At 44.4% G+C, this 56,110-nt stretch overlaps 5 protein-coding genes across 7 annotated transcripts; 2 read left to right on the top strand and 3 right to left on the bottom strand.

The window, feature by feature from the left end:
* Positions 1–2,938: 2,938 nt before the first annotated feature.
* Positions 2,939–8,301, bottom strand: oat (ornithine aminotransferase). The gene is made up of 10 exons (XM_057037109.1): positions 8,127–8,301; positions 6,994–7,230; positions 6,693–6,917; positions 6,513–6,608; positions 6,267–6,394; positions 5,503–5,625; positions 4,698–4,826; positions 4,479–4,592; positions 4,050–4,194; positions 2,939–3,882 (listed from the first exon to the last, which is right to left on the bottom strand). The coding sequence occupies exons 2-10, from the start codon at positions 7,202–7,204 to the stop codon at positions 3,722–3,724; spliced, it is 1,332 nt and encodes a 443-aa protein (XP_056893089.1). The 5' UTR covers positions 7,205–7,230; positions 8,127–8,301; the 3' UTR covers positions 2,939–3,721.
* Positions 8,302–8,460: 159 nt separating this feature from the next.
* lhpp (phospholysine phosphohistidine inorganic pyrophosphate phosphatase) lies at positions 8,461–24,771 on the top strand. Its single transcript, XM_057037233.1, has 7 exons — positions 8,461–8,633; positions 8,765–8,952; positions 9,093–9,246; positions 9,337–9,400; positions 9,470–9,562; positions 10,485–10,576; positions 22,847–24,771. Exons 1-7 carry the CDS (start codon positions 8,503–8,505, stop codon positions 22,938–22,940), a joined length of 816 nt encoding a protein of 271 aa, XP_056893213.1. The 5' UTR covers positions 8,461–8,502; the 3' UTR covers positions 22,941–24,771.
* A 3,994-nt stretch (positions 24,772–28,765) lies between these two features.
* fam53b (family with sequence similarity 53 member B) lies at positions 28,766–38,876 on the bottom strand. Its single transcript, XM_057037150.1, has 5 exons — positions 38,688–38,876; positions 33,545–33,746; positions 32,938–32,992; positions 31,695–32,419; positions 28,766–29,792 (listed from the first exon to the last, which is right to left on the bottom strand). Exons 2-5 carry the CDS (start codon positions 33,629–33,631, stop codon positions 29,457–29,459), a joined length of 1,203 nt encoding a protein of 400 aa, XP_056893130.1. The 5' UTR covers positions 33,632–33,746; positions 38,688–38,876; the 3' UTR covers positions 28,766–29,456.
* A 2,300-nt stretch (positions 38,877–41,176) lies between these two features.
* hpdl (4-hydroxyphenylpyruvate dioxygenase-like) lies at positions 41,177–43,727 on the bottom strand. Its single transcript, XM_057037104.1, has 5 exons — positions 42,755–43,727; positions 42,516–42,682; positions 42,283–42,434; positions 41,866–41,987; positions 41,177–41,708 (listed from the first exon to the last, which is right to left on the bottom strand). The coding sequence occupies exons 1-5, from the start codon at positions 43,501–43,503 to the stop codon at positions 41,507–41,509; spliced, it is 1,392 nt and encodes a 463-aa protein (XP_056893084.1). The 5' UTR covers positions 43,504–43,727; the 3' UTR covers positions 41,177–41,506.
* Positions 43,728–44,085: 358 nt separating this feature from the next.
* Positions 44,086–54,766, top strand: zranb1a (zinc finger, RAN-binding domain containing 1a). Of its 3 annotated transcripts, none has more exons than XM_057037063.1 (10): positions 44,086–44,247; positions 44,858–45,712; positions 47,971–48,158; positions 48,813–48,966; positions 50,040–50,111; positions 50,787–50,985; positions 51,389–51,509; positions 53,450–53,579; positions 53,727–53,956; positions 54,439–54,766. In XM_057037063.1, exons 2-10 carry the CDS (start codon positions 44,878–44,880, stop codon positions 54,652–54,654), a joined length of 2,145 nt encoding a protein of 714 aa, XP_056893043.1. In that variant the 5' UTR covers positions 44,086–44,247; positions 44,858–44,877; the 3' UTR covers positions 54,655–54,766. The 3 variants fall into 3 exon arrangements, with proteins under 3 accessions (XP_056893043.1, XP_056893051.1, XP_056893033.1); XM_057037053.1 differs by having other exon boundaries at positions 44,113–44,424; XM_057037071.1 differs by lacking the exons at positions 47,971–48,158; positions 48,813–48,966 and having other exon boundaries at positions 44,110–44,424.
* Positions 54,767–56,110: the final 1,344 nt, after the last annotated feature.

The raw sequence follows: 56,110 nt of genomic DNA on the forward strand, positions 1-56,110 counted from the left end.
ACCTGTGGTTGACCATTGACTCCACTCTTGCATTCCACACTGAAAATCCCAGACAGTGGCAGGCCTGACTGTGGATAATGATATTAGGGGAATTTATAATGTGGTTATTTTCTAATGGAAGGAGATGATGAGGTGCTCGGAGATGCGAACAGCAGGTAGATTGCTCATTCTTATCTTGCATCTAGAGTTACTGCTGGCGTTTAGCATTCTGTACCACAGGGGCCTGAGCTGCAGGAGGAAACATAATGTATCAGTTAATCTTAACTAAGGTTTGTATGGCGTCTTGTTTGATCAGCAAAGTCTGATTAACTTTGGACTGGATCATATGGCCATTCAGTTTATTTTTTTCCCCCTGTTTTGTAATGGAACCTAATTGTTTTGGTCATTATAGCTTCATTAGCAACAGACACATCTTTAAATTGTCAAATAAAGTTAGTATCACTTGCACATTGTTTCGCTATAGACGAGATAAGGCTACAGCTTCTCACAAGAATACATTTGACGGCCTGGATACAGGTTATATTTCCTTTCTTTTTTTCTTTATTGTTTCTGCCTCGTTGTCGTCGATCATTTTTAATGTCCAGTACCTGCAAAACTATCAGCACTTTCCCCCTTTCTACACATCCTGTGGGTCATATGTGCCTTTCTCAGTAAAACTCCACTAAACAGAAAGGTTTGCTGTGGGGCTTTAACCACCGTAACCCTGCAGTATTTGCCTTTCAGAAGATTGATAAAGGCTGCAAATATGAATGCAACCCCGACATAAATTAGCCGGGGGTGCGACAGCTAAAATGATTGGTCGGAGAATCGCCATATGTGTGCTTCAGATCTATAGGGGGATGAGTCCTTCTAGAGACCTTGGCTGCTTGATCAATATATCCTCTAGAGTGGAATGAAAGAGGAATATGGAGGAAATGAAAATGGTCAGTGCACATAACTCTTTCGAGATTGCGTGTCGTTTGACATTAAAGGCGGGTGTGTGTTTTATCAGTGCACTCAGGTGTCATCAACCTAATGTAAAGGATCCATTATTATGAGCTCTGACAGCTGATGGGTATTTTTGGACCGGTCTATGTGGTGCAGAGAGAAAAAGAGAGAGGGTAGCTTCTCCTTCTCCTTGGTGTTATTCTCTCTCTAATGCCGACCTTAAACTGGATGAAAGTCCTAGCAAAGAGGTTTGATATGAGCTTTGCTAAGTGCCACAATCTGACTTTGCTGTTACGAAGGAAAATGAGCTTGTGGGGGAAGACAAGAACTGACTGGTTCTTTTTAAACATTTATCCAGCTGGTAGGATGGACAGAAAAGCAGACAGGACAAAAGGAACAAAGAGCGGGATGAGAGCAGCCTTTGGCTGTCAGGAGGAGCACCTCTTGACCTTCCTAGTGGGGGGAAATTGTAGTGGAGAGCAGGGTGGGCTTTGAAGCCCGCCCGGCGCCACACGCTTGAATGGTTGGCAGAGTGTTAGGATGGGAAAAGCCAGCAGCTTTTATTGGAGCATCTTCAGTATTCCCAGATCCTGTCAGCCCCTCCTGCCAAACTGGCCCTTGCTGTGGAATACTTGATATGGCGGCTGAGCGGGACGCGGGTCTGTGCAGGATCAAAGCGGAGGACAGAAGTGCTGCACGGCCATGATCCTCATCTGTCCGCTGCCAGCCTGGATTCCATTCATATTTCACAGGCAATCTCCAGGTCTCATCCGTCTCGCTCTTTTCAGATTCACACCCAACAACCTTGTCCTAGATAACAGGCAAGAATGTATTTTCACCTTCAACCAAGTAATTACAAAAAAGGAAGAACAATTTAGGCAGCACTCAAAAAAGTGTTATTTTTTATTCTAGGTTCTCCTTTTGTGATTCAAGGCCCGCTTCCGAATCAGCTTCCCTGTCCCCAGGGCTCTGTTTGCTTTTATACGGACACCTGAGTGTGAAGAAGCAGCTCAAAAACAGATGACTAGAAACTTGCTCAAAGATATTTAATCTATAAATATCTGAAAGACACTATTGTATGTTCGCTCTGCCAGCTATTCACAAAACACAGAAGTCCCTTTCACACAGGTACTGGAAGACTGTTGCACCTCTGTTGCTCTTTACCGTTCTGTACCGGGCCTGCAATGGAAGTGGGGTGTGTGAATATCTATGTTTCACACCTTTGAGTCAGTCTTTGTTGCTTCAATGCTGCCCAGAATCTTTTAGGGCACAATAGCCACCTTTTTACACAGGGAGTGCGAGATGGGAGCTTCTGTCCATAACTTTGACCTTCTGCAAGAGTTCTCGACCTTTATTTTCAGTCTAAACAAAGCTCGGCTTCAGAACTCCTCATGAGAGAATCACGTGTGAAAAGTCCTTGAGAAATGACTGTGAGACTCGTTCAGCTGTCCTCGGACAAATAAACCGTCCATAAAGTATGAAATCAATTCAAAACCTTTAAAAAGAACCTGGCCTGCAGTTTACTGATAGAAGAGTGAAGCATTAGGCTAATTGGAAGCGGATCTTATTGATCCTTAACTGCATTCAATATATCTACTTTTACATCCTTATGAAAATAAATGCCTCCTGTCTGTTCCGTCAGCTTCCTGTGAGATGAAATATAAAAAGAAAATGAGGAAATGGGACATCTCGAGCTTGTTGTAAAGACCTAATGATGAGAATTAAAGCATACAGTCAATCACTGAGGATATTAAGCTGCACTCCAAGTCTGCAGAGTGGGTTTGTTTCCTCGTCATCCAAAGCTTTCTCATTCTTTCTGCTGACACCGAGGGTGTGAGGATTTAATAACGATAAATGAAGACGATTATTTTTAATCGGTTAATCGGGTTGAAATTTGTAAACGCTAGACTTTCAGACTCGACAAAAGGGAGAAAGTGGTGCTTTGGCTCCACCTAGGGGTGGATTTAGCACGTACACCCAAGTCGTGTTTAATGAACAACCGCCAACAAAATGCAAATCTGTGCAAGTTTTATTGAACTTCCTGCCTCCTCCAACAAAATGGTTGGGTCATAACTACACTCAAGCCAACTCCACCCTAAAAACCTGACCCACAGGCGCAAGCCTCACAAAACAGCATCTGTTTGATGTAATTATAAAGCTGAATCAGATGTAAACCTCAGAATCCCAGAACAGAGATGACCAAGCAATACATAAAATGTTGAACCGTATTCTAACAGCAGTGTAACAGCATAAAACCGAAGTTTCCTTTGAAAAGCCTGAAGAAACATTCATCACATCCAAACTCTTCTCTAGCAGCATTACACAAATACAACTTGTTAATCAGACACACAAATTGAACAAAATACAAAATAATTTTAACAGTAACATAAACCATCAACTTTTAAATTAACATTGACCATCAGGTGAACCTATATTTTAATTTAAATAAGCGTCTTCTTACAAAGTCTTGGAATGTATGCATTTCAAGGCTTTCAATGACTCTTCAGATTAAAAATTGTCACTTAACAGCCTCCTCAGCCATAAGAATTGCATGGTTTAGAAAGGATGTGATCACTGATGCCATGGGTTAAAATTTGTTATGAGTCTGAAACTTTACACTTCACGCTTCTTCCATTTCCTCTGTTGCACTCCAGTTTCTGCAGTCATCCTCCAAAGAAACCCAGCAATCAGCACCTTCCCACAGGAAGTGCCTTTTTAAAAAAATTAAATATTAATAGTCAAGGTGAAGCAGTGGCTTGTGCGGTGTTTGACATTTGTTGGGGGCTTGTTCATTTTAAAAGGACATGATGGTTCTCTGGATGATCTCTACGCATTCATGCAACTCCTCTTCGTTGATGGTGAGGGGCGGGGCCAGGCGGATGATGTCACCGTGGGTGGGCTTGGCCAGCAGCCCATTGTCACGAAGGCGCAGGCACACCTTCCAAGCATCACAGTCTAGAGAGAGTTCACGTGGTTAAATAGGCAAATATGAGTGAAACCGAGCAAAAATGTCATATACACCAGTAAACAGAATATAAATACTTAAAAAGAGCAAAGCCAACTAGCGGAGGGTTTAAATGCTAACCGAAGCTGCTGCGTTTAAGGACAGTTGGACACTCTACCTTTAGTCTCCTTGATGATGATTGCGTTGAGCAGGCCTTTCCCCCTCACTGTTGTCACAATGTCTTTGGGCAGTTTACTCAGCTCTGATCTCAGCAGCTCTCCCATCCTTTGAGCATTCTCTGCCAGCCTCTCCTCCTCCATCACCTGCAGAGAAGAACAGAGCGATAAGACAATCAGAGTGGCTCCAAGTGATACACGCAGGCTTGTTTAGTCTTTAAAGGCACCTAGTGAGTCCTTTAACTCCACCGCAATACTTAAATGGTTATTCATACCCCTGCCTTCCAAAGAGAAGTTTATTTTAATGAATGATTAACAGCATTTTCTCACTCAAAGTCAAACAGGCACTTCCGTCGCTGTCCTGTCTTTAACCAGAGACAAAAGATGAGACACACATGGGAAAAAGAAATAAAGTGCACTCCTATAGTTACCTCAAGTGCAGCCATGGCAACCTGACAGGCGATGGGGTTTCCCCCGAAGGTGGACCCATGTTCCCCAGGCTTGATCGTCAACATTATCTCATCATCGCACAGCACTGCCGATACCTGCGTGAAAGGCAAACGCACGTCACACCAAAGGTAAGATTCTAAACGCTTCATGAGTCTTGCAACACAATAGTTATGCCAGTTATGACAACAAAGTTGCTTAACTGGATATGTTCCTCCAGAGAGAGCTTTGCCAAGCAGCACTATATCAGGGCGGACTTCCTCGTGGTCCACAGCCAGCCGGCGGCCCGTCCTCCCCAGTCCCGTCTGCACCTCATCAGCAATCCAGAGAACCTAGACAAAACAAATGTCTTTAGTCCTAATCTCCCAACAGGCCCTATATCCTTACTGTAATTACACCATTTCAGCTGTCAACAACATGGATGCTATTCAACTATTGGTCACAGCAAAACAAGTTGAGAACCATCAATCCTGAGATCTATACGATTCTCTGCTCGCCATCCAGTTCTCTTAGCTTCTCCTGTCTACGCCACTTAACTTCCACTCTTGTGTTTGGCACTGGAACGCTCTTGAGCATAGAGGCACGTGTCTAATGTGAGTCTATCACATTCCTGTCTATAAGAAATCTACCTCTGGGGTTTTCACCATAGGAAGCTCAGGCAATTTTTGAGAAACACAAAAGAAAAAATAATCATATTTTGTGGCTTTTTACAGTTCATGAATGGCATTTGTGTTAATGAGCCCTGGTATGCTAAAGGTCATTACCTCCTATTATTTAAATATTTTTATTTGCACACAATCAGAAATCTTCCAGTGCTGCAAGATACTCAGCGCACTACGTCTAAATTAGCAGCTGATTAATAAATTCAACAAAAAGTATTTCACAGTTATCAGACAGACAAATGGAAAATATCCAAATGTCTTCCGTTGGGACAGGAATGAATAATGAACAGGCTGCCATATTTACAGAGCCATCATTTGAGGCCCACAGCCACGCATCATTACTCACGTTGTATTTGGTGCAAAGCTCTCGGATTGTGGTCAGGTAGCCTGGGTCAGGCACCACCACCCCAGCTTCACCCTGGATGGGCTCCACCATAAAAGCTGCAGTATTAGGGTCTTGAAGGGCTTTCTGGAGAAAGGAAGGTGGACACACTCATACATCTTTATCTGTATTCAGTAAAACTCAGCCAAGAGAAACCCACGACCAAAGTTAATCATTACAACATGAGTATATAAAAGAGCTCTGCTGCAATATCTTATCTAAGTGAACGTACATGAGCGCTACCGTTCAATCCTTCCGTCTGTGTTTACAAAGACTGACACAGGCAGGTCAACAAGGCGGACGAATCTTGTGAAATCTTTCAAAACAACAATCGGGTTAAATGAAATCGTTTCTTGGATGTCAGTAAGTCTGGGTGCAAGTCCAAATCTTTAAAATCCTTCCTGCACATTACAAAAGTGCATTATGGATCTTTCAATCAGGAAGCTGACACTGAACCCTAGAACGTCAAAAAAACCCTGATAAAAAAAGGGATTGTTGACTTTTATCAAGGGTAAAGAGCCAAAAACATGCACAGCAAAATAAAAACTAAAGGTTAAAATGATAGTGAGGCCAGGCCTGGAGACTTGGAATCCAGTTATTTTACCAGCAATGTAAAGGTAGTAAAGTTCTGCTTGTTCAAATCTGCATGGAGCTCAAAATCATCCCCCATCAATGAAATTAAATTGAAGACATTTGTGACATTATTAGCGACGATTCACACACTTTACCTCCAGGGATGGGACGTCATTGTACGGGACAAGATCAAAGCCGGGCATAAAGGGGCCAAAACCTTCATAACTGCTTGGGTCTGTAGAGCTGGAGATAGCCGCCATGGTTCGGCCCCAGAAGTTTCCATCTAATCAGCAGGAGGAAATAGAGAGGAGAGAATTTCATAATTGAGCATTTATAATTCTGGCTTTCTCAATGGATGCATCTTCAAAAGCCAGACTTTTGTCGAGAAGATGCACGCTTACTTGCAAAGATGATCTTGGCCTTGTTTTTGGGAACCCCCTTTACAGTGTAAGCCCACCTGCGAGCAAGCTTGCAAGCGGTCTCGCCACTTTCAACGCCTAATTGGGTGCAAAATACAGACACTTCAACAAAAAGACACAGAAACAGGAGACATCCAATTAGTGATTGTGCCCCTGCAGTACCTGTATTCATGGGTAAGACTTTGTCGTAGCCAAACAGGTTGGTGATGTATTCTTCATAAGCTCCCAGCACATTGTTGTAGAACGCTCTGGATGTCAGCGTGAGTTTGGACGCCTGAGCGTTAAGTGCAGCGATGATCTTTGGGTGACAGTGGCCCTGGTTCACGGCGCTGTAAGCACTTAGGAAGTCATAATATCTGTTGCCTTCCACATCCCACACGTAAATACCTAGGGACAAAAGGACAATGACTGAATCCACAGAAAAAAACAACGGTTCCTTTCTGGTGACGAGAGAAAAACTCACCTTTTCCTTTCTCCAGGGCAACAGGCAGGGGATGGTAGTTGTGTGCACCATGCTTGTCCTCACGGGCAAAGATTTGCTCTGGGGTTAGTGGGTGCTCAGCGTTAGTTTTGGAAGCAGCGGTGGAGGCTGGGCGTGATCCAGATGGAAGGTTTTGGTGGAGAGCACGGGCAGTGTACCTGAGGCTACATCTCAGCTTGATCATTCTGTTCATACCGTTCTATCACGATGGAGGAGTTGCTGAAAAGACGTCAGCAATTATAATAGGTAACAAATTCAATTGGTGTGTTTACAACAGGAATTTAATGAATTAAGGAAGACGAAAGATAGGAAGAATACACAAGCCAAATTATTAATGATTAAAGCATAATATAAAATACTTATACTAATCAATTAGCTATTTCAATTTTTAAACTCATCTCGAATGTCAGACTTGGACTTCTACTTCCCTCCTTGCCAAGTTTGTTGCAATTTCACAATATAATTAATTTATAATTAATTAAAGACAAACAAAAACCAAAACCCTCTGACACAGCAATGAAGTCAAACAACATGCACTATTATATTTCCACCGGTCTGTCAGCTTTACAGGTCTGCTGAACAATGATTCCCTTTCACATACAAAACAATACAGGGTGCTACGTGAGCAGATTAGGTGCCAGTAAAGGCATAACAAGTTACTGCCTTTTAATAATTGTGTAACACAGGAAGGTTATAGCTATTATGGCGGGGGTTCAAGAATATTTGACCTTTGGGAGTTTTCTGAGGACAGTTAAAAGTTATTAATTGGAGTGCCAACAAAAATCTGTAAAGATTAACCATACACTGTGTATAGTTATATTGTGTGTATAACACACACACACACACACACACACACGTATAAATAGCATGGTGCACCTGATACGAATTACGTCACGGAGCACCGCCGATGCTGTTAACCTGGCATCGATAGGTGATTGGTTAACGCGGAGATGCCCCTGCCACACACCCACGTATTACAGCCATACATGGGACTTCGTTTCAATTCGTAGCCAATTCGCTAGTTTATTCATCTCTGAATAGTAGCGAGCTTTTACAACGCAATCGTTATTAAATAATAAACAAAAGAGGCGACTATACAAATAATGCATAAATACCAGAAAGACGTTAAACGAGCCAAGAGGACACGATGGCGAGACAGGTCCCGTTTGACGGCGGAGAAGGAAAGAGAGGCGGCAATAAGCGACTCGGATGGTTAACGCATGCCTACGTCATAGGACACGCCCCATGCTGCAATTTTTCCGACGGTTGCAATAGTCACCACGAATGCATCACGGTGGCATCGTCATTGTTGTGAAATATTAACTGTATTAAATGATTAATGATTCAGAATTCAACAACGCGACCCAATAGGGAATAACTGGGAATCAGATCCATATTTAATTTTTAGCGTCAAGAATCGTTTAATAAAAGTTTACCGCGCCTGTACGACATTCGCTGTACGCGCATGCGCGAAGTGGCATCGTGTGCGTCATGGCTGCTAAGGGCTGGCCAGTCTGTTCGAAAAGTTTGAAAGGTGTCATATTAGACTTGTGTGGTGTTTTATATGACTGCGGTGAGGGCGGAGGTGTAGCGATTTCTGGTTCGGTCGAAGCTCTAAAAAAGTGAGTCAATAAACTGCGAGTCGTTTCAGACCTTCCTCCTTTAGCCATTAGCTTGTTCAGCCAAGTACTCTATAATCAGTACAGTAGGGCTGTGTGATGTTGACCTATTTCTTTTCCGTTTTATTTTAAAGACTGAAGGCATCCGACTTGAAACTGCGCTTTTGTACCAATGAGAGCCAGGAAGCCAGAGCTACGTTTGTAGCAAAGCTCCAAAGACTGGGGTTTGACATTTCTGTATCTGAGGTCTTCTCACCTGCACCTGCAGCCGTAGCTGCGCTTCAGCAGAGAGGTTTACGGCCCCACCTGCTGGTCTGTGATGGTACTGCGCCAATTGGCATATTATAAAATCAGCCTTCTAGCGTACAGTACTGTGTATTCAGGGTGTTTAAAAGGGGATATTTTTCCAAGCCAATGCAAATGTACCCAAATTCAATGCTTACTCTCTTTATTTTCCTGCAGGTCTTCTCTCTGAATTCGACAGTGTTGACAAGACCAACCCAAACTGTGTGGTCATTGGAGACGCCGCTGAGAAATTTTCCTACCAGAACCTGAACAAAGCATTTAGGATCCTAGAAAACCTTGAGAATCCATTACTCCTGTCCCTTGGACAAGGGTAATACTGTGATACGTCGACAATTTAAATGTGCACACAGGTTAAATGTAAAATGGTTCTGCAAAGATAAACATGTTTGTGTCTTCATAGAAAGTACTATAAGGAGACGGATGGGTTGAGTCTTGATGTTGGAGCTTATATGAAGGCTCTGGAGGTACAGTGAGTTGGGAACGGTCTGTGTTTGAGTTGGTCAGAAGATTAATTAATCACTATTTTGTTCCAGTATGCCTGTGATGTGAAGGCTGAAGTTTTTGGAAAACCTTCCTCATTATTCTTCCAGAGTGTTCTCAATGATATGGGGCTTCAGCCACACGAGGTATGTGCGTAAACTGGTTGCATGTTTTCAAGAAAAAAACCCACTCATGTAGATGTAATAAGCAAGAAACAACGTTTATCACTGGTGTATTTGGGATCAGTTTAGGCTTAATTAGCGTTCAGGCTGATGACTCTTCCTGTCTGAGGATCTTGTGGGCAGCCGTGCAAACAGCCGTGCAAACTGCCGTGCACGATCTGCAAATGCAGCAGCACGCCATGACACGGTGCACATTCTGAACACTCATCTCTGATACTGATGGTTAATGCAGCGATTAATATTTTACAAATGGGGAAAATGTCATTCTGGATCTGGATTAATTTTATCCAAACCCTTAAAGATTTGTTCAAAATTTTAGTAGTTTATTCACAGATAAAGGCAGAAATGCATTAACACTGACTTGTTCAGATAATTTTACACCTCCATCGGCGATTGGATATCCAAGTCTCCTGTTCTACTTGTTTCACCTGTTACACACTTTAATAAGTCTCGGGTACATTGAAACTCAACCATGAAGCATTTACAAGTGTAACAGATTGTGAAAGGAAATTCGAAAGGATCTTCCTCTTAATACTGAAGGTTTTCAACATGTTATTCAGGCCTTCTCTCTGTTAACAATCCAGTGTAAAGATTGTATTCCTCACACCGTGTTACCTGAAATGATCCACGAATAAATTCTTACTGTGTCTAAATCTTGTTTTTTGAGATCTTAAATCTCTCAAGTAAATTACATTATTTTTTGGCGCCACTACTGCAACAGTACTCATGTTAGATTTTCTCGAGGGCTTGTCTTCCGTCTCGACCCACCGCCATGTTCTGACCTTTGACGATGAGCAGCAGGGGGCCGATAAGATGGTGTGCTGCGATATTGTCTTTTAAAAATTCCGTAACCCTCTTGTTCTTTTCCGCTTCTCTTCGAATGAAGGTGGTGATGATTGGGGATGATCTGGTTAATGATGTGGGCGGTGCCCAGCAGTGCGGAATAAAAGGTGTACAAGTCAGGACTGGAAAATACAGGTCAGTACTGCCATGCAACCCAATTTATTTGGTGATTGTTAAAAAGTCAATATGTATGAAACGAGTCTGATACAAACTTTTCCGTACTTTTTAAATCAGTGTTGCCGAAAACCAGCTTTTTAAAAACAAATGTTCGTGTTTAAGGTGGATCTACTTTTTCAGGCAGAAACAGATGTCTGGACGTTCAGTGTTCCCTGCTGTTGCAGACAAAATCCAAATGTATTTTCCCTTGTCTATTAAATCAAATATTTTTTTCTTAAGGTACGGTAAACTATGCCTAAACAACTTATATTTCCTTTTCTTTGGAAAAGTAAATCTGAATAGCTACTGCAGTGGTAATTATGTCGCATGCCCAAAGACAAATCCAAAATTGGAGTTTTAGAGTAGTATTTTAGCATTGTAATATGGTATGTTGCTTTGATTTGAAGACCCTTGGGCATTTGATCCTTAAAAGATCAAATGATCATGCTGCATGATTGGTAACGTGGCAATAACAAGATGTGTCATGTTGCTTAAGCCTTTTATTCGTATGGGCTGAATATTCTAAGAAATGAAATCAAGTTGCTTTTGTATTTTGTAAAACCCCAGAAAAGATTATTAAAAAGTAGCTAGACGTAGCGAGATTTAGCGCGAAAGTCAGAGTTGGCAACACTGCTTCAAACGCCACTATTGGATAGACAAACTATTATTTAAAATAAAGTCTAAAATGGAAACTGTCAGATTAATAATACTAATGAATGTGCCTTATTGAGGATTTTGAAATTGACTATTTCAACATCACCCTCTTATTTTTAGTGCTTCATTTTCTATACGTGTTTTCTATTCATACAAGTTTCTTACTGCAATGACATCCTGCCGGTAGGGGGCGCTCTCGCACCGCAGTTGCTTCCCATAACACAGGCCCACATTTATCAGCGTGTGAATCCTTTCCACCAACATACTGTTTACAGTCACCCATACATTATATATAAGATCTCTAGACGGTAGAGATGACTCAGCTCCTTGATAGCATATAAACAGGCAACCTAAGAAGCCTAAAATAATGTGTTTGTTGTAAAGAAGAAAGGGTGCGAATATACTTTTTTTAAAATCACATGTTAAATTATTTATTATACAGTGGCTTTATAGTAATAGGTATATAATTTCAAGTGTTTTTACTGTATTTTATGGATCTAATCTATTAAAAGCATCCCACTTGTTGCCCTTTAAATAACATAGCATACAGTCCTGAGGTCATGTGACCAGAGAACGCTGAGTAATCAGCTTTTGCATCAGTCAGCTCTAATCCTAACTGAACGATGATGTCCATATTTGTAGTTTGGTTTTCCTGGTGTCTATGAATGTGAGGTTTGGAGTTTTGTGCATGTAAAGAATACAAAGACTAAAAGTCTTTATTATCATTGTACTTTGGACAGCGAAAATCATTCACAAAACCTATGCGGTAATGAAATTTGTAATGGATAAGTGGGAGCAACTGGTTAAAATAATTGAAATGATTCCTTCATTTGACCCTGCTGGCTCAGTATCATGATACATATTGCTTTTTAGAGACCAAGTAGGGTTTTATATGGTGAGAAATACACATTCACAATCAATAGAGCAATTTATTGCGTAACATAATCCTTTTACAACGGTGGCACTTATTAAGGCCAGCATGTCCTTTCAGGCTAAAGTTATATCATCAGTGGTTGCCTTTTAGGTGCTTGTGAATGATTATCCTTTGGGGCTGGCAGCTTGGGTGTCTCTGCTGTAAAAACCAAAATGTTGCATGCACACCCTGTTAGTGTAAACATTTCACAATATTCGTATTGGAAGTTAACCAACAATTGTGGCCCTCATTAGATTTTATAGCTTGAGTAAGTTGTGATTTCCTCATTTAACATACAGGTCAGACCCTGTTGGTGTAATGTATACCTTCTGTGAACGAGAAGGGAAACAGTGATACAAAATAATTTTTTTTAAAGCCACAGACGCAGTGAACCCTAGATTTCTGCAAGCGGCTATAAACGCCCAGTCAGCTCTGTGAAAACACATCTGTTTCCACGTCAACCAGATGCTGTGCAGGCCTTGGGCTTGGAGAAAAAAACCGGCCTCAAATACCTCAGAGCTATAGTGACAAGGCAGGAAGGGGAAGAGGCGCACATCAGATAAACCCAATGATTTAAAATCATTTTCACAAAGATTTGAAGGTACCCTTCCTCAACAAGGGCAGCATTAGGCCCGCAGTTCTTTAAGATCAACTCAATCTTCCTCAAGCTTTCTGAATGTAGAATGTAGGTCTTATTTACACTGGGATCAATGCTCCAGATTAATCTTCAGATTGGAGACCAAGCAGATGATATTAATTCATGAGACACTCACTGTATAGGGTTAATTAAAAGACGGGAGTGTTTTGCTTACAGTGAACTTTCCTTTGTTCATAAATAATGAGCAGTACGCGTCCCTCAGGGGAGCCAGACAACCCGTTTTAATGTAGACCAGGTTTAAAGAAACAAAAAAAGCATTCAAATTACAGCGTGGAGAACCAATCTGCTGTTGTTTAGTCAACTGCCGGGGAATAATCTCCCAGTACCACATTCCTCTTCTGTCCTCTACCGTAGTTACAGCAGTCAAAACACTACTCAGTTCTCCTTTTGCTGTTATTCATAGCAGGCCTTATAAAGAAACATTTTCCCATGAGTTCCACAGATTTGTCCCAGCATTTGTTTCGTGGCAGTTACTTGATGTCTTTACCCCCAGTTCATTCGTGTTTGATTCGTATGTAATTCGTTCTCTCTCCCGAGCAAAATATTAAATGTCTTGGCTACTAACTGCTTAAGTTAAAGTCGGATTATCTCCATCCAGCTTATTTCTCCTCAACATGATTGAGCCCTGTTCATATCGGCATTCATTTGTAAACAGTTGATCCCTCTTGCATCCTGCTATGGGAATTTAGCGGCGCCCATCTCCTGTTCAAACAGGCAGCGTGTTTTGGAATATTTGGTGCCATATTGCGGTAAAAACAAAGATTGCAGGAATTGAATACCTGTCCTCCACCGCTCCTTTTTTCCGGAGTGTGGGCTGAAGCTGCCTTGGGTAGCTGGGGGCAAAATTGATCCTTTCAAGACTTCATAAGTATTTCCTATTGGAAGATTTGTTTCCTGTGGATATTTTTACAAATAAGCATCAGAATTAGATCAGTTGACATGCTGCATTTATAATAGCTGCAGCGGAAATGGAAAGAAAGCTGGCAGAGCTACATTTGACACCCATGGAGAGAGATAGTATAATTATTAATGATGTACTCTTGTGTAGGTCTGCGTATATTTGATTTATGCCAATAGCAATCTAAAAATCTCGCTCACTGTAGCTATAATCTATCTGTTGTGACACAACCAGATTCTGAAAATGCATAATTTGTGACCTTATCTCACTCTCTTCGTATTTCTGTTGTTTCAACTCAAAGAGACTGATTTAATGTTGAGCTCTGTGGTCTTTTTTTTTTTTTTTAGCTTTTAAAAATGAGGTTTCTGTCATGGTGCTCCCTCATGTGCTGTGTAAGCCAGTTTAATTTTCTGATACTGTTTCTCAAACCATGTGCCTGTTGTCTCTGCACCTTTGCCACGGCTCCATTTGAGACTTCCTGGGTTGAAGGAAGCGTTTACTGATTCCTGTTGGAATCTGGAAGAGAGTGGTTTACATTTGAAAGCTCCACCAGTGGCCAGCATTTCACTGCTACAGCTCATGTTGGGAAACGGTTTTCCAGGCCGCTCCTGATTAAACATCTCCAGGGAGTCCACTTGATACAAACCAGGAACTGGTTCACCAAAGCCACACCCAGGTTCATGCCCTCTCCCTCTGCAGCCATCGCTGAGGGATACAACAATAAATTAGCATTGCAGTGGCGGGTTTAGCAGTTAAGACTGTTGTGCTTCTATGTACTTAGTTACAACTTGCATGTGTATTTAAATCAGGCAAGACGGATACCGGATTACCATGCGCTTACTGTTGAGCTTGTAAACATAAAAAACACATTAACTCTTAGATGGTGCTGTTTTGTGCTAGTTGGATGATCTCTACAATGAAGAAACAAGCTCAGTTTTTCTGTCAGATGGGATGAAGCAGGTTGATGCTATGACCCACAGCATGTAGCATGTCTTCAAATGACCACTGCACATTAAAAACAAACCTCAAATGCTGTTACAGGCAGAATGCTGTCTTTACTTTTTCTACTCCATTAGTGGCTCGGGGTGTGCTGCTGCCACGGCCATGCAATCTGTGCTAAGAACTACGGCACAGGTGTTATCGGTGCAGCTGTTAAACTATGCAAAAGCATACATATACATTATAGTTCTCTGAAAATACCAGTTAGAACACACTTCTGAACAGATGGGCAGTATGCAAATATGCATAGTTATCTCAGCAACTGCTACTTCTCTAATCGGCATCAAGAAAACCTGCAGGTTAGACGGCAGATGTTCGGCGAGAGTTAAAAGGATGTGGTTCAGTGCCGTAGCAAAGTCGTCTGACGTGACCCATTACATCGTCTTTATACACAGCAGGCAGTTGTGGTTTAGAGGAAGAGGCAGTGCCAAAAGCTTTAACCAGCCCTTGTTGCACCAGCACAAAGTAAAACCATTCTCCTGACATCCCAGGAGAGGTTTGCCGATTGTCCCACACAGCCCATGATTATCCACAGCAGGTTTCCACTGGTCCCTGTAATGAAGCAACCATCAGCACAGCAAACAGAAGGAAGGGCAGCACATTAGGAAATGGCCCATCAGCTTTAGTAAACATACTGGGGTGCAGCACCCACCGGGGAACAACTATTTGGAATACGTTGTACAATGGAGTGATCCTGATTTGTGTGGTATCTCTTGTTTTTGTAGTGACTATGAATGTTGCCACCCTGTGCTGCTCCTTCTTCTATTAATAGAATACAGGAAATTGGGTTAAACCACATGTTTGGTGCTAATTCAAGGAGGGTAAAAGACATATATTGCACATGGCAATTCATCAGGTTTTTTTGTTTTTTTTTATTATTATTAAAAGGTTTATTATAGAATAGTCTCCTTTTTCTTATCTCTGTTGCATGGATACCACTTTTTCCAGGTCGTTTTACAGATGGCACTGTTTGCTCTGCCCCTCTGGTATAAACAACCTCTCAGATCTCTATTCATGCGCATCAGGCACTTGTGCAGCAGTGGACAGGCTTGCAGATCTGACACCAAACCTTGAAAGGGCGACTGCACGGTGGTGGTTGCAGCTCAGTCTGCTTTTTAAACCGAGCTCCTTCCCCTGGGACGGTGCTATCATACAGACTGTATTACAGCTTGTAAACTGAGCAGATTTTGTAGGGCTGGATTCGAACATGCGATCCTGTCTGAACAGGTTGTACCTGATTTTGTTCTTCTCTGTTCTTTTGCTGAGCTGTCATCAGTAGTGATATTTATTTTTGAGACATTTTATAGTGCGACAGCACCAGTCCCACGCCCTGTTTTGAAAAGCTCTCTTGGCACATTGGGAAGGAAGTGAAGTTCTCTCTTGCCACTCTTGTCTGCTGAGGCTGTGGGATTGAAGATGAAACGTTCCTAATTCGTCACTGACGTCTGTTTGTTTCAACACAACCACAGAGTTTCTTTGCTCTCCTCCAGGGATGCATTTGAACTGGCTCACAATCTGTAGGGGTCTTCTTTTATGACCAGGCCCCTCAGGACCATTTATGGAACCATTTATTTTACAAACCATTTATGGTTTGTTGTGTCATTTACCTGGTTTAATGCTGTACAAATGGGACCCTTAAACATAATCTCTGCACATCAACCCATGCAGAGCAACTGCTGATTTTTCCCCCTCCAAATCAGCCCTTGTTTTAGTGCTGTTTTCTAATCCAAGAGATGCTTAGGGCTGTTTTCTGTATCTTCTTTGTGAGTTAGCATCAAGGCCTTTGGTGGGATGTTTGCATGTTGCATCAGGTTTCTATTTCTACTGCTGTATTTCCATGAAAGCTGGCTTTTTATTCTTGGATCTCTGTCTTGGCTGTATGCTCCCACCTTCTCTTTTCTTGTCCAGAGGTGGGTGGGTTATGCATTTTCAACATTGCAAGGCCTCGGGATTGCTGCTTTTATGCTTCTCAAAGTTGTTTTTTTTTGTTCTTCACCAGTGTTAAAATTAAGTATCTTCTGAAATTGTTTTGTTTTTTTGCCTCGAGGATTGAGATATGTTGTCATCACCTTCGTCTTTGAGAGGAATGTAAACACGGCAACATCTGGGCATAATTTCCTCAGAAATATCACTTTTTGATGACTAATAGTTTCTTTTCCTTTTCTTAAAAAGAACACCGTGATGCAACTTTTCTGAATAGAAACTGTATGCATATTATAAGCCAAACCTATGCTATGTTGTTCTCTCTTACACCACCATAACAGACATGAACTCTTAGGATAATTGCACACCCTTTGGGTCCCAAGGGGTGAAAGGCGAGGGCCTTTGCCCCATCTGCCGTTCTGAGGCATCCCATGAATGTTTGATTGATGTTTTGATTTCAGGACCCTGGTCAAAGCTTTGGGCCATTTTTTATAGCCCTGGAAAACCCTTCCGAAATGTTAGTCATGGTCTGGCAGGTCACATTTTTCTGCCGGGGGGTTGCAACACCATAGGGAGGAGTGTTGTTATGAGAGGGTTCATGACAGAACACATCCTCAGAAGCTCCAGAGGTGAGCCCTACAACGATATCATCATTGTTTTCCACCAGTTGTGGTTTTCCATATAGTATATCCCTGATTTAATGTTCTATCTTGTCCCCAGGAGGCCGACAGTCATGAATGGAACTGAACATTTGCTGCATTTTAACAATTGATGCTTCTTGAAACTTTACTTATTAACTTCTGATAAAAATCTGTTAAAACTCTGGTAATCCATGCAGGTTCACTTGTAACAGATCGTCTTTCATGCAGTCACCGCCAAGTGTGATCACTTTACAAACCTGGGTGAAGGACAGCAGAGCTGCATTGAGATGAATGAGGTTACAGTGACACTGTACTAAATGTCATCAGCTTGTTCTCTGTAATCCAGGCTTGGTTTTGAACCTTCCTCTTAGATTAGATCAGCTCAGAACAAGCAGCACAGCCTGAATTACAGGCTGCAGACAGAGGAGACTGCAGTTGGAAAATAAGCCTTAAAAATCCTCAGAGTTGCGGGCTCCTGCTGCTGAGCCTCCTCTCCACCCTGGAGTGACAGTTTCCTTTGCCTGCAGGCTCCCCTCAAGCCTGCAGTGTGTTATAAGTCACTGAAATATTAATAATTAACCAGAGATCTTTTTTTTTCCACTGTGCGACCAGTCTCCCACGGTGACACAAAGGATCTGGCCAGGCCTGGGCCACTGAGCCCCTCAAAGGTACTTTTATGCCACTAAGAACGGGAGAAATAAAAGGAGCGAGAGTGGGAGAGAACTGGAGAGCGAAAGCCTCCAGATGGCAGGCTGAAACATAGCACTGCTTCTTAAATACATGAACACAGGCCCTTGGTTGTTTCAATAGGGATTCAAAGCCTATTGCAATTATCAACAGTCAGGCTGCTTGGCTGGGGAGCCTTGGGCTCATGCCTGGTTTCTGCTGAAACCATTTCTGTTCGAACAGTGCGTGCGCATGTGTTTGCACAGTTTCACACATGTTTGTATTTTCCGCACTAGCAGCAGGTGACTCAGCAGCGCTACTAGCAAAACTGTGAAAAACACAAAAAAGGCCGGCTGAGCAAGTCATTTAGCACCAATCGGAAAAAAAATAAAGGATCTCGGTCGCATGAAAGTGTGGGACAGCGGTGAGAGTGTGAACTGTGGAGCCCCCATTTACCGTACATCCCCTGTAGATTCTCCCTCTCAGGTATGCACATGCTCTCCCTATAGCACATTTCACACACCTCAAAAGAGGCCTTCATGGCAAAAATTAGCAAAGTCCCTCTTTCAAGATTGGCCATTGGAATAGTCAACAGTTTTGTTTTTTTCTTACCACTTCAGTAACATTTGTTCTCACAGCATAATTAAGCATCATATTTTTGCATGCTCCTGTATATAGTTTGCAGCCCTTTTCTTCCAGAAAGCTACTGTTTTCCATTCTTGTTTTGCATAAATACAGGAAGTATCGCCTTTGTTTTGATTTTGCAAACCTTGCTCTTCTAGCGGAAATCAACTCTGCGTTAAGGTTTCTCAGTGTGAAGTACTCACTGTGATGTGTTGTCTTCACAGCCTTTGTTGTGTGACGTGCAGCTTTTGGGAGTCTACTAATAAAAGGTTGGCGATAAGCTCTGTTTGTGCATAAAGGACTGAAAATTTTTGACACTAACCAAAAATGATCCTCATAAGGGTGGAAGGGGGTGGGGGGGATGGTTTGAGAAACAAAGGCTAGAGGGTCTCCCCTTTGTGTCCTGCACAAATGAAAAAATAGCATTAATCTGTGTGTTTAAGTATGAAACCCATATAGCAGCTGCTGACTGCTCATAACTCAACATTATACGCTTCTTTTTTGTGCTGAGAAATTACATGCATGGCTACAAACTCAGCAGAGGATAGTGAGGCACTAGCTTAACATCTGTCATTTTCTGTTGCCATAACACTCGTAGAACGGTGGTTTCCCCTGTTCAGTTGGGCCGTTTCTCATAAGAGTTTGCAGCTGTATTATTTTAGGGGAATCATCAGTCTCTTGTTGTAGTTTTGTAAATATCAGGTAAATGATGAGAAACAGGAAACGCGAAACCAAAGTAAAGTGATGATAAAACCAGCCTGGAAGAGCTCAACTCTCCGGGCTTGTCAGTTCCCCTGAAACACCATCAATCTCTTCCGTGACCTTATTATTTATCGCAGAACATGTCAAACTGCGATCACATTCTCGCCCTTAAGGCCAGCACTCCCGCAATGTCACCGGACTATAGAAAATCCACACTCACAAATCTTCTCTTCCCCCCCCTCGAGGGTGAGAGGAGAAACCTTTGTCTTTCTTTAGTATCTCATATCACCTACAAGGCCTGGCTAAAAGTAAAGACTAGTCAACATCTGAGCTATGATACTATAGCGTGCTTTAGGGTGAGAAAAGGCGGTGTTTGGGCTGATGCTGCCTTCACTAGTCTGGTATGAAAATCACATGTCTACACAATGACCTGGTTTGATTATTTTTCAGACTCTCGCTAGCAGGCTGTCTCTGTCCTCACGACATTATCGCTCAACTATGTAAAGTAGTAGTATTTATAATAGCTCAAATATTGAAGTTTGTTTCTCCCGAGGCAGTAATTACACAAGCAACAGAAAGGTAACTACACTCTCATTCTAATAGGCAGCAGGTTACAGGTGGGCTGAGCTTAAAAACCTCAGAATTCTGGTTTATTGCCTTTGCTCTCACGCATGTTTCATCTGCTTTGTCTTCACTGTTGCCAAAAAGCAGAATCAGCAAAGGTGGAGTGTGTAAATGAAAATTAGCCTCATGTGACAGTTTTGCTTCCTTCTTTGCGCGTGTGTGTGTGTGCGCGTGCGCGCGCGTGTGTGTGTGTGTGTGTGCGTGTGTGTGCGTGTGTGTGTGTGTGTTAAGCATTAACTGATGCTAGCACTGCCATGTCTTTACTCTGTAGCACTACGTCTCAGCCCTAGTTTTTAAAACGACTGCATCAAATAGAGTTTATTTTCACGCACGTCCAAATCCACATTTGATTACATGTCTCCATGAGTTCTCTTTATAGACATAAATGTCAGTGTTTTCTAAGCCGCGTATTGTATATGACTAACCAAGTCCCTATACGTCCCCGTGGTCTTATAGGCCCTGAGGAGTCTAAACACGATACTCGTATTCCTGTGTCTAGCTCGCTGAATATGGTCTGCCATTTAGAAACGTTTCAAAGATAACCTTTAAATGACTTTGATGGAATTTAACACCTCATTTAATGTTTGCCAGAGTCTATTTTAGTTCCACCTCCTTTATTCCATCAGGAGAAGGCGTCCCTCTTTTGTCACAAGGTTTTTTTGTAGACTACCACATCACGAGCCATTTTGGAAGCCAAAGTGTTGCTTGTGAACCCCCCCCCCCACCTCATGGCTTACCTCATGTCTATGTGCGACCTGTCCATCAAATGTAAGGATCAAACCTGCACCGCGTTTACGTACACTGATATTACTTTGACCTGAAGGTCACACGGAGAGCTGGTGATTACATCACTGGTAACACTAGCTGCATTGTGCTGAATTTTGCATGGCCACATTGACCTGGTTACTCTTTCATTATTTATGGCAATGTGGGGAGCAGACGAACACGTGCACAGTCATATCTGCAAAAACCGAGGTCATGAAAGGAAAAAAAGGTCTGAGAAATGCTGCGTTCAATGCTGTCCGTTCCACTGCTTGATAAGGGGGCTCGAGGCTGACTTTTGTGTGCGTTCATGCCTGCACATGTTTGTGTGAACTCGGTTAGTCCTCGAGCAAAACCGGGCAGCACGAGAGACGCAACACCCAAACTATTAGGGAAGCAGCTCATATAACCTCGGCACCGGCGGCTGAAAGACGTGCGTAAACACATGGCACCGCTCGGCCGCATTCACCTCGGCTTCAGCATTCATCGCCGCTCTCACCCCCATCCCCACTGACCCCCCGCTCCTTTTTCTGATGCTACACGGGGCGGCTCACGCGTATTTGCCATGGTCCTCCGCGAGCTCTCAAAGAGCAGGATTAATAGCGGAGTGCGCCACACAACCCAGGGCCAGACAAAGCCTCCCCATCTGGAGCTTCAACCCGTGACTGGGGAACAGAGGCAGCACACAGTCTGCTCACGGAGGGGGGGGGGGTCTATAGGCACCACTTTATAAATGAGCAGAAGTCCTAAGCAGTCCCACACATGAATGAAGGAGGGGTGTCTTTTGAAGTGATTGGCTAAAAAAAGGGCCCTGCATGCTGCCCTGGCTGTGAGTCCCTGCCAAAGCGGATTGTATTTCCTCTACCAGCTGATTAAACAGCCATATCTGCATCCTTTATTGGGCTGTGGGCCAAACTTTAGCAGCAACCTGGGGCCCCCGTGGCCTCCTCTGTGCCTCTTAGATTTATTTCAAGTTCAGGACAAGAAAACAAATCAGGATTTTATTCTTTCCCCCCACAAATAACAGTTTTTGTTGGAACTTCAGTAATCCAACCAACAGTTGCAAAAGAGCTAATCAAGACAATTGGCTTTCTGTTTTCTTTTTAAATATGATCTATTAATGTTTTAATCATTTGCACGTGGTTTGTAATGTTGTAAAATAAATTATGCTAAAATATACTAGTAAATTTAATGTAGACAACAAAAGTCCTTAAGAAATTTCTCCATTCAACTTGTTGAAATTAGATATGTTGTAATTATCAGTTGTCATTAGTCCCATTCGGCCTGTTTTTAATTTGCCCCCCCCCCCCACTAAGAGTATAATGTCTGGCCCAGCCTGACAGCTGGTGAGAGAGACGAAAAGCATGCACTGGAAGTCTGCAGGGGCTTGTGACAGGCTGCATCACATGCACATTTTCAGAGTAGCTTTTTGGAAACTCAGGTAGGACCCTCTCAGCGGTGTGATATTCTAAGAAGAATATTACAAGGAATAAGAATATTCTAAGGAAGCTAAAGGGGAGAGAAGTGGAGTCTGCTAAGCTAACAATCAATCAATCAATCAATTTTTGTTTATATAGCGTCCGTTACAATCAAAATTGTCTCTTGCGCTTTCCAGAATCCCAGGGCCTGACCCCCAACAAGCAACAGTAACAAGGACAAACTCCCCTTTAACAGGAAGAAACCTTGAGCAGGGCCGGGCTCGTTTAGAGGGACCCTCCTGCTGATGGCCGGCTGGGTAGAGAGAGAGGAGAGGGGGGAGGACAGGTAGAGGAGAGAATAGGCAGAGATCATGCAAGTACATTCATTGTAACAAGCTGTTAGTATAAGAGTTGAGTGGGTCAGCGGGGTCAGAGGTCAGCACACAGCTATAAAGTCGACGATACCTGTAGACAGATACAGAGACAGGGCAGGAGGGGGAGAGAAGCAGAAAAACTACACAAGAAAATGTGTTCATGACATCATCACTGACCTACTAGGTCTACCACTGGCTTAGCCAATCAGCACAGGGACTCGTTTAGGCCCAGCAAATGGCTGTTTGTGGAAGATCCCACTGCAGTGTAGTTAAAATACGTGTCAGTATTGCTATTAAAGCCAAGTGCCGGAAATGCTAACAATGATTCTTCACTCCTGCGGCTCTTTCTTCCTGTTCCCTTAAAGACTGTCCCGATTGTACCTTCTCCCTCAGACCAAGTGACGAGACGCACCAGACGGTGACGGCTGATGGCACCGTGGACGACCTGGCCCAGGCAGTGGACATGATCCTCAGTCACAGGCAATGATTACCACAGCAGCAGAGGCTGGAAACGCTCCAGTTAAACGAGTTGGTGGTACAGGCCAGTGGGCACTAGTTATACTTTAACACAGTACTGTTTCCTGTCTAGAACTATGTCATGTTGACTCAGTCGAGCAACCCGTCACCCAATGTAAATTCAAATGACGTCTTTATATCCTGTAAATGACAAGAAAGGGGAACCTCTTACCTCAACTATGTCGACTATATGAACTTATCTCCTGCAGCCTCACAGGAGATCCTGTGTAACGCCGCACTGCACATCTGTCGGTACATGATTGACACAGATAAGGAACCTCAGGTTGACATGAATGTGTAACCAGCTGTTGACTAACAAGCGCTGACTGATAATGTTGCCGTTAAATTCTTCCCAGCGACTTTACAAAAGACAGATGGCAGTGAAACCGTAAATCCCCCCTTAAAGTTTCTGGTTGCAACTTTTGCCTGGCGAAGGAAATTCATCCCCGTTCCATATTTAGGTCCTGAGATAATCTGAGTGATCACTTGAGACCGAGAGAGTTGTTTTAAACTTCATTTCTGACGGATTGGACGGAAATCAGAAGCTTAGATTTAGAAGAACCTCTGTTTACATTGGCCAAACGAAAAGGAAAATAATTCAGTTTGAACAAAAGGAGGTGAAAAGGCGCAGTAACAGAACACAGGCAAAAACAAATGTCCAACTAGCAGAACATAAACACAGTTGTAAATCTTTTCCTCTGGTGTTTTATACCCAATATAATGTTTTCAGCTGGACCTGTACTGGAATTCACATTCGGTTCAGATTAACAGGAACTCATTTGCATTTTTCGAGCAAAACAAAAGCGGTATGACTTTTGCGAACATGACGCCAAGTGGTTTGTATGAAGCTGTGAGGCTAGGTCATCTTCTTCATGGGCAGGCTTTGCTCTGCACAAGTATGTGTTACGCTAGCACTTTAGCTTGGCCCGTCACAGTCGCTAATGTTTACATGCTTTCATCTCTGCAGTAAATACAGATTCAAAGTTGCAACCAGTAACTTAAATGACATAAATGAATCGTATGCCCCAGCTAATATCGTTGGTCGTCGCTGGAGATCTTTTCTTAATATTGATTCCTATTAAAACTAGTCTTTTCTTTTGCGAAAGGCATTCCCTTAAAAATGGGAAGCAAGTTCTTTTCAGAGAAGATAAATGCCAAAAAAGTGGCCCAGCCGTGTGTGAGCAGTGACGCCAGAGCCGGAGCTCATGTTTCCCCCTCTGTAAACACAAAGAAACAAGCTCTGCTGTCAGATTATATAAACCCACCAGCGCTTATCAGCCACTTCTGCTGTCATTTTTACGTCGTTAATTGACACTAATTAGATGCAGTTCGTTTTGGTCCGATTCTACTATGAGAATAAATAAAATGATGAGGGGAGGGGCTGCTTATTGGGCATTCGTGTGCCAGCTGGATGATTGAGGCCTCTGGAAGTGGGGCGTAAAACAAACGATTCTCCATCGCTGCCCCCAAGGTTTCAGTGTACCAAATAGATTCAACAAGAACAAAAGCCTATTGCCAAGTGAATCATCGGGGTCTTTGTGGTTCACTTCACCATTAGCTGACACAAGCTTGAATGTTATTGGGCAATTAAAGGTAATGAAATGCTACATAGTAATGTGGAGCTGTGGCCGAGGTCCTCATACTGTTGTGATCAGCAGCGAAGTCTTAATGTAAAGGAAAACTTTCACCATCTGGCACCCAGTTTTGCCAACAGCTTCCATTGTTTGACTCCCTGTTACCCATTAAATTTCTGCCTGTAAACTTGTGCGGAGCTATTAAACATGTATTTGACTGCTCTCAAATGAGTTCACTTGGCTTTGAATGGGGTTTTCCCCCAGTTTGTGCAAGTCCTAGCTCTTTCGGACCTAAAAATCACCCCAACGATGCAAAAATAAAGAGGTTAACAGGTTGTTTATTCCAATAACAGTTTTCACAGGGGCCCCTTCAAACCGCTCATTCCGTTCCTCTGCCATCTCCTCTCAGCAGGTTCCTCGCGCTTCATTGTTGAACACACACACACACATGCGTGCACCCGAGCGATATCCCATCTTTCTTCTCTAGGTCACCCACCCATTTTACACAAGTTCTAACCGTCCAAAAATGCACCCTCTGCAATATTCCGGCTGTCGCGGGGGACTGCATTGATTCATTCTCACTGAGGCAACATTATGTCTGAAATAACAGAGACGACCTCGTTTCAGGAGACATGTCTGGGCTTGTATGACCTCAACAACACAGGACTGTTTGGAAAGGGGTTGGCGCATCTTTCGACTGACTACACCTGTTGTTCCTGGAGATTATTGATAAACCAGTTTGTCTTCTGTCTGTTTCCAATAATTCTGTCACTCAACATAATCCTTCACCTCACTGATAACCTGATTATGCGACCATAATCTCAAGACTTAATCCAGGTTACAGGCATTGGTTGGCTCGGGTTATTAATGGGTTATACATGAAAACGCTTCAACACCAAAGGTTGAGGTGCCCTACCTCTTGTAAATCAGTTCAGAAATGTGACAGCACATCAGGAACACATTCCAGGCTTAGAGGTCTGGTTGCTGTCATAAAAAGTAGGATGGAAGCTTTCAAATTGTTACTGTGTTACATTTGAGTCATTCTGAAGCTGGAAACAGGTGGTTGTGTTTGCGTCCCCCGCATGTAGACAGATGTAACAGCGCTTGTATTCTTCTCACAGATCTGCTTCGCTCTTTTCTCACCAGGACTGCATTTGAAAATCTCGTTTCCTCTTTGACCCAACTGCTTCGCTAAACACGTCTTCATGGTTTGGTTGTTTTTTTTTATTACTTTGCAAGCTTGTTACCCCCACCATGTACAAGCACGATGGAATTTACCAATTTGCTGAGTGAAATTGGGCAACAGGGCCACAATGAGTGGCTTTAATTTCTAAAGTATTAGGTTAGTAGTATTCGTTATAAGGGCTGGAAGCATCTTGGTGAGGGTGTTTATAGAGAAATGCACTCTGGGTGACATTGTAGTCACACATTAATCTGCACTTCAGGCTGCATAAGCAAGCGCAACAAAACACCGTCTAAGTAAGATGACATTTAGTGTTATTTGCTTTGACTTAATAAGTAATTGCTGTCAACTGCTCTAAACCAGGAGTCGACAGCTATTACGTGCTCAGCATTTTCCCCGTTCTCTTATTCATCAAACACCAGAGCTTATCTTTAAGGTCCAAACAGACCACGTACATATGACCATCTGCAGGATCTCGATACAAGATGGATTTCAGTTAAATGGGAGACATTCAAATGGAAGCAAACTGGATTTAATCCTATTTGCTGGACTGGTTTCAACATTGTGTATCTTGTAGAAGGGAGGACTTGAGATCAGGCATCATCTCTGCGGAAGATCTGCACTCGCTGCAGTCGGGGTGCATTTCTGAGACCACAGTCACATGTTTTTGTGCCATCTGCTTTGGTTAGGCGCTCATGCAGCATGCTGCTGCTCGTGGAGCGCACCTGCATTTACCCACCTTAAAAACTGCCAGCTCGGCGCTACCTTGAACGTTCCTCTTCCCTCATTTGGTTCTTCCCGTTTGACAGGAAACGGCAGGTCAGCTGACCAGACATCGCCGCACACCTGCAGCCCCTCGTGCATTCATGGAAACTTACACTTGTTTTGACAGTGAATTATTCCCCCTTTTATACGATGTGCTACTCTGACCCGCCGTTGCTCTCATACTTGGCCCACATTTCATCCCACTTCTTCCCGTAGGGGTAGCGGTGCCAGCAGGGCTCAGCGGTGTGGGAGGACCTTGGAACTCCAGAAGCTGCTGGGTCTGACTTTCCTCCCACTATTTGCTGGCCCCCGACCACTGACGCTCCATTCCTCCTTGTTTTCAGTTCATAGACAAGAGGGATCTGTGCTGCGCTAACGTGGTCAGCGTCGTCATGGACCCCTCTGGGGACATGACCCCCCCTAACAACCAGCTAATAGCCCTGCCTCTCCAGATGCTAAGCCTGACCTTGTGATGTCATACTTGAGTGTTTGTGTAATCCAGGAAAAGGATGGTCGTATGTCACCGCTACATTGTAAACAAACTGTCCTCGGCTGCATCCGTCTTCAGACCGACCTGAGCTTTAAAGCCATCTGTCTCTGCTGGAACTCACTCGTGAAGGACTCCAGTTGCCTTTTTTTACAGCCCTAAACTTTCAGTCGGTCTGCTGGTACCTTTTAAAAATCCCTCAGTCGTGTTTTTTTTCAGGGGGGGTGGGGTGCGGTTTACAGGAGCTGAGCAAAAATAACTGTTAGGGTTAAGGTTAGCGCGTATGACCTTGATACATGAGACTGTTTCTGTATGGACACGAGACTGGCTGAACCGGAGCCAGTCTCACATCACAGGCAGCTCGTGGCTTTTCATTCCAACGACGTGTGGGTGAGGTTGGCCGCAACTTTCACTTGCATCGGTTCCCGGATTCGGCACACGTGTGGAGGAGAGACACCAGTTGTGTAGGCTGTGTGTTGTCCGCGGCCGTTGAAGATGCTGTTATACAATCAACCATCTGCGGCCTTGTGTAATATTCTAACACCTGTTGTCAGACTCCCCTGAACATGACGGGACATCTGCTGCTTTTGCGCTGAATAAAAATAAGGAAGTGAGTCACCAGGGGAGCAGAGAGGACCACGCTGTTAACCTCCAGCTCCAGAATGACCGCCACCCTGTTCTGTCAACACCGGCGGGGGATGTCGGTGTGTGTAGCAGAGAAGAACAGCCTGGCACGCCCCTCCTCTTGTACTCCTATCATCTCTCAGAAGCCGGCCTCCTTTCACCTCTGTCACTCGGCTGATTAGAAGCCATGGGGGAGGTCAGTCTGCCTCACAGCACGTTTACATGGCTTCTGTTAACCCATTTCCTCCTTGACTCGTTACCAATGAAAGGACTTAAATGGTAAGCGGCAGTAGCCGCACTCTCCACAGCGAGGTCTGTGAAGCCCACTTTCTCAACAAGAATAATTACTGGCCTAGCAAGAGAGGTTTGCAGTTGGGTTGTGAATGAAAGCTCGGAGCGACGCATTTAGTGGAATTTTTAAATGGCTCTGCAATGAGGTAACTTTGATCCTTAACATGAAACATCCTTTGGAAGAAGAAAAGGACAGCTTCGCATGTCTGAGCAAACACAACCGTGGTATGTAATCAACGGAGCCATGAATCAAAAAGTCAAGGCACTCCAATTCTGGTGGTTTTCACAGGCACCAGAGCTGGCGAGGGGAGGCAGACAAACGCAGGAGCAGCTCCAGCAGCAGCAGCAGCCCTGACACATGGCCCACATTCACAGCCACCTCCCACGTCACTGTGCTCCTCAGAGAAAAAGGCCCTTTTGTTTGCCGGAGCAGGCAGGGAGGGAGGAAGGTCTCTGGGGTGAACCGCCGCTCAAGCTCTGTCACTCCGGCCGACATCAGAAAAAAAAAAAGAGGGCTGGGGACCGGACTTCCCACCCCTCTCTGGCGTCCTCTCTACTCACTCCCGCTTCAGCACACAAACACAGGCTCATCAGTAATACCACTATTACAGCTGTGATTGTCTCTTCCTGCCACCTAATTGGGTCAGTCTGCATTATTGCGTCGAAGACGTCTGGAACAATGACCCCCGCTGTTGAGCGTTCCGATAGCAGAATACGTCCACCGAGTTGTTCGTAGCACGAAGATGCATCCCAGTAGAACGGCGTGAAACGTTCCTGCAAAAATCACCATTAAATCTCATTTTATATGCACGTTGTGCAAGCATATCTAAAATGTTCATTAAATCGATACTAATGAGCGCGAGGACAAATGACACATTTAAAACTATGTTTATTTGTATAGAAATATGCTCACGTTTTACATAACTTTGTTGATACAAATTGTAAAAAGAGACTTTATCGCTTTTAACAATATTTCCTCTCAAACATGCTGGAACATACGGTAATGCAGAGAAACCTCGTGTTACCGTGTGAAATGTTAAAGGGTCTTTTTAAGCCCAACTGGTCGTATGTACTGTACGTGCCGCTCGTTGCTCGGTATGAGTGAGAGGGGCTTTACCGACATTAGTCTTTATTTTCTGTCTGTTCTGGCATGATGTGAGCAAGTCAGAGGACAGGACGTTCGTTCTAGTGCAGAGAATTTATACAAACCTGCTTGTGAATTCTCTCCAAATGTATCAACATGAAGATAATCAGTTATAAAAGAGAAAGTGCCCCGTCTCCGAGCCAACACTATCGTTATCTCCACTTATATGATCTCTACTTCCTTGTTCTCAGATATATTTTAGATACCACACACTACTAAAGTAGTTTCCGACTACTTTTTAGGCTAAAGATGGCCCACAAAGCTCCTGCTGAAGGGGAAACCACTAGAGCTCACACTGCATCAGCTTCCCATTTATATTGTCCTTAAGACTAACAGTACTGTTCAATGTACCACATTGTGATAAACTTTTAAGTCCTCTAAATTAGCTTCCTTCACCAAAAACAGGAAGACAGTCCAGCTCAGTTCCTCTCAATTTGCTCAATGTCGAGCTCTCCTCCGAGCTGATACACATCCTTCCTCATGCTACACAGCTCTGCCCAGAAAGGCTCGCCGTCCTTCCCACCGCCACCATAGTCCGTGGAGCTCCACTCTGCCTCCTCAATGGTGGGGTCTGGCGACATGTTCCTGTCCTCTTTGGTCTGAGGCTTAATGTCCTCCGAGGCACGTTCTTTTACAGACGAATGGTCAGTGTTACGCTGAGCCGTGCTCCTGAGAGGAATGGGGGTCTGGTTTGACTCGCAGCTGTCCTCGCCCGTTACTCCAAGGCAGCTCAGGCTGTGGAAATTCCGAAGTTTCTGTGAAAGAGGGGAAAAGGGTTTATTTAAAGCAGTTAAAAATCTAAGACTAGTGGCTACCACCAAAATAGGCTGATTATTTTTGGTTTGGATGAGTCAGACTGTTCAATCCGAGGTGCGACTTAAAGCGGTGCAACAAGTAGTCAGACCAGAGGGCAGACGACATCCATGTCATTCTGCTGGCCTTTGATGGGAACAGCACAATGAACTTATACATCTGGGGACCCTCGCGATGTTCTCCGGCAGATCCATATGTGCCAGCGCGGCTGCAGGCGAAAACCTGTGACAGCTGTGTACACTGGCGTGGGAGGCTTTATGGCAGAGGATTATCCAATCTGTAGAGATAATGTGGAGAGGAGAGGACAGCTGCCTCATGCCTGAACGCTCCAGTGTTGGGCCATAAGGACACGGGAGAATTTAGCCTCCGAAAGCCCCCGTTACTTGTGCGCTTATGTAATTCTTAATAAGCGTGACACTCTTGGTGGTGCAGCTTTCAGCCAAATGTATGAAGTACAGCTGCAGCTAATTGACAGATTAGAGATTAATCTGAGCTTTACGATTCAGAATTCACAGCCGTCTTTTGAAGTATTTATTTTGTCTCAACAAGAGAGCCGACACAAAGGGCCGGACGGCTGCGAAATTCTCGCACGGACCAAATCTCTTGTTACTCCAACAGTGACTTCATTCTTTAGCAAAGCACTCGAGCAACTGGCCCAGAAAAACTTTACAGGAAGAGACAAAAGTGGCAGAAGACCTGAATTAGACCTAGATGTGACAATGAAAAGCTCTCTGAGTGACATTCAATCAATGGGGCCGTGTTTCTTTGCCCTGTGTGAGCTGGTACTTTTATCAACGCTGGTCTAGCATCACAGTGCCGCCTTCTGCGTCGTCTGGCCCCTCGTCTGGACCGTGGGGCTGCTCTGATAAGACCTTCAGCTGTCTACGGCATAGAAAACCTCAGCCGCAGAAATTTCGAACACTACTGGGGGGTGCCATCAATGTCTGCTGGAGACCAGCGCAGAAGGTTTACCAATTCATACTGACCTTGACACTCCGTCAATACAAGCTGATCAATACGGCAGCCGTGCACCCGCTGAGCAGAATATATAGAAATCAATATCTCTTTATCTGACGCGTATCTCCCCGGTGCAGCAATCTATAGCCTCCACCACAGCTGCTCTAGTTTCTGACATTCATGGAGTCCCAACGAGACACAGTAATCATAGTAGTACTACTACTACATCCCCCCCCCCCGTGTAAAATCCCCTAATAGGTCAGAATTTAGTGAAGTCAAAAACCACTGCGGCTCCTTTAAATAAAAAAGGCACAGTCAGCAGGATGGATCCAGTGCTAACTATTTTGGCATCCCGGCGTTCCTCTGTGAAAATAGAGTCAGTCGTCTCGCCCAAAACTGTCATCCTCACGCCGTCCTCGTCCCTGTTATGAGTGTGTGGCGTCTGCTTGGCGTGCCGTGCCGTGAAGACAAAGCTGAACTCTGGGTGACTTCATGACAGAGGGGCCAAATCCAGCTCCGTGCTTAGGATCGGTTTGTGTGTTGGGAATATTTTTTTTTTTTTGCCGTGTGTGCGTGAAAGGGCCTGCCAGACGTTCATTTCTTTAGCGATTCCTCATTTAATCAAATCAACAGCTTTTGCTCGCATTCTCCGTGTGCGCAAGGGGAAAATACACACCCACAAAACGGAATGTGACCCAGAAAAACTCCAGCAGGCTCATCTTCATTTAGCAACAATGCCTGTAGAAACGATTTGAGACATCGCCGGATGACCTTCGCTGTGTTTTCCCTCCGGCACAGGAAGCCGAAATTGCCTCAGCCGCAGAATATGGAAGTGAGAGTAATTTTAATACCGGTCTTACGATAAAAATGTGCCAATAAATACCAACCTGTGTCATCTTAGCCAGGTCCAGGGAAGGCCTCTGTTTTTGTGAGTCGGCTGGTCTTCGGCGCTTCATGCCGACCTTCTTGTCGTTATGGACGCATGGCTGAGAGCGACTGCGAGCGAGACCCCCTTGTCCGCCGCGGCGCTCCAGCTCCGGGGTCGAATCGGGGGAACTGGGAGGCGAGGGCTCGGGCTGCTCCGGTAGGCAGATCTGTTCGTGTGAGAGGTGGAGGAGCGGTGGCGCCGACAGCGTCAGGCTTGTGAAGGCGGAGGGGCAGGGGGCACACTGGGAGAAGCAGGACAGCTCCAGAGTGTTGCAGCGAGCAGGGAGGCTAAAGCTGGAGCTGCGCTGCATGGCGGGGAAGCCGAGCTGCGCGTTCCCGATGCCGCGCTGGACGCTTCCTCCACTATGGCACCTCCTCTTCTCCACCGTCGTCCACAGACGAGAGCCCTGAGGCCGCCAGGTGGAACGGCTGCCCAGCTCGTCCGAGCACGACAGGGATCTGCACTGGCGTTTGCTGGGCGGAGCGGTGGACTGCAAGCCTTCCTTCAAGCTAAGATCCTGCAGCAAGCTGGTTATTGTGCTGGAGGTGGAGCTAACGTCCCAATCCCAGTGCGAGGAACCTTCATGCGCCTCAGGCAGGACATCCCACAGGCTCTCCAGACTGGTCCCCACTGGCCTCTGCTGTATGGCGCAGCCGTGACTCTTATCACTCCACTGGCTCGCTTCTGCAACAAATGCAGTTTATGTTGTCAAATTTCTGGATATGGAACAACAAGCAGTAGCGCACGGAGTGCTGCAAGATTCCAGCGAACGATAAGCTGATAATATGTGGTTGAACCGCGTGTTCAGCTTAGCAGAAACACCTGTCCAACGTGTTCCACATACTACCGCCGCCATAATGACCAGCTGCAGTGCCACGGGCTGGCTCGATGCCGATAACTTCTGTGAAATGTTTTTTTTTTTTTTTAAAACTTGGCTCCAAAATAATGCCGTCACCCAGCGGAACACCTGACTTCTTGTATTTTTTGGCATCTCTAACCCATCGCGGATTGTTTGAAGTCTTCCCGTCATCTGATGAATAAATCTAGACCTACAATAAGAGTTTCAATATTTATTTTCTGTATTATTTTCTAAAACACGCTCCATTATTGCATTTGGCATCATTTCCCATTTTGTGCCCCTGGTAAAATCCGTCCCTTTATTTTCTACTGATATCTAGAGCATCTGTATGTATGCGACTCACCAGCCAGTCCGAGAGAGAAGAGCGCGGCCCCCTGGCTCATGATCTGTGCCTGGAACTGCCAAAATACAAGAGAGATCGGTCAGTTTGCATCACCTGCGAATGTCACATAAATAGGGACTAAACAGGTCGTTGAGCCAATGACATCAAGGAAAACTGGGGAAGGTTGCAGTTTGCGAGTCTATAATTGGCCTGTAAAACTATTCAGTTTCTACTGAGAGATGCATAAACACAAGAGGCCCAGTCTCAGAGCCTGATGACTTCATTTCACATGGCTGGGAGGGCAAATTCAGTCCACATTGGGAAGGGAATTTTCTTGCTAGTGGAAATACGCTTTATACTACTGGTATAGTGTCATTACAAAATGAGTCAGACTTGCACAGCTTTGCAGAACTCAAATGCTCTATTGTCATTGTGTGTGAACCAAATGGAACATGGAGGATTCAGCACCAGATGACACCAATCTTGTGATAAGATTAACAGCTTATTCAGTCTTCAATATTTACTACATCTGACGTGCTGTAGGGCAACTTGGGACGTCAAATTTAGCATCTGGGGACACTAAAAGCTAAAATTAAACTCTCGCACTTTAAAGAAGCCTGTAACTCACCGGGCCCAAACCTGTAGAGTTGGATTTTACATCGCCGGCGCCCTTTTCCAGTGTTTTCTTGTATATGATCACCATGTCGATGCACATCCTTGCACAAAGGTGTTTGAGTGAAGGCAAGACAAAACAATGTCCATTTTGAGGAGTTTCTTCCTTTTTTTTTTAAGACGGCAGTGCAGGTCTCCTTCAGGAATGTGCTTCAGTCCTGTGCGGACACACAGATGAGCAGGATTAGAATTCAGAACATTTCTCACATTCTGTACATCCTGTAAGCAGAGACACAGTTGGATTGTAGAAAAAGTGTGTCATTTGAACTTTTTTGCTCATTTAGTAGATGCGGCGCTACGGTCAGCTTGACAAAACCCTGGCAAACGGGTCCAGTTGTGCAACAGTTGCTTCCTAAATATTTTCAAACCACTTGTGTGGCATAATTCATATCACTAGCTTTAATCTCACAGCCCGGTCGATGCCCTTCGTACAGTTGCTTTGCTAAGTAGCATCTTAGCTGTGATGTGGACGCTGCGGAAAAGTGGATTATGGGGCAGGAAACCCGTACGCCTGTGAATCCCAGCTGTCTGCAGCTGTCATCCTCCCTTAAAGAGCAAGTAGCAAACTGTCCAGTACCACCTTCAAAGCCTAAAGGCACTGAGTGTGTATAAAGACCCATCTCTTACAGGACTAAAGGCACAGCGTCTGTCCACAGATGCTATAAATGGTCGCATTTGCGATATGGAGCGATACTAAAAGATGTGTTACAGCTCTGAATTTCAATGTAGGTTTCTGTTCAATATAAATTCTACAATTTGTGCTGATGCCGAGGATCAGTGATCACAGAACTTCCTCAAACTGTCGAACGCACCGGAGCACACGAAAGACGAACGGAGCAAAGTCAAAGTTGTGTAATTGAATATTCGGGTTGGCCGGGAATGGACGACCTTGCGGTTATCAAAACAGCGCTCCCCACATTAGCGTTGTGCAAAATTAAAATGAAAAAAAAAACTAATGAATGCGAAGCAATAACCATCATTATTGCAGAGCAGCCATTTTTTTAAGCTGTGATCACTTCCTTTTGGCTAAATCAGGACGCAGACGGAAACAAATGCAGTGGACACGCAGCGGTGCATGCAAGGTCAAGGACAGAAGAAGAAAAAAACTAAACCAAACTAAAGCAACCAGATATAGTCGCACAAAAGAACGGTCTGTGCAGAAGAAGACACCACTGTGGGAAACAAAAGAGGTGACATCACAACTCGTGTGTGCAGAGAGGAGCATCACAAGACCCTGAAAGAGCCGATATAGTAGAGGTGGTGTTGGCGTGAGGCATATGATCCTGCTTACAGGCACTCAACAACTCAGGAAAACAACGCATGCACAGATGCACAACAGGGTTCAAGGAACATCCATCAGTTCAAATTTGGGGCCTCTTAGAACTGGGCTAAGATAGATCATCTTGCGTGACCATTAACCACCCAGATCTGTGTTCTACAGCACTGATATTGTGGGACGTGCTGGGGAGGAAGAAACGGTTGTTTGTGCGTGACTCTTAATAGCTCAGTGACGGGCGGAGATCGCTGCGACGCTGACAGAGGGGAGAAAACAAGCATACTCCAAGAAATGGAACTCACCAAGCCAGGAGAAGAAAAAAACTATGTTAGCTTGCGTTTTCCAAGGTGAAATCTGTACACTGGAAACTAAACTACGGCAGAGTCCTAATGTTCAAACACCGTTCCCTCGGAGAGTGGGGCCGAGTACTGTCATTTAAAAGCTGATGACGCTGGACGCATTTATGAACTTAACCTCGCACCGCACCCCTTTTTAAAAGGAATTTATTCCAAAAATTATTTCAAACTCTCGCAATGTCGCACTAACAAGTTTCTACTGTTTACTGAGTAACGCTAATGTGTTCGTGGAGCCATAACTACGTGATATCAGGCAACTACATTTCTGGCCAAGGTGCACCCGAATCACCTCCATAATAACCAGCTGCCCTTATCGGTAATCTGCGGGAGCTTCCAGGCGTCTACCACCCGATAGCACTTTATCTGCACTCAGTCAGCAGCCACCATGACAACTGAGAAGTGCTAAACTCTCAGAAGAGGAACAACACAGCAGGACACCCCCCCCCCATCCTTCTCAGACGTGGTTTTCCATCACATGCAAGCAGCCTGCTGACTGGCTGCAAAAAGCTCCGAAAAGACGTGAGGTGATGGGACGCCGCGCTTCCTTTGTGGTCAACTTAAAGTCTTCCAGCCAGCGCTGCGCTGAGCTGTCACAAATGTCTCAGATATTGCACAAAAAGAAAAAAGAGAGCCCCAGATAGAGAGACGGTCGGATAAGATAAATGATGTTGCAAATTCTGACTGTCCAGGAAAGAATGAGCACAGGTCAAGCATTGCAACAGACATCCTCGACTCGCCCACCAATGCCGTTTTCTAATTAGAAGAGCTTTTGTATACGTTGCTTGGACTGTAATCCAACTAGTTAGGCCAACATTACATAAGGATTTGGCACCTTTGTATCTGATAATTAGCACTAATGCTAATCCAGTTTATGGCACTTGAACAACAGTGGAAAAGAACACAGAAAACACTGTCCACTTTCCGGAGCATTGTGTATCTGAAACATTTACAAGTCTACTGTACATTTCAAGACAAACGCATCCATTAAGCTTTTAGACAAGTGAAAAGACATTGAAACGGTCATTGTTAGCTTTCCGACATTCCCCGTCGGCCTTCTCGCATGCTTCCTGCAGCCAGATCCATGTCCTGCGTGCTCTCAACAGGCCCGGGATTGTGGCTATCTCAGTAATCTGAACTTCTGCCAAACATCTGAGAAGCTCCGAGAAGACGTGAAACCTTAATCGGGCAGTTACGTTCTTACTCACCTCTTGTAAAGGGAGTTTTGGCAAAAACTGCAGTCGTTTCCCCGTGTGTTTTGAGCCGTTTGCTGTGGTGGGTTATTTCCCCCGCAAATTGTGTGGATTGCGTAAAATCTATATTTGGACTTGTAATAATGATGGGTGTGTTGACAGAGCAACTTATAAAAGGCAGAAAGACCAGTAACGCTCATGACAGCCTGATAATTAAATGAAAAATTGGCAGCAAGTTCTGCCCCCCCCACCCCACCCCACCGCCACCACCCGCAAGGCTGTGCATCGTGTTCGCGGCGAATATTCACATTGGGATTTTTCTTTTCTTTCGAAACCTAAAACTCTTTTGTAGGCATTGTCGTTAATTAGCCACCACAAAGGGCAGGTGCCACTAAGTTTTGCCACGGCTGACTGATTGACTGAAAAGAAACGTGCGAAACCCGCCGTAGGGTGCGGGCTGGCCCACAGCTGTCCGTGCGATCACAGAAATTAGTCTCTGTCGGCCAGGAGGCACACTCTCCATGTAAAGCGGTGTGTGAATAGTCAGAAATGAGCATGGCCGGGAGGCTTCAATGGTAGTTATCAGGCTGAGATGAAGGCCTGGGGTACAGCCAAGGTCTCACAAGCATGCAGCTGCCCACTTACCATAAACACAAAGGCCCAGCATGGCTATGCATGGCAGCCAAGGAGGCTCGCGCTTTAAAGCAAGCCTGCTGTTTAATTATCTCATACATAATTACTTGTACAGTATACATTTGTCTAGGAGAGGAGCTTTGTCAGCCTGTCTAATGGAGGCCTGCGACGCACCTGTCCAGGTTGAATGCAAAAGCTGACAAATTCTCTCGCTGTGAGGACAGAATGTCCACTTTGAGCTGATAATAATGAGTCTAACTCAGAGGAAGTGGCATTTTTAGATGTAGTAACACATCCTCCACTAACCAAACATACATAACTAGAACGCACCACAATCTTATAGGGCCTGTACTTTTTGTCCGAGTAGATTCGATGGGATTATATGTGAGGTTAAAATTAATTATCTGCAAAGCCGTTATTTTTACTTCAACGGGAGCTTTTTGAAGAGTCTGCCAGCCCTCCAGGTGGATGGCTCTCCATTTAGAGGGATCGGCCCTGAAAACTGAGCTTGTCCAAGTAACCAGCACAAACAGCCCCTTAAACCCCTTTTCCAAAATCCCTCATGAAAGGGAAATGAGTTTGGCAAAGAAACCGGTGTGACGGCAGCTCAGAGAACACACAAGCTACAGAACACGGAGGATTTTAAACTCAACACACCAAAAAGGATAAATCGGTATATTAACAGGAAGCATCCGATTTCTTATTATAATCATCCCTGCTCACGCCATGGTGGTTTTATTTTCTCCCTTTGAGCGCTTAAATGATGTGGAAGAATGTGCCAGCCCATCTCCTCACACCTGAGTCTATGGCTGGCAAGATAAAGCAACAACATTCCACAAACACACCAACTGCAACATGGAGGAAAAGGGGCTTGGGAGAGAAGTGCAAAAGGCACGGACAGCAAAATAATCTGGCATTGTCAGGTGAAAAGAAACACAATAGTTGGTCAGAAGTGATTTGCCGGTGCACAACACTGCCATGTATGGCAGGGAGAGGTGAAAACCCCAGCCGGGGGTCAGTGATGGCATTTTAAATCTACCTAAGTATCAAAAAGCTTGAGATGCAGGAAAACTAGCAACTGCAGCTCTCTTTGCACCCCCCCCCCCCCCCCGCCATTCAAAGTTGATCATCTTTTTACAGCCTACTTTACTACCCTGTATTGTTACATTAGAAATCATCTGACCTGAGCATAATTTCTATATTTGAAAATGACTGAACAATAACATGAAACCTGATACATGGAGCCTGTTGTTGATCAAGTTTAAACTTTAGTTCAACTTAGTGACATTTTGTTTTGATAACTGGGTCATCGTTATCCCGTTGAATATACACATATGATAAAATATTATGTGATAGAAATCAGATTAAACTGCATTTATGAAGACAAGTGTGAAGAGACATAGTGCACATATGTATGTACAGTATATATATAAAAAAGTTGCTAAGCAGTTGGAGCTATGTTTAGAGTTCACAGAGAAATTGACTTTTTCTGGTCAGTTCTCAGCACAGATGTCCAAATTCAAACCGACAAACTTTTACAACACAAAAGGAACGTCCTGACCCTTTACAGTACACTTAAACTAGCTAGCCTCAAACTAACTGGCTGAAAGAAACTTAGTATTTGACCGGAAAAGTGTCACTTACAAGCATCACGGTGAAGAGACTTGGTGTTGCTCGCATCACCGGACGGACAGTCAATGTCGCCGGAACATATTTGTTTTTGCCTTTTTATCTGGCATAAAGTAAGGCGAGCAGGTCACCTCTTGTCCTGCTCCAGGCAGTTTATGCAAAGCACTACTGCCCTGGTGCACTCATCAGTCCAAGATTGCACGCTAGAGCCTGTGACAACATATGCGAGCGATACCATTCCGGCCAGAGAAGAGGGGTGTCAAACAACTTACTTGCAGTATTAAAACGCGTAGTTCCACATAATGTGTCAAATACATTCGTTTACTTCTAAATATAATTTAGCGTAGATAAAAAAAGGAAGGTAAGTATTAACCTATTGATCTTTTTAAGTTGTTTTTAATCATTGTCTACGTCCGTTCTCCCCCGTTTGTAAAAGTAGTAGTCTGACCCACACTGTTGTAATGAAAAGTAATCACAGTTTGGAGCGGCGCATATAGACGGGGACTTTCACAATAAATAATGGTGTAATTTGATAATTTCCCATATGTGTGACTTGACAGCCATACAGGCGAAAAATGTGGGGTGCGGGTAATGTATGTATACGATGATAATCTCCCCTCAGTAAGTCGTCCCCGTGTTAAGAGTCCAAAATAAATACTTTGACCGCAAACAAATGTAATTAGTTTTAGCTTCGTCGTGAATATACCATATAAAAGTATCATTATACCCTAGGGTGGTTCCTACGTGTACACTGTGCAGACACGTTGATTTTAAAAAGCTTATTTCACAAAGTCATCCCTTAAATGTATATTTAGAAATAATCAAAATAATAGTAAAAAAATTGTAAAAAGATTTGTCTTCTTCGTGTATTTCTTTGAATATTCAACATGACATGCCCATTAAAGCTGTCAACCTGTTGCATACTAGTTGTTAACATTGGGAAAGCCCAATGTTAACAATGGAAAATCTACCAAACCATTAAAGGCATATTGTTAATTTTGAGGATTGTACTCTAAGATTTTAGATAGTTTATCCCATTACATCATGCAGAGTTAGTGCATTTATTTTGTAGGTGTCAAAGTCAAAACCCTGGACAACAGACGGGTGGGGAGCTCAGGCTCACCCCTGCAGACACTATTGTTAATCAAGAGGTAACATCTGCTGTGTGCCACTAATCTCCTCCAGACTGTCAGACTGTCCTCCTCTGTGTTAAACTGTCTGCTTTTTGTGTGGAGAGCTGGGTAGATTTGTCTCTTTAACCGTGCAGCCTACAGTGTGTGGGTGACAGGTTGTTTTGAACCGAAGCCCCGTTCCAGCCATCTGGAGAGTCGGCGAGTTCGCACACACGGGCAGCACTCACAACACAGGGGCCCTTTTCTTGTTGGCTTTTGTGGTGCACAAATCCACAGATGACTCACCAAGAAACAGATCGAACCAACACGACCCCCTGAGGAACAATCTTGCAGTTCAGCAAGTTTGTGTGCGCTTTCATCCTGTTGTGTCTGTCAGTACCACCCTGGAAGGTATTACAGGCTACTGTATATTACTCTTTCCCCTACTTCTTGCTTTGTTCATGGAACTGTAGCTAGCATATGGCTAACAGTAAATAGGAAGTAGGCCTCCAACTCCCTCCACTGAGACCCCATGCAGAATACTGTTTGCCATCTGTGGCTCACACCAGCCACAGACAGATGGCTAAAGGTCTCCTCTTGTAGCAGCCCTGTCTCCTAAACTTCAATAAACAGCTAATCCTCATAGCCTTCACCAAAGTTCCACATTATAATTTGGGTTTTATATGTCTGGTTTCCGTGCCCATTTTTATAGTGTTTGTATGGTGGTGGTTTTAAAGCAGAAATTCAAATGTAGTTGGTTTGGGGTTTTTTTAATGTCAGATGTGATCATTTTCTGTTATTGAGCACTAATCCTAAAGTCTAAAAAAGTTTCTCCCTGAGGTTCAGTCTTGTTGAAAAACACTGACACCGTTTGTCAAAAGGCAGAAGTACAGGCTTTTCCCTCTGAGGCTGCAACGATTCAATTTAATTACATTTTCACAGCATCTAAAAAAACATGCAGATGTTCTTCTACAGACACTTAACTGAAACAGACCAGCAAAGTTTGTTAAAACTCATCATACTTTAGAAAAAAGTTCATTCCTAACTCAAATACGGTTTGAGTTGGATAATTTAAAAACAGTATATGTAAATATGGCTGCAGTGCAATGGAGAAGCAGTAACTCAAAAACACAGATTTCTAAAATTTACAGTACTATTAGATAAAAAAGGCAGATTTGAATAATTAACTTGTATGAATAATTGAGTGGTCAAACTAGATTCATACACAGTGAGAGCAACATTAAAAATATTGTGTTGTGGGACTTTTGATGCACTTGTTTAAGTTTCACTGCACATTTGTCATGACACTATTTCAAAATATGTGTTTTAGCAGGAAAATATCCAGTGTATTGAGTAGCAATCAGTGAATTATGAAACATAGCACTATTGGGACATCTTTACACCAATAAGTGTTTTATTTTTCATTCCCCCAGTGGTGGGAAATTAGCAGCCAAGAGTTGCTACTAATTTAGTTGCTTTGTGACAGTTGTTTCTTTTTTACAACTTGTTCAAAATACAATTTCCACTCATGTAATACAGTTTATGAATTTGCATTAAATGCCTACATTCTTCAACTTTTTCAATCCACTCTTAAATAAACTCATTCCCTTGTTGGTCTAGAAATATATTACATCTTGTTCTACATTACAAGTGCTTCCTTGTTGATATATGTTAAAAACCCCTGAAACATAACAATCCCGGTTAAAAGTGTCTAAGTGTCAACTACTGAACAGTTTGGGCGGCTGCCTCCGGCGAGCCCGCTTCTTTATAGTCCAGCTTCTCGTTCTCCATGTGCGCCTGCACCGACCTCCACAGTGCCCTGATGTTCCCCTCACCAAAACCTGTTGCCCCCCTTCGTTCTATCAGCTCCAAGAAAAAGGTGTCCTCTGCGAAGATGGGCTTTGTAAACACCTGAAGGAGGTACCTGGAAATGGAAATAACTCGGGTGACTGCACTTCGCCGTGCTTCAGCCTTGTTTTTACAACACTGTACGCTGTAATTGATCCCTCCTGGGACTCTATGCAATAAAAAGGAAAAACTGCACTCTCATCTTGGCAGAGCTTTTTCACTTTGTCGCCCACCTTCTGTTTTCTCTGGACTGTGGTGAAGACTCCTGGTGCAGGTTCGTATCCAGGAGGATGCCGTGCTGTGCCAAAATCTGGGGATTGTGTCCTGCCTCCTCTATCTCATGTTGTTTTCCCACCTGTCACACCACAAGAAACAGGGAAAATATTACCCACATGTCTAAAAAATCTGGGTAAAGTGTGTTAAATGGGAAGTTAGCTGACTGATTACAATACATTTTTATGCTGCCAAACTGGCAATTCAGTCCCATTAAATATGGAGCGCTCTAAAAAGGAGCTCTTGGTTGCCCTCTGGTGGTAGGCAGCACCAAAGCAATAACCGCCACCTTTGGCATTAATTAAAGCAAAGCCAATGCTGCGTGCATTTAAGGTGCTGCTCTTGAATAATTGAACCATTTGAAGAGTTATTCAGACCTCTGTGTAGTAGGCAAAAGGAGGAGAGAAGAACTGAACGCCAGCTTCTGCCATAATCTGTGAGGTAGAAACTATATCTTTTGTGTACAGCCCGATGTGCTGAATTCCAGGGGCCCTGTGCTTCTCCAAGAAGGTGTCAACCTGATTTCTACCTGCAGACAGAGTAAGGTGGCTGCTGTAATCGAATCAAAAGTGGCTAATTTAACAGAGTAGGTTGGAACAGATCCTAGTACCTTGTTCCGGGAGGGATTCAGCAATGACAAATTTGCAATCAGGCTCCTTTTTATTCAAAGATGGAAGAGTGATGCCTGCTTTGCTGCATTTCCAGTATTCCATAGCAGTAAGGCGTAGGCCGATCCCCTCCTGATTTATGACAAACCCTTCATCCACATCTTCGTTGCTGCAGAGGAGCAAATTCTAAGCTAAATTGCCAGTGAAATAAATAATTAGAAATGTGCAGAAATGTTCTCACCTATCAATGAAAAACCTCTGAAACCCAAACAGGTGCTCATACCACCTCATGACCTGCTGGGTCGTCTGCCTGGGGCAGGCGTACGTTATGTGATCAAAATGTGTTATTGGACAGGATTTGTCATCTTCTCCCAGGCTGCAGTCCTTTTGCAGAACATCAAACCCAGGCAGGAACGCGCCCTTGTAGTTTGTCCTGTCAATCAGTGTGTGGCAAACGTTTCCCACAACAGATTTAAGCACAGAGTATGTGACTCGACCATTTCCGTCTTCAACTGTGGTGGGAGGCACCAGGAAGTTGCAGCCCAGGTCACGCAGAGCATCGAATGACCTCTCCACATCCTCAACTTCGAAACACACATTGCTTACTGTATCCACAGAAGAGGATGGGCTGATATCGTAGAGGCACCTTGACTGATGCCCCCCGGCGTGTTTCCCCACCAAGATCCGATGCGGATAGGATGCGGGTGCGTTTCGCACCTCATTCAGTCCCTTGCGATCCGGTCTCTCATTCACGACGAAAACGGCGGCCCCTTTCCTCAGCGCTAATTGTCTGGACGTGTCCGTCAGTCTGGCAGCAAATAAGTTAAATTTGAATTTAGAGACAAGGTCATTGGCTATTTTCTCCGCGTTTAAAACGTGGAGCGAAATGTGGTGTAAACGGCTCAAGTAAGCTGCCATGTTTGGATGTGACGCAATGAGCAAGGGGGCGTGTCCGAAAGCGAATGACCCTTGTCCTTTATTTATGTTCATTTGAATTCAATATTTTTTAAAGAAAGCGTATTTTGTATTGGATATATATTAATAGGTGGCCATTTACGAGGCGCAATGTTTTCTTTTTTGTAAAACACTGCTTTTGTGTCTCCAAATACACACTGTTTGCATCATAATAATATAGATAATACGATATAGATAGTTTAGAACAGGTTTAAAATTATTTTATATTGACATAAAACTGGTAGTGACGTATCAACAGACTTCCGACAAGGTGAGTTACACAAGACTGTGCATAAAACATGTCAAATATTTTTAAAATTACCAGAGATGATGTGTAAAAGTAACTGTATATGGGACACTTATAATATAATTTACCTGGCATTTATATATTTAATCTTTTTTTATTATTGTTTGCCCTTGAAACACTATGCAGGAATACATAACTAATGGCGCTTTTCGAATTATAGTCAAAATATAATTCACTTGACGCTCATCAGTAAAAGGGACAATTTTCGAAATCATTTAAACGTCTCATAAACTTTGCCTCGGAAGAGTTGTTATTTTTCCGATGGTCTTGAACGCACCCGCAGGAACTTCCGTTTATCCAATCGCGAGGAGCGTTTAGCTGAATGATTGGTGACGAAGCAACTGAGCGTTTATTTTGGCTTTGCCACTCGTTTGTCTCCCCGTCGCCGCCATTAAACAACACGGGAGTAATGCAAGTCACGGACCGTCCCTGGGGGTAGACCATGACTCGAAAATTACAGAGGTTTCGGAAAGGTGCGGTTTATTCTGCGAGAGGTCAATGTGTCCGTAGGTAAACATGTGATAGGGCAAAGAATTAGAAATTACTGGCGTCGGGAACGGTTTGCCAGAGCAGCAGGAGGGGTGACTGCGAGACAGGGTTTGTTGTGGTTCTGCTGAGCAACATTGTCGAACAAGCGCAGCCGTTAAACGGTAAGAAACGGTGACACATTTCCCACTATGTGTCGCATAAAACGTATTTTACTGCCTCGTACTTTACGTCTCGCGACAAACTGGATTTAAGGTCGCAGCTAAGATTGACGCCCATTGAATGCTGGGTAGTTAGCTTAACAGCTAACAAGCAAAAGCTAAACATCTCGTATTATCGCGATAAACGTTCAACATGTGATTAAAAACCAGGCCACTGACGACTTTGCATACACTTGTGATGCATAGTTTATAAATCTCAGGTTGCCGGTGTCACTCAATTATTCTGGCTTGTTGACAGCCAGCTATTTTATACCCTGACACCACATTTATCTATACTTAACACCGGTTCCACTATCCAAAGTGCGACACTAAATGAAGCATATGTGTTTTGTTCGCCTCTAACAATTACTTTTTTTTCCCTCTCCTTCACTGCTAGACTGTTTATAGTGATCCAGCATGACGGAACAGAGGATCAAGTGGGTCTGTGACTACTGCACCTATGAAAACTGGCCGTCTGCTATCAAGTGCACCATGTGCCGAGCACAGAGATCAAGAGGACCCATCATCACGGAGGAACCTTACAAGCTCAGCTCTGATCTGGACCCTAGTTTGGAGTGGGGCTCTCCCAGAACCGAGAGTGGCAGTAGTCTCCTCATCTGCCCCGACTCCAGTGCGAGACCACGAGTCAGGTCCACCAATATGGTTGAAATTGCTAATAAGTGGTCCTGTCAGATATGCACCTACCTTAACTGGCCCCGGGCCATCCGCTGTACACAATGCCTGTGTCAGCGCCCAAGGACCACCAGCCCCACCGAGTCTCCACAGACCTCCTGCTCCAATGCAGGCTGCCGTTCAACTCTTCACTCGCCTATCGATACCTGTGAGGAGTATAATGACAGAAACAGACTCAACACCCATCAACCGCACTGGACATGTACAGCTTGCACTTACCAGAACTGGCCCAGCATTTCAAAATGTGTGGTGTGTGACCATCCAAAGCCCAACAACCTGGAAACCACAGAGCAGGCTGAGTTCTGTGAACCTACGACCATCATCAACGAGCAGGACCGGGCTAGATGGAGGGGAATCTGCAGTGGAGGCCAGGGCCAAACAAGAAGGTCCCCTCCAACACTCACAAGAGAAGACAGCGTGAAAATGGACTTCCAGAGGATAGAGCTTGCCGCTGGAGCCATGAGCAGCAATGAGGACCAAGAGGTGGACTTCAAGAAGTTAAAACAGATTAGAAACCGTATGAAAAAAACAGACTGGCTCTTCCTTAACGCGTGTGCCGGTGAGTTTGTGCATGTTACGACATCGCTTCTAGCCCTGGATTAATTCAATCATCAGTTTGTCCGTAAAGAAATTTAGAAATAACAATATATCCATGTAAAAACGGCTCTTTGCTTCCTTCTGTGGAAGTGTTCTCCACAAAGGACAACACAGGGAAGTGAAATTTTTTGGTTTCATGCTCAGTAGAGATAAAAAAGTGGACTATGATCCACTAACTTGGTATTTTCTTAAGAATCTTTGTTGGTACTTTTGCAGCATAGCAGGAACTGTGCAAATAGTGAGCTTTGACAAAGGTTTGAAGTTCTCCAGATTGGCTTTTAAGGTGGACGATATCCGCTGAGGTAAGATGATCATCAACAAAGCATAAGTTACTCTGAATGAGGACATAATGCACTTAAATGGCGAGCAGGATATACGATCCAGCTTATTGCTCAATGCCGGGCTGCCCTTGCTGTTCACTGAGGGTGCCTTTGAGGAACTGAGAGGGTGTGAGTGCTCCCCAGCCGGCAGATGAATGGGCCGTCTGGGCAAAGCAGTGTGAGCAGATCCCACAGACCAGAGATCCTCCTGGCTGCCAGTCAACAGACCAGTAAACAGTGGTGCTTATGTACTGACCCCAGGCCTCAGGGAGGCCAAAATAGCTTTGACAGCCCGACAAGAGGGGAGGGGGTGGGGGGGGCACGAAGGCAGCACATGATCAGTGTCCTCCTGACTTTGGCTCTGGTTGTCATCTGCCGTTTGCATGGTTGTTGCGCAATAGGAAACACAACGCTTGTGTAAATGTGGAATCGTTTTGGTTTTTTTACACACATCAGCCTTTTCAGGACACCTCTTGGCTATTTTTATGTCTTTTTATTCATACGGTCAGCTGACTTTATTTATGTTACTCACATTAACGGCCTCTTTGCGGCGTTCCAATGGAGGAAGTTGCTGGTTCTGACTGTACGTTATGGACCAGCTGAGCACTTCCTTAGATCTCACATCTCTGCTCTGATGTTTTCTCAGTGTTCTGCATTTTTGGCAAAATCCTGCGTTCCTTTAAAAGGAAGCAGACACTGTTTGTGTAATAGTGCTGTTTATTTAACCAGAATAATTGTTGTGCAGAGGATTTTTACTGTCTAAACAGTTTACTTCTAAAGTACAAGTTTATTTGTTAGGGCTTTTTTGAACAAGCATTTGGATTTTTAGGATATCATTCATTTTGCTTCCTAAAATATTTAAGGGAACAGATTTCCACCTCTGACCTTTTCTGTTTTCTATTAGTTTTTCTGCTTTAAATTACATTTTTAATGGTTCTGAGTGGCAGTTTGACTCAATTCCAGGCTTTCAATTCATGGAATTAAGATTTCATGGAATTCTATTAGGAAGTTTGGAAAAAATAACCAACCAACTAACCATAACTATGAAAACACTGGGGGGGGGGGGGTCGCTAAAGAGGTCATTCATGGCCTATGGACAGACTCAATATATGACACAAGACCTTGTTTTGAGACGACTGTGTTTAGTTGATGTCCAGTTGAACTAGTTATTCTTTACCAATGTAAAACAGATGTAACGCCTGTTGTGATTATAACCTGTCACCAGATTGTAGCCTAAATCATTCTGTTAATAGGTCTAAATTCAGAATGTGTCACATGAGGTTGGTGTGTTCCAGGGCAGGTTCCTTTAAGGTAGCTGCCCTTGAAAGAACACCCTCACATTTGGTAGCCTATTAAAACCAGCCGGTGAGCTGCTGCTCCTTCCAGACGCTGCAGCTCATTTCCCTCATGGATGATGCAGAGAGGACGGGAAACGCTGTTTGACCCAGCTAATTCTTGCTGATAATCTACTCTCCTCTTTGCTCATGTCATAACCGGTCGGTTTGATTACTGTTCTCATACGGGTTTAGCCAGTACTACATCTAGAATTGTGGATTTGGTATCGAGAGCTTCTCACTCTGAGCTCTGTGTGTTCAGTCCTTGAATTTGTTATGGAAATGAATCCAGATTTAAATATTAATCGGTAACAGACCGGGAGCAGCTTGTGTTTGCGTAGTCTGAAGAGTTTGTCTGTATTTTTCTCATTCAGCGTGGCTGCTACATGTTGCTGTTATTACATACAAGGACAATTGTCTTGTCCAATCTTTGATGATTGATTTATTTTCTCATGCAAATGAATTGTTAAGCAAATGTACTCAGAGGGACATTTTTAGTCTCACCTTTGTTTCTAATCTTTTTCTGACCTTCCTTCCTACTCTTCCTCTTCCTCTGTGGGCTGCAGGCGTGGTAGAAGGGGACCTGGCGGCAGTAGAAGCCTACAAGTCCTCGGGAGGGGACATCGCCCGGCAGCTCACTGCCGACGAGGTGCAACTTCTTAACCGCTCCTCTGCGTTCGATGCAGGCTACACCCTGGTGCATTTGTCCATCCGCTTCCAGAGGCAGGACATGCTAGCGATCCTGCTCACAGAGGTACAGCACCAGGAGTCAAGCAGATGGAATGAAACGCAGCGTTCCAAATGAGCACTGATGCACGTTTGTATTTAAATATCCACTCGTAAAAAGGAAAGAACACCTGTGTTCTCCTTTAAATGAAATATACGAAACCTAACAATAAAATGGGACTCGATTTCGCACGAATGGGACGAGACAAAAAGGAAGGAATATTGTCATTTTCTGCTGGTCAATGATGTCGGCCTGTAATTTCTCTGCACCATAGTCGCAGATATGTGTAGCAGATGTGCCTATAATTACAGCAGGAGTGCACTTTGAGGATTTGCTAAAGGATTAGCCTGACTGCAGTCCTGGCATTGAGTCTTAATGGGCACGATGCCTCAGAGCTGTTGTGGACGTGCACAGAGCTGCGACCCGCCTCCGTTGTCCATATCAGAATTTGATCTTTGCTAAATAAATGCATGCAACATGTGTAATTTTTGCTTGGTACTATCCACATACATGTGTGATGGTCTCAAATAGACAGCATGGGGTGTCCTTGGTATATAGGACAGTTTTGATGGATGCATCTGGGGATTATCTACACAACCTGTCAGCATCCAACACAATTATCTAGGGACACTGACATTTGTTGCATTTTCCACTGACTTAACAGTTGTCTCTGACTTATAGGTGAGCCAGCAGGCAGCAAAGTGCATCCCCTCCATGGTGTGTCCTGAGCTGACTGAGCAGATCCGCAGGGAGATCGCGGCCTCCTTGCATCAACGCAAAGGAGACTTTGCTTGTTACTTTCTTAGTGACTTGGTCACGTTCACACTACCTGCAGGTGCTTCACATTTCTTAAGTAAAACTTTGTATTTCACTCTTTAGGGAGACATTTTTTACGTAACATTCAAGGCTGTCACAGTATTGAGCATTTCAGCTGGTTCTTCCACCTGTATAGAGAAGAAATGTTCCGTTTGGGCCGTGCGTTTACAACAAAATACGAAAGATACGAAAACGGACTCCAGGGTGGAGGGTTTTGCAAAACATCGCCGCATCCATTGTTGTGTAAAGGCGAAGTGGAGCGGTGATTTCAGGCGTGGACGCTACAGCTGCAGGAAGCTGAGCCTGTGTGGGTAGTCACAGACTGCTGCCAAGCTTAGAAGAACTTTGAGAGTAGCTGTTCCTTACGACCACTGTGGCGTGTGTACGACAGCGGTCATTGTGGGTCCATACGTGGCCGTCTGCTCTATCGAACGTCCTCTGTCATCGATTTAAGGGGACGATCAATGTGTTTGTTTCTGCCGTTAGACGGAGGTTCGATCTAGGCTACAAAGGCTCCTGACAGCTCGTCTGTGGATGCATCCAATCCTAGCAGAGAACAGACGGAATGACGCTCTTGCCGCGCAGCATTGCTCAACGTACCTGCCGCTCAGCGTCCCATCCCTGTGGCGTGTTTGCTGAAGTGACACACTTTGCTTTTTGGAGTAACCAGATGTACTCTGATTCAGTGCTGCCGGATCAAAGATTATGCAGGCTTCACTGCTATACTTGAATGATATGCCAAGTATTTCTTTGTGGACCCAATCCGGCCCAGAGCCAGCTGCAGGGCATCGCTCTCTTTTGACTCTGTCTCTCTTTTCGACAATGCCCGTGCCATTCACTATTGAGCCGGAGAATAGCCACCAGTGTTCTGGCTCCGTGTGCACACGGTTCAATACATACAGAAAGACAACATGCTGTACAGAGCTTGTGTTGTGCAGCGTGCCAGTGACAAAATGCCAGCCAGTGAATGGAATGGCAGAGAACGTCTCCGCTGTTTGTCGTTATTGCTGGGACTCTGCTGCCCTCAGTACCGTGAACAATTAGGTTTTAATAAGCTTGCACCTATATAATCCCACCCATGTGACTTTTCAGACATCGAGGACCTGCCACCTGCCGTCCAGGAGAAGCTTTTTGATGAGGTTTTGGATCGAGATGTGCAAAAAGGTACATCCCTTTTCCTTTTAAAACGATACAGGTTGAAACACACGTGTCAACACTCCATGGTTACATATGATTCATCCGCTGCCTCCCAGTTGGGCCCCGGAACCAACATCTGCTCCTGTGATCTCTAGCCAGCTTCTTCATCTTCTCTACTCACTCTCTAATTAGGTGGAATAGGCTAACTGCTTCCCCTCCCGCACATCCTCCCTGACTGCCTAGTCTGTCTGAATGCCCTTAAATCTACCAGCGTATTTACGTATTGTGCTGCTGATTATATCAGGAGCCTGTTTAAGCAGCCAGAAATTAGCTTACTGGGGAGAAGCGCCCCAGCTCATCTTCCAGACGGCGTGTCTCAACAAGCGCTGGAAGTGTATTTTACGAAATTGCAAGTGCACTGGGGGGGGGGGGGAAAGCCAGTTATCCAATTTACAGTTTCTCTGTGAAGATTTGCTGCAGCAATTACAGAATTGCAACGCAAGAGCGCATCTGTGGCGCTCGAGTTTCTCTCAATTTGGGAAATGATCGAACGCTCATTGGGTAAAGTACTTTTGTGTCAACGTTTCAATCTGGCATTTTTCCATAATACAAGCAGACGACGAGCCCAGACATTGAGGAGAACCTGTGTTCTTAACGACGCCCTCGCGGCCGCACTCATTAAACACTTCCCTCCGTACGTAGAGCTGGAAGAAGAGTCTCCGGTCATCAACTGGTCTCTGGAGCTGGGAACGCGCCTCGACAGCCGACTGTATGCGCTGTGGAATCGCACGGCTGGAGACTGTCTGCTGGACTCCGTTTTACAGGCTACCTGGGGAATCTACGATAAGGACTCGGTTCTTCGCAAGACCCTCCATGACAGCCTGCACGATTGCTCCCATTGGTGAGCCTCTATGCTCTCTTCAGTCCTACAGATCCGTCTAAATCAGCACTAACTGGCACCGTTCGTGAAGTTCGTCCGTGCAACTCCCTCTGTGGTTCTAAAAACGACGCTTTATAATGACGCATAATTTAGGCGACTGAGTCAGCTCATATATAAAAATCGCAGTGACTTTATACTTCAAAGTTGGGAGTTATGGCCATGTTGTCGTGCACGCCCTGAATAGCTGTGTAATGGTTTCCCATGTTTGCCCTTTTGGCCGCTCAGCCGCTTCCATCATTTAAATGGGAGGCTCTGTTGAAGCGTTTCCTCAGGATATTTACATGATTCCCTCACATTCCCAAATAACGGATGTTTGATCTTGGCAAGTGTCGGATATAAAAACGCAAATGTCTCTTCCTTCTAGGTTTTACACTCGCTGGAAGGAGTGGGAGTCGTGGTACTCGCAGAGTTTTGGCTTACATTTCTCCCTGAGGGAAGAGCAGTGGCAGGAGGACTGGGCCTTCATTCTGTCTCTGGCCAGCCAGGTAATGACAACGTTTTTAGGTTGACTTGCTTCCTGCTTCTGGTCCTTTATTAACCCCTAAACAAGCATCTCTCCTATCAGCACATCACACAGATCACCATTTGTTGTGTTGCTGTTTTACCCGTTTAGCCTTTTTGACTCAGGGACAACTTGATTACAGTCAGGCTGAAAGAGTGTGTGACTGCATTCTTTCACAAATGAAGGAGCTCAAATAAATGTTATCTGTAGTGTCCTAGACTCTAGTCCAGGGGTCACCAACCTTTTTGAAACCAAGAGCTACGTCATGGGTGCAGAGTCGTGTGAAGGGCTACAGCTTGACACAAAATAAATAACAAACTGTGTGTGCGTGTATCAATAACTTAGAGTGGGTAACAGAAAAGATCAATATTCAACACTTTATTATTATTAATCTCAGCAATTCAGATGATCACTTCTACATTTGATCAGAAAGAAAATGTGGAGTTTTCACCAGACCCTCTCAACCATAAGAAACTAAACCATTTTAACAATTCATAAACTATGTTGAACCATGTTTTAAAAAGTTATGCAACATTTAAAAAAATTAACTGTCATATTGAATAAATCTTAACTGAACAAATTTACTGCAATTCTGCTCAAAATCTGTTCCATTTTATAAACACACTTTTTAGCTCCTGGGCCTTCTGACTGTAGAGTGTGGGTAGTTAGCATTAGCATTAGCATTGTAGCTTTCATGAGGCGTAGTGAAGCGTCGCTCCACATTGTGCTGCTTCGCCGTCATCAGTCGCCCCACAACTGCAACACACACACCCTCCTTTCACAGTAGTAAAAAATGACTCTTCCTCCCATTCACTTTGAAAATGATAAATTTACTGTCTTCGTTCTGCCATGTTTGGGGTAGAAAATTGCCCCCACTCACCATCTTCACTGGTAGTTTATTCTCCACAAGCGCAAAGGTTCTTTCATGCGCACAATACTGACCTTTGAACTGGGTCAGAGGTCACCTTCACTTTATTTATATTTTTATTTATTTTAAGCATTGTCATTTTAAAATATATGTAAATGCAGGTGTGATTTAAAAAAAAAAAAAAATAGCGGTAGAAAAAATGTTCTTAGACGCACCTCACTTGCGAGTTTTGCTATTTTTAGAACAGGTTGCGGGCGACTCATGTGGTCATTGCGGGCGACTTGGTGCCCCCGGGCACTGTGTTGGTGACCCCTGCTCTAGTCGGAGCCCAGCTCGGTGAAGGCATTAACCCCTGACATGTTTTGGATTTTTAGGCCAGCACATAATTTTGATTTATATTTAAATAAATAAAAAAAACCAACCTAAAAAGTCCTATTGCCTCCGTGGTGATGTGGATTGGACTGAGCAGGGGGCAGAATATGATAAGAGGCTCTGTCTAAGGTGGATTATGTCTGTAGGGGGGAGAGAGCGAGGACGTGAGTAATAAATGCAGATCAGCCCGAGATGCTCGCTCATCTGTTTGGCTCGGCCGCCTGCTGAAGTGGCGCTCCTTCCCCACATGTGACCTTGGGATTACAGACATTTGGCTCTGGGAGCCACGCCACTGGCAGCAGGGGCGAGCGAGCCAAAAGTGACTCGGCGGTAACCTTGTCTTTCAGTGGCGGACGGATTAAATCCAACAGATCTCATATATACATTTATTTAAATGACTCTGAGCCCCCCGCCCAAAAGAATGTAATGTTTTAGCATCCTGAGATGAAGATGGAGGGATGAAGAGACGGAGGGCGGCAGGCTGGTGCCGCCAGAGCTGCAGGCTGACCGGCTGCAGGATGCTGTGTTTTGTAATGTGATCACAGCTCTTGGCAGCCGGGGCCCCTACTGCTATATTTAGTCCTGCTAATATTCAGTGCACGACTGTGGGGGGTGGGGACACACGCAAGTAGCTGCTTTCTTGTGTGACATTTTGTCTTTTCTCTCTCTCTCTCTCCCCTCAGCCCGGGGCCAGCCTGGAGCAGACCCACATTTTTGTCCTCGCACACATTCTTCGCAGGCCCATCATCGTCTACGGAGTGAAATACTACAAAAGTTTCCGTGGGGAAACGTTAGGGTACACTCGCTTTCAAGGTGAGGCCGCAGGAGTTCTCGCGGGGGCTTTATAAAGCTTTATAAAGCCCCCCCCCTCCCAATCCATTCTGTTTGACAGACTTTACTGCCTAATAATTTAGCTTCCATGGCGACACTATTGATGGGGCTGATCTGTCTGTGCTGTAGGTGTGTACCTGCCTCTGTTGTGGGAGCAGAGCTTCTGCTGGAAGAGCCCCATCGCCCTGGGCTACACGCGGGGCCACTTCTCCGCCCTGGTGGCCATGGAGAACGACGGCTATGACAACCGGGGTGCCGGCGCCAATTTGAACACCGACGACGATGTCAACGTCACTTTCTTGCCACTCGTGGATAGTGAGAGGAAGCTGCTGCACGTGCACTTCCTGTCTGCACAAGAGGTAGTATTCGGAGGAAGCGTTGATTAAATCCATTTAGCTGAAGGTGCACGTGGACGCTGCGCTAAATCTCGGTTTATAATCTCTCCTGCACTGTAACCACTGTAACAGAGGCTTTGCCAGGACTTTACTCAGAGGAGCTGGTGATGCAAACACATGTTCTAAACCTGGACTTGCTCCTGCTGGCTCCTAAAATAAATCAGTGATGCACATGTGTGAGCGGAGAGCATGCCCAGGAGTTAATGGGAGCTTTTGCATCCACTAACTGCTCCAGTCAGGAATACTGTGCTGTGTTCACCCCATCCACACTCACCATCTGTCGTACATGTGTGAGGGGGGGTTTACGGTCGTTTCAGACCAGCTTTCACAGTCTACCCCTCAGGTAGCACGGCCTTAAGATAAATGACAAACCTGTTGGTTTTTCTCACACAAACTAAGGCAAATGTTTGCAGCAGTAAAGGTAAAAACGTTTGTCTGCTCCTCAGAATGGAAACGAGGAGCAGCAGGAGAAGCTGCTGAGGGAGTGGCTGGACTGCTGCGTGACTGAAGGAGGCGTGTTGGTGGCCATGCAGAAGAGCTCCCGTCGCCGCAACCACCCCCTGGTCACCCAGATGGTGGAGAAGTGGTTGGACAGATACCGCCAGATCCGCCCCTGTGCCTCTCTGTCTGATGGTGAGGAAGAGGAGGACGAGGACGAGTGAGCAAACTGGAATAGACTGGACGCTTCATGCTCGGGGAGAGGACCTTAATGTCTACATTTATTTTCACCTTTTCTCCAGAATCTTGTAATAATGCATGTGTTCTGTGATCTGTGTTATGGAAACAGAGCTGCAGCATCATGCACAGGCTTGATTACCGCTCCCATGAAAGCACAGTCCATTTATTTTGCCTTCCTGTATACAGGTTTCCCCTAATTTGTGGCAAAGTCATTTATCTCCACCCCGGTAATATAGAAAAAGTAGGAAAAATATATTTAAGGAAATTTCAGAGCAGCGCTAGGTGATAAACTTTCATTTGCCTGACATGAAATTGTGATCAAGGATTCTAAGGTGTGTTAGTTTAAAAAAATCTTTTTTTCCCCTCCCGATTTCCTCCTGATGTTGGATTTATTTATTTGTTGCGAATGGTTTGCGTGGAGGTGACACTTTTTTGTCCTACTTCATTTTATCTATGTTATGTTTGATGTATTTAGTCCTAAACTATTTTATTTTGCACAAATTATACCTACGTTTTTTGAGGCTGACGGGCGGGGGAGGAAGTTTACTGACATTTTTACATACGATTTAGTTCTGTTTCAGAGTGGGTGGTGGTGGTGATGGGGGGGGGGGGGGAGCTGCACACTCTGCCTCTTTCTATTGAGTGCATAAAACATTAAATTTGACTCACTTGCATCCTCTTTGTTGTCTCGTCCTTCCTTCGATGCTCAGAAAAACATTAGTTTGCCGAAACGAGTCCAAAAACACCAAAACACGAACGCTCGCGCCCCCTACTGGAGGTCGTTTCAAGTTTGACCTGTTTGAAGGCGGTATTGATGTGAAATCACTTGGTTGGGGTGCATCATTAGATATAAACTATGAATCCTATTGGAAGTAGATTATATTCTTCATAAACTGTGCAGTGACAGATTATTCACAACTATGTTGTGCAAGCGCTTCCACGTTTTACTACGGTGAACGTAGATTTCTTCCGTAAGACGTAACTTAACCTAGTGTGTGTTATTTTAAACTACATTTTACATAAACCAAAGAGGAAGTAGTATTATAAGACTTAATACTGGTTAGTTGCGAGCTTCCGCAAGTGGTCCTGACAACTTTATCTTGTGTGTTACACTCAAAAGTTTCCCCGGAAACAAAAAATGCCACTGAAACTGGGCGACGCTGATAGAATACCCAATAAAGTTAAACAGTATCACGATTTGGCCGCTAGATAGAGTAACAAGCAGAGCGGTGAACTCACGGTTAAAATGAACAAGGTTGCAATCAAAGTGTGCGTTTAAAATCGCTGTTTCACTAGAGATCACTTAGCTAATTGTGTGGTGCGTATAGTAGTAACGACGAAGCGACTCGCGTGCGACAATGCGGGGAGGAGTCTGCGTGGAAGCCCCGCCCACAGCGTAGGTCCACGCCAAGGCTTTGACGCAGAAGTTGGTCGCCACAG

The sequence above is a fragment of the Takifugu flavidus genome, chromosome 1 (genome assembly GCF_003711565.1).
Source record: "Takifugu flavidus isolate HTHZ2018 chromosome 1, ASM371156v2, whole genome shotgun sequence".
Classification (NCBI taxonomy): domain Eukaryota; kingdom Metazoa; phylum Chordata; class Actinopteri; order Tetraodontiformes; family Tetraodontidae; genus Takifugu; species Takifugu flavidus.

Excerpts from the sequence above, each read along its gene's own strand:
- lhpp (XM_057037233.1), top strand. The coding sequence starts at position 8,503 with ATGGCTGCTAAGGGCTGGCCAGTCTGTTCGAAAAGTTTGAAAGGTGTC. Across the intron at positions 8,634-8,764 it reads TCGGTCGAAGCTCTAAAAAA|ACTGAAGGCATCCGACTTGA; the intron begins GTGAGTCAATAA and ends TTTATTTTAAAG. Across the intron at positions 9,401-9,469 it reads CTTATATGAAGGCTCTGGAG|TATGCCTGTGATGTGAAGGC; the intron begins GTACAGTGAGTT and ends ATTTTGTTCCAG.
- zranb1a (XM_057037063.1), top strand. The coding sequence starts at position 44,878 with ATGACGGAACAGAGGATCAAGTGGGTCTGTGACTACTGCACCTATGAA. Across the intron at positions 48,967-50,039 it reads CACGTTCACACTACCTGCAG|ACATCGAGGACCTGCCACCT; the intron begins GTGCTTCACATT and ends GTGACTTTTCAG. Across the intron at positions 53,957-54,438 it reads ACTTCCTGTCTGCACAAGAG|AATGGAAACGAGGAGCAGCA; the intron begins GTAGTATTCGGA and ends TCTGCTCCTCAG.
- hpdl (XM_057037104.1), bottom strand. The coding sequence starts at position 43,503 with ATGAACATAAATAAAGGACAAGGGTCATTCGCTTTCGGACACGCCCCC. Across the intron at positions 42,683-42,754 it reads CAGAGGTTTTTCATTGATAG|CAACGAAGATGTGGATGAAG; the intron begins GTGAGAACATTT and ends GCTCCTCTGCAG. Across the intron at positions 41,709-41,865 it reads CAGTCCAGAGAAAACAGAAG|GTACCTCCTTCAGGTGTTTA; the intron begins GTGGGCGACAAA and ends TTCCATTTCCAG.
- fam53b (XM_057037150.1), bottom strand. The coding sequence starts at position 33,631 with ATGTGCATCGACATGGTGATCATATACAAGAAAACACTGGAAAAGGGC. Across the intron at positions 32,420-32,937 it reads CTTCTCTCTCGGACTGGCTG|AAGCGAGCCAGTGGAGTGAT; the intron begins GTGAGTCGCATA and ends CATTTGTTGCAG. Across the intron at positions 29,793-31,694 it reads ACCTGGCTAAGATGACACAG|AAACTTCGGAATTTCCACAG; the intron begins GTTGGTATTTAT and ends CCTCTTTCACAG.
- oat (XM_057037109.1), bottom strand. The coding sequence starts at position 7,204 with ATGAACAGAATGATCAAGCTGAGATGTAGCCTCAGGTACACTGCCCGT. Across the intron at positions 6,609-6,692 it reads AGTCTTACCCATGAATACAG|GCGTTGAAAGTGGCGAGACC; the intron begins GTACTGCAGGGG and ends GCACCCAATTAG. Across the intron at positions 6,395-6,512 it reads GGCCAAGATCATCTTTGCAA|ATGGAAACTTCTGGGGCCGA; the intron begins GTAAGCGTGCAT and ends CCTGCTGATTAG.